Raw genomic sequence first — 72,089 nt, 5'->3', positions numbered from 1 at the left:
AGAATTGTTTGCATAATACATATGAAATAATGTGTTGGTGTTTTTAAATCTTTTTTTTTTTAAATAAATGAATGAAACTTTTAATTTTGTGTTTGCAATATTTTCATGTTAAAACTGATCTGCCATTGACAAAGTTGTAAATTTGGTAACCCACGCATAGACTGAATTCCTCCCACTTGTGCAATTACTGCCGAAGGGAGGTTAGCATTATAAGTTTGTCGTCAAACTCAGGAGAAGGAGTTTCTTGTTTTCTTATGGCTATACCAACTGCTACTGAATTGATACACCAAGTAAAGTCGACAACAGGGATGAGGATTAGGGTGGAATCAGGCCCGGACTGGCCGTAGCGGGCACCGGGCAATCCCCTGGTGTGCCGCACGGGTAGGGGGCTGGTTTTGAGCCCTTGGGGGCCGTTTTTGTTACAGGGCCGTTTTTGCAGCATAGCTGCAAAATCGGCCTTTACTTTTGCTCTTTGCCAGGGCTGGTTGTGGTTCCCAGTCCGGCCCTGGGTGGAATATGAGATGAAGCGGCCTCCAATGTGGACCAAATATATTGAATGTTAACCGTCAGTGATGTTTTGCTGTGCATCTGTAAATTCCATAAATATAATTTAATTAAAAAAAATATTATTATTATTAGTCAGACAGAAAGGTGCGGTTGGCCTTTGCCGAATGTTTGCCTGCCATTGGAGCATACAGGCTCCTGCACACCATCGGTTATAGACAGAAAGATATACCACAATTTTTCACTGATAGGACCGACCTGTTGCATAACGGTACAGAAAATGTTAATACCCACTCTTTAAAGAAATTGGGACGGGAAGATTTCTAGTTACAAAAGTTGCATTCTTATTCATGAAGCATACTTTTTTTTAATTTTAAGTAAAAGTGTATGAGCCATACTTATTACAAATTAAAAAATGGCTCGCAAGACACACATATGTCTAATGCATCAGTGAGCAGACCGAAGATGAGAAATGCAACACAATACAGTAGTGTAGTGCAGTGCTGCGAGTTCTCCTAGAATTATACAGGAACATTACAATAGATTAATTCAAAGGAACTCAAGATGGCGTTCATGTTTAAAAGGTAATATAGCAGTGATCAAATAGATGTTACATTTTTTAGATGCTGGGAGAATCTTGTTAGAGAGACATACTTGTAGCACGAAAACAAAGCCTCTTCTAACTGCTGTGCTTTCTAATTTCGCAAGAACCACCGGTACTGTCCTACTCAGTGTAGTTTATCATGTAAATGGGTTAAAGTAGATGAACGAGCACCGTCCACAGCACACACTGATGTCCTCGTTTCCAGGGTTTAACAACAACCATGGACGGAGAGCCCAGTTGTGCTCAATGAACCAGGCTCGTGTTTGCTTCTATGAATAAATCATTGAAGTGTAACTTTGTAACCTCTGTTTTGAATGCCCACAGAAAGAAGTGTATGGATGCCACTGGAGCCAAAGCGTCAAAGAGAACAGTGAATATTCAACATTTGCTGCTAGAGTGAAATCTTCAGAGACTGGTCTTTTGGGAAAGTTAAATAGTTAAATATACAAGCCTGCCAGGGTTCTACTTTTTAAGAATTGAACACTTGCTGGAGAAACTGCGAGACCTTGCAAACGTTATGAATTTTGCACAACACTGCCAGTGGGCTACATTTCCATAAAACACATTCTAATAGGGTTTCTCAGTCTAAATTTTCTCACTAACAAAATTTTGCAGAGGAATTCGCTCCAATACCTTTTTGGTTGGAGGATTTACTGCAGAACCTTTTCTTTGCTGGGGTATTTTTAAGATAAATGTAGTTTGTACTATGCTTTGCTTTTTTAAAGCATACTATGTCAGCTTTTTACCCGGTAAGTAAAGTTTTGAAAACATTATTGTTTCTAGTCTTAAATAAAACCCATTTAAAAATCTTAGCAACGACATATCGGTAAATATTTACCATAGGTGTGTTTTACATTACTAAAGGGTATTGCTTATTCACGCAGAGCTTACAGGATCTAAAAGTAGACAGTGTACGCAACTATGGCCTTTATTATGATGGTGGGTGGACCGGTATTTACAGGCTGTCGATCCTCCCAAAATACAGGGCATTATTCTGACTGCTGGATTACGATGCAGCCGGTCAGACCGTAGCGGACGGGAGGTAGCACCACCGCCTCTGACAAGACCCAAGACCCTGTCTGGGCTGCGGTCGGAATCCTAACTCTACAATGCAGGCGGTGCCATAGGCACCGCCATAGGAATAAGGATGTCCCTTCCTACTGCCTTTTCTGCCTTTTCATGGCAGTCTACCGCCATGAAAAGGCAGACAGAAAGGGACTTTTGGGGGCACCAAGCAAGGCCCCCACTACCAGTATGCCACATGATGCCTGGCACATGGGGCATGAATTTGCACAAAGTGCTCTATAACAGTGTGGCTTGTGCTGCAGCCCTTTTTTATTAAGGCAACAGTGGTCCCTTACAAATAACAATGCTTAATCAATAAATATAGACGAAGTTGTTGCTATATTTGAAAGCGACATGCCCAGCCGGGCCCTTTTCCAGGGCTGCAGCACAAGCCACAGTGTTTTAACCAATATGGAAAAGCACCGCTTTGCAAGTTAATCCCATCCAAATCGAAGAAACTAAACAACTTTCTTAGTATCTTCACACACAGACGCTGAGTCTTGATGCAAATTTTGAATGTTCATTTAATGATCCGTTTTAGGAAAAAACAGCCAACGTGTTTCGTTCTGAAAACAGAACTTCTTCAGGGCGAAATAGTCGTTCCGAAGCGCATTAGATTCCAATCTTAAAGAGTTGCGGAAGGGGGAAAGAGAACTTTATATCCTTATGCTCCTTTTCTGTTCTTTATGTTATGGATTTCCCCAAATAGAGCTCCAAATTGGGAGAATTGTGTTTACCCCACTCGGGTAGCGGAGACGGCGGCTTATTGAAACGGCTGAACGCCGCAGTGTTGATGCATCGGGATCAACATTACAGGTGACTACCGGTTTGACACTTATTGTCTTTGGATTATAAAACATACATTCTATACGGCATAGGACGGACTTACGTTCCTAAGATCTTTGCCATTATATATAAAAAATCTTTTTGGAAACTAATTGATTTCTAGCACTTCTATGTACTAACACAAGGAACAATTTCCGAGTGGGGTAAACACAATTCTCCCAATTTGGAGCTCTATTTGGGGAAATCCATAACATAAAGAACAGAAAAGGAGCATAAGGATATAAAGTTCTCTTTCCCCCTTCCGCAACTCTTTAAGATTGGAATCTAATGCGCTTCGGGACGACTATTTCGCCCTGAAGAAGTTCTGTTTTCAGAACGAAACGCATTGGCTGTTTTTTCCTAAAACGGATCATTAAATGAACATTCAAAATTTGCATCAAGACTCAGCGTCTGTGTGTGAAGATACTAAGAAAGTTGTTTACTTTCTTCGATTTGGATGGGATTAACTTGCAAAGTGGTGCTTTTCCATATTGGTTAAAAAATTGACTTTCTACCCCAGTTTTGGGTGATGCTCTTAGGACAGGGAGCATTTGGAAAGAGCACGCTAGAACTTGAAGACTACTTTGTTTGGTGATTTCAGGATTGGTGCCTTTTTTCCCCGAGAGGTCCACTGTCCGAAGCGTTGTTGCATAAACAAGCCACAGTGTTATAGAGCACTTTTCTGCCCAGCAGGCACATTGTAATTCAGCGGTCAGTCCAACGCCTGCCTGTCCGGACCGCCGTGGTGTCGAGCAACGGTCCAACCATCCGGCATCATAATGATGCTCAATGTTAGCTGCTCAGGTCCAGGATTCCTGCAGGCCGAGGTCCGCTTGTGGCATCAATCCTGATAGAGCTCCCATGGGAGAAAGTTGCCAGCATGCCAGACTTAGAAGAGGAAACTGGGTGAAAGGATTGGTCAGACGTGACATTTATGTTCCAGGCAGCAGTACTTTGTATGCTCACACTTGAAGACACACTTGAAGATTCTCACCATGCCTTTGGCCTGAACTCAAGAACTGTCAATCATGGCTCATTATAATTTTCCACCCACAACCTGAACCCACCACGACCCCTAGAGGTGACTCAGTTCACAATACGCACTATACAAGAGTAATATGCTGCATGGGAAAAATTACAGAAAGACAACATCCTGGAAAAAACAACCACTTTTAGGGAAGACTAGATTAAAGGTGTGAAATGTAAACAAGAACTACATATTGACATGGGTTGCCATAACTTTTTTACAGTAATTATTCAGAAATTGATCAGAATTTTTGCAAGCCTTTTTTTTAGTTTCCCTTGGAAGGTGGCACTCTAGACTCAGCTAGTAGCATTCTTGTCTTAGCTCTAGAAAAGAATAAATGTTTGTCATTCTGAAGCCTGAAATGACTCCATTAATTAAAGCCATATATATACACTAATTCCCAAGCAGGATAGGAGTGTGCAAAATTTCTGAGAATTGCTTTTAGGAGATTACATGAAATTTCAGGAAAATAAATGACCTAAAATGCAAATCTATCATTTAGTGCTAGCTTTTAGCATGAAATACACCCTTGCATCAATTTTTGATGCAAGGCCATATTTCACGGTAAAAATGGGGCGAATAGCAGCATAATTGCGTGGTGTGGTACAATGGAGTCCTTTTGGGAATTTTGCATGATAAGCGTAACGTGAAATTCCTGAAAATACACAAGTTACATTGGTGTAATTTTAAAATAATGAGTGTTCATAATGCTCTCCTAAATACATGTCACGCACTCTTGCTCAATGTGCCTAACAGGATTCAATTCTGTGACTGCATGGTTATCAACAGACTCTTTTGTAGTGATAAAATTAAGCTACAAAAACTCCACTGATCACTCTGACTTGCAGTTATTTTTCCTTTAAGTGTGTGTGCTGTATTTTCTAAGCATGTATCTGATTATAAAAGGCTAAGAGATAGTTACAGAATATTTTGTTTCTTTTAACCATGCCCCTACGCGGATGTATGACATTACAACGCATGCTTTTACATCGCATGCTTTTACATCGCAGTTTTTACAACGCATACCATTACAACGCATAGCGCTTTTGGGTGCTGGATAGTGAATAGTTTAATTTACTATTCCAACTCCAGTCCCCGTGGACACTAGGGAAGGTGTTGGATAGTAAATTAAACCTATTCCCTATCCTAGAGCGCCCCCCAGCGCAATGCGTTGTAATGGTTTGCGTTGTAAAAGTTGCGATGTAAAAGTACTGCATGGTAAAAGTTGCGTTGTAAAGGATGTTTCCCCCCTACGCAGAACCCCCACCTCTCCCCCACCACACTTAGGATCACACTTTTATATTTATACACTTCAGTCGTTAGTAGTGCTTACTGCTCACCTGCCACAAAAAAATACAAGGCCAGGAAATATAAGTCTTCTGCTCCAAGTGTATTTTCCAACATGAGGGTCACAGACTTGCTGCTCCAAACTTGGTGTAGCTTGTGAGGACAGGCCAGATTCACAAAAGTAATCTGAGACAAAATCCTAACTTTACGACTTTCGGTATTCACAAAGGGCATTTAGGAGTGGTAAAGTTAGGAATCCTAACTACTTTACCACTCCTAAATGCCCTTTGTGAATACCGAAAGTTGTAAAGTTAGGATTTTATCTCAGATTACTTTTGTAAATCAGGACCATTGTTGCATTGGGTTTGAATCTAAGCTGACTCTATTAGCAGAACTGCTGTAAACAGATAAACACTTATGCAAAGAAGCATGCACAGGGTGTATGTTTAGTGCATCCATGTGCCTCCATGTCACAAAGTCATTCGTGGTGAGTGTGGACTCCAGTTTCATGACTCTGTTATGTCAGTTCTCATTCTCTAGGATTCCATTGATGATGGCTTGCAATGTGAATTCCAGTGACGAGGATGCATCGCCCGTGGAGGTGATGCATCGGTTCCAAGGAGCGGCGAGGATGCGATTCGAAAACCTGCATTGTTGTTGATGCTACTGTCAATGAGAGGTTTACAATGTGAGGTCCTATATCTATGCGGGCTGCAAGGGCGATGCAGAGTCCTTGTGCTGAAAGAATCCCCACAGCGGAAATGAATCATCGGTTCTGCTTGGGATTGTATTCCACAGCAGAGGTGATGTATCTGTTCTGGCGAATAAACAGATGAAATGGCAGAGCACCTTTATCTGTACTTCCAAGGGTCCAGGACTGGGGTCACACCATTTGGTAGGGCAAGACAGGGTCCAGGTGCAGGGTTCAAGGTGGGCGGAGCCTTCTGCCACTGTGTTCTAGTCACGAGGCCAGCCAACTATCCCTTGGAGTCATTCTTGAGTTCTGTTCTCAATAGTGGCAGGCCCAGTCTTTCTCACCTAGCAAGAGAACAGCAGGCAGCAGGTCCGCAGGGCAGCAGTCCTTCAGAGCAGCAGTCCAGCACAGCAGTCCTATTTCCTGACAAAGCATCCACAGGTCCAGAGGTATACTGAAGGTTTGGTGTTTGGGGTCCAATATAAATACCGGGCCTTCCTTTGATATGTGACGAGTTTCTAGAAGTTTCCCTTTGTAGTCCACAGGCTTTCTCCCTACCCTGTCCCAGCTTCAGATTAACTAGAGGCAGTATGCAGCCCTTTGTGTGGAGGCAGGATACAGCCTATTTAGGTGTAAGTAGGGCTGTGCCCAGCTCCACACTTTCATCCTGCCAGTGATGGTCCATTCAGGCACACCTAAGCTCGCTATTGTGTGTGGCTGTCTAGGAGGATTACACAAAGCCCAATTGTCAGCTACACCCAGTAATGTGACCCAGAGACAGCCTGCAGGCATTAAAGGACTTCGGAAGGAAAATACCAACTTTCTATAGGTGGTGTTTTCAAAATTGTCATTTAAAATCCGACTTCACGAAGAGAGAGGATTTTTCATTACAATTCCAAAGACAGCACACATTAATTGGTTACCTGCTCCAATTTGGAAATTATCACTTATTAAATGTAATAAGGTAACTCAGATGACATGCTTTGCAGTAGTGAAAAACACATTTCAGAGGTTTTCACTACGAGGACATGTAAAACTATAATGTTCATGTCCAATCTTTTAAATACACTGCACACTGCCCTCGGGTCTGTGCAGGGTCTACCCTAGGGCTGACTTATATGCATTTAAAAGGAAGCCTCATGCCTGGCTAAACATTTATTTTGCTAGGGTGAAATGGAACTTTAGAAACTGCGTGAACAGGCTGTAGTCGTAGACCAGAGACTAGTTTAAACTGCTACTTAGGTGAGTGGCACAATTAGTGCTGCAGGGCTACTAATAGCATTTAATTTACAGGCCCTGGGCGCACATAGTGCTGCTTTACTAGGGACTTACAAGTTATCAAATATGCTGGTTGGGTATAAGCCAATGATACCATGTTTAAAGGAAACAACACAAGAACTTTAGCACTGGTTTGAAGTGGTATAGTTCGCAGAGTACGAAAGCCCGCAAAAACGAAGTCAACAAAACAGCAGCATTGAAGGCAAAAAGTTAAGGGGAAATCCACACCAAGGTTGCCAGGTCTAACACTGAGTAAGACTTTGAGTTGACTTTCTACTGGTTGGCTGTTTTCACAGCATCAAGAGTCATTTGGAAAGAGAACGTGCTCCCTTTAAGGTGATTACCATATAGCATGTTGAATTAACATTTTTAGAAAAATGTGCTTGAAAAGGCCTACTTGTACCTTAATTTATTTTAAAAAATGCCACGGATGTGATGGCAAAAATGTTGCCACTTGCATCCAATACTTTCGCTATTCCTGAGCATGTGTAGAAGGTCCAACCCCTTTCCTGAAGAGAGTAGCAAACCATTCTACCTCAGCACCTTGAATGTTCAAAATCCCTATGAGTTTAGTGAAGAGGCACCCATGACCTGCCATCCCACCCAGGACATCACTCCAGCACCACATCGGCCACAGTACATATGCAGTTTAGCTGTTTCTGCCAGACCATTGCTGCTCAAACCTGCGGGCATATTTATGGAAGACTTGCATCGGCCTTGTGCCACGCAATGGGGTGCTAGAGCGAATGCAACTCTTAAGTTTGATTTATCTAGCCACGCAAGATCACCTTGAGTGGCCTTGTGTTGCTTGATACATCTAGAGTAACACAACACAGTGCAAATCACTGCATTGCATTACTCTGCCCTGAGAAAGCATTCCATGGGTGGAACATGGGTGTTTCCACACATCCACCTATGGATTTTGGCGCATTCCCAGATTTAGCATCAGTAGTAGACCTGGGAATGGCTCAAATTGCTACGTGAGGCATAACATGGAGCAATATCTTGATTTCTTCTCCATACTTTCTCTTTCTAGGTGTGCTGCATTTCTCGGCACACATAGAAAAAGCAAATGCCTCAGGGGATTGTTTTTGAACAGGAAGATGACCCTTCCTGCACAAAAACAATCCTGCTTACAACGCAGGCACCCTTACACCACGGTGCAAGTGTGCCAGCGTTGGCAGTAGGCAGCACATAGTGCTGCAGTGCTGGGAAATGACAGGAATGTGCTGCATAATGTTAGGTACGGTGCATTCCTGCCCTTTCCCTATAACACAGCACAGTGCAACAAGATGACTCGCGCTGTGTGATTATTTGTTAAATATGCCCTTAAGTTTCCTGTGAGAGAAAATTACGCAATCAACGTAAGCATGAAGACAAAAAGAAACAGAATGATGCTTTATATTCATAGCCTACTTATAGTGATTTACAAAGATTATGCTTGTGTAAATGAAAAAATAATCATATTCCTGTAACTGCCATCATTACCTAACTCCTTTTTGGAGGATTCGTTTTATCTTGCGGAAACTGGCACTGGGAGAAATACTATTAGTAAAATTAAACACCAGAGTCACAAAAAAACAGTAAACACTCATATGCATACTTTTGGTTTTCTTCTTATTTTATCTTTCCTTTTCCAACAGTACATAACAATAAATATATGCTTATTGCCAGGAATAAAAATACCCGGGAGGAAAAGTGTCGAAGAAAACATTCGAAAAATAATGTATCCTTTGCTATATGTAGACTCTGTAGGTTACTACAGTCCAGGATTAGCAGGGGAGATACATGCATTGCATTAAATCTGTAAGCAAGAGGAACCATGATAGTAAATCACTAGTTAGCTCTCATGCAGAGTGAATGGCAGGTCAGCAGAAAAGAGGTAGCGGGGGGGCCTTGACGTGTTTGAAAATGTCTTACATGTCACATGTTGACTGTTACTCAGGGGACACCTATCCATGCTTTAATTAGTATGAATCATCTGTCATCAGTGCCTATAGCATCAGATCACTACAGCAAATATATTGTTAATGGTTGACATATATCTCAGGGTCTGGAAGAGGGGGCGTTGGTCTGCATACAGTTCAGCTGTTTATTACCGAAAACTCAATCAGCAATCCATTGCTTGAATTTGGGGATTCTTCCTCTGGCCCACCTGCAAGCCACCAGACATTTTGTCATTAGGCCAAGTGCCAAATGTTTCCTATGTGAGCCGAAGGTGCGGGCCTTTAACAAGGGAGAAGGACTTTAACGCCAGTATAACCCAGCTACGGAGGGCTATACGAATATGCGAACATTCCACCACTAGAGTGCAGAATGTTCTAACAAATAAAACAGAGGCCTCATGGAGCCCAAGGTGATTGATATCCCCTCTGGCTCCATGAGGCCTTTATTCACAGAATCAGCTATGAACAAAGTCAACAATTGGAATGTCATGTCCGGACTTCTTCCAGCCATTAGAAGCCCGGAGCACTCCATTGCTTTCAATGGAGGTCCCAACATTCCAATGTTCTAAATATCCTTAGAGTTCCACTCTGGGCTACAGTGAATTACTCAGTTGGCCATTGTGGATAGAGCTGAGAAAACCTCCTCTCAGTATTTATACACTGTAGGACAGTTCCAGGCCAGGTGGAGAAATCTGGCCCTGGCTCCACCATACAATACACATAATTTTTACCTCCTTCAGACCAAATCTATGAATGCTCACTGGTGTGTATTAAGCTTGTTGCAGATATGTGTAATGGATGATCCTAGTCTGGTAATAGCCAAAAAACAAAGATCATGATAATAACTCGCCAGCGCAAAGCCCTGCCACTTTTTGTCATAGACAACAAGAAACTGGAGGTAGTGGATAGCTATAAGTACCTGCGAATACAACTGGACAGACGCCTTAACTTTTCCTTGCACTTTGAGGCCATCGAAAAAAAGGGAATAGCACTGTTACATGTATTCAACAGTATTTCCAAGCAGTTAAAGGGCCCTCTGTTTAATCCACTCCTGGCTGTCATTAAGGCCAAGCACCTCCCTACAATAGCCTACGGCAGTGTGTTACACCATGGGAGAAGTGCACAACTATTAGACAAGATTCAAACTAGAGTCTACAAGCGTATATTCAGATTACCGTACAATGCCTCTCCGGCACAGGTCCGACTCGAGTTTGGCCTGCAATCCTAAGATCTGCAAAAAAAGTATGAGACCATTAAGTTCTGGTATGACATCTGGATGAACAGGCAAACAGAGATCAATTCTGCTACGTGGGAGGCAATGCAAAATAGTCCCAATTCCCAGTACACCAAGTTTTTTCAATCTGTCCCTTGATACTACCGAACTTGCATCATTGTGGCAAACTAAGCTACCGGTATCATCGTTCAAGCAAGTACTTAAAAAGGCGGCAAACAGGCATTCGCTGACTAATGACAAGTCAATCTTTAGTCAACGCGCACATGCCTGGATGATAATTCAGTCATACACTATGCTCAAACCCGCAGTTTATTTCGGGTCATCCTTTTCATCATTTGTCAAACTGAAATGCCTTAGTTTAAGGATGGGAAACCTGCCGACAAATGCAGATCAACCAGCTTGGATGAAACCAGACACCAAGGAGTGTGACTTATGTGGTGCCACAAAACTAGACCTTATCCACCTATTTTGCATCTGTCCAACATTGGACGAGGAACGAGGGCGCTGGTGATCCAGCGCTCTCACCAAAATATTGCACAAATGACACTATCTACTACCACAAAACTTACACTACAACACTAGGCCCATAACAACAATAGAGCGCTTGAATCATGAGGCGATAAGATCTAAATATAGTTGTTTAAACCATCTGCAATAATCAAGACCAGCTTGTCATTTTAGAAAGTTTATTTTAACACATCTAGAAAAACTTAGGTTTTGGTATTTTATTAAACAAGCATTAGAAATTGTCATAAAGAAAGATTTATTCAGTATTAATAAAAAGAGCATAAATCAAGAATTATTATTCATTAGCAGGAATAAGTAAAATTAAGCATTTCCCAAAATCCTATCTATATTTCTGTCTCTACCCTCATCACCTAGTAATAAAGTAATTAATAAAAACTCCTGTCCTCACGTGTAAAGTCCATCAGCATAACATCGTCCTCCAGATTTTCTCGAGCGTAAGCCAACTATGTGTTCTCTGAACCTATTCTTATACCCTAAATTGAGCTGAGCTAACTATTTTTCACATTCCAGCAGACGAATTCTAGTTCTCCATTGGCTGAGCCACCTCGTACCACAGTAAACTGTGACACCTCCTTCTTACATGCCCGGGCAAATTCACTAGTCCATTGTTCATTTAGAAGTCTTGGCAGCTTCTCCTTAGGCTGCTACATTTTGTAGCGACAGCTTCCTTTTAACCTTGAGCCAGTCAGCTCTGAACTCCCGTGGCACGTTAGCAAACGTTAGCAAATTTCTCCAAAGAGTCATCTTTTTAGCAGTTTAATCCAAAACCTTTCAAAAAAAAAGCTCAGAGGCCTTTTCCATCCTTCACAGAATTATTTTCACTTGAGCCATTTTCATCATTAGGCCTCTTTCAGAAAGCGTCAATTTTCTGCGCCACTGTCCCTGCGCCACTTTTAAAAGGGTACTATTTTCTGCAGCCTTCTCTAAGCTTCTCTTGTAAAACTATTATATAAACAAACACAAAGAATAATTAATGAAAGAAATACAGTTTGTTCTGTTGCCTCCCATCATTGCTAATAATTAACCCATTAGTCTAAATTACCTAGCAGTAAAGCACAAATAAAGCAGCATTTTATATCTACCAGTCTTCATGAATCCATAAAACCTTATGTGCACCTAGAATAGTAGAAATGACATCACATAGACAAGGAAAGCAAAATAAGCACATGCCATTATTTTAAAAACAGCTGCTATTAGTTATGACATGACAATAGACAAGATTAATTTATTATTTTCCACATACATGAGAATGCAACATAATGCACATTTATGAGCACACATGTTAGTTTCCCACGTGTTCTGTAATGTAATGTAACTTTAAACTAGGTTGAATTAGCACACACAGCACAAATTGTTAGCATTATTAATTTATTTATGGAAGTGTGACTTCACGGGTTTAAACAGAATTCTGTTTTCTATCCCGCTCCATCAACTCCCTCATCTGGTGATTAACAAATCACCACACCACCACCCAATATTTTAGCAAAGATTTTATCTAAGATGAACATGATTCAATTTCACCTGTGTTAGTATTTCTAAAGACTTATCTCATTAGTTTATCTACAATTCTCATATTGAGTTTTAAGAAACCCCTCTAGTTCTATTTCTTTTTCTTGTGTAACATACAACTAAGCTTCAATAAATGTGTTGCAAAAACTATAATTAATAAAATGTCAGTATCTTGCTTGTCATATTAACTTTAAACTTCTCCTTGTTAATTTCTAAAAGAACAATAACCTAAATTAACCAAAGCAGAATTATATTTTCATTAAGCTTGCAAAGAAAAATAAAACAAAAATGTTAAAAATTTTACCTAACATTTCTAAAAATTTCTAACACCCCCCTTTTTCAAATTTTTTTTTTTTTTTTTTTATACTTAGACCTTCTAACAGTTTTTCTTCGACCTAATGTCACAAATTAATTTTTCAGCTAACAGAATTTCTTCGACCTTGTGTCATCTAACACATTTTCTTCAGCCTTATGCCAAAAACAGAGAACCTAAAATTTAATAGGTATGTACTTCAATCATTGTCACTATTCTCTTCAATCTTTTCCTCAATATGACTATTTACCTCCATTACAGGTATCACTTTTATTTTCTTTCTTGCCTCAATCTGTTTCTTTGATCTGTATTTCAATTTGAATTTTAGGCCTTCATTTTCTTCTGGCCAGTTATCACTTTTTCTTAGTAATTTCTTCTTTTGCTTGGTCACATTACATTCTGTTCTCTAAGCTCCTTTTCTGAATTTTCTTATTTGAGAATCTTCATCACTCTCATCAGTTACAGTGTCAGAAATTTTCATTCTGGACTCAGGTACTTCTTTACTCAGCAGCTTCACTCCGTTAAGAACATCATCTTTGTAGCTGGTACTTGGTAATTCATTTTCTTCTTCAATTACCTTCAACTTCCCAGTTTCAGAATTCTTGTTCCTGCTTTCAGAGCTACTTTTCTGCTTTTCAATACTCTCCTGGTCTTGAATCATAATCTGATCACATTCTTCTTCTGCTTCTTTTTCTGACAGATTTCCATCATTTTCTGAGTCTTCAGTCACAACTTGCAAGTCTTCTTCAATCAAGGCTTGTTTTCTCTTCATATTCTCCAGATGTCGACCAACTTGTCGATCTTCAAGATCTGGATTCTCTTCAGGCTCTTCTTCAGAATCTGAATCAACAATTGTGACACTATCCTCATCAGGATTTTCAGGTGTAGTTACATGAAAAGTATGGCCAGTGTCAATCCACCTCTTCAGTCTTTTGCACTTCTCTGCATTTGTCGTGACAAGACTGACTAGCCTCCTTTTCTGCCACCTTTGCACTAGACAATTTCTTTTTAGACGAACCTTTTTCCTTATTCTTTTTCCTGGTAACAATTCAAGTACTTGCTCTTTTTCTCTTGTTTGCACTTCAGTTTCATCTTCATCAAACACAGAGATCATTTCATCTGATAAATTCCTGCAGTTCTCCAAATTGATGCTATCATTGATAGTCATCATTTTCTTCTCTGGTATGAATGTCTGTCTCATGACCTTGTCCATCATAATCTCACGTGGACTTAAATCTGTCTTTTTATCAGTAGTGTTTCTCAGAAACATCAAAACAAGTGAAAGGATATCTGTCCACTTTGTACCTGCAGCTAGGCACATTTTTGCATCTCTGTCTTTTATAATAACATTCTCATGCTCCTCAACATCTGAAATTTCTAGTCTATCTGTACAATGGAGCAATCTGTTTTCAATATGTTTTCTGTTATCTGATAACTTTGCAACAGTAATTTCATCATGTCGCATCCGAAATGTTTCAACCCATTTTGTAATCAAACAAAAAATCACAAAAATGTAGCACAGTTTGTCATGTAGTGACATCTCACAGAAATCCATTTGTAATCTGGTCAATGAATCACTCTCCTGTAATTCTGTTCCCATTCTCACAATTGATCTCTTAATTGTGTTCACTTGCAGATAAGTCAGACACCTCTGGTAAAGAAATTCTGCAAATCTATGGTACATTCTGTCCATGTCAGTAATCATGCTATTTGGTAAAACTACTCTACCATCTTTGTGTGACAAAATCTCATCCTCATCTCGCTGTCTAAAATCTGTACTCAACCATGTGTTTCTCAACCATGTGTTTTTCTCCTCATGAGTTGCATCATCTTGTAAGCCTTTGACTACCTGCCTTCTTTCAACTGCTGTTAGTATTAGTGAACTCAAAGCATGTTCATCATTCATTTTGTATGCTGCACATATCATGACAGCAAACTTTTCTGCCACTTGAATGTTATCAATCAACCTTTTAACTAAATTTGCATTTCTGAAAAGCGAACCTGCAGAAGTCAATGTTTCAATCTGTTGATCAATTGCATCCTTTACTTTGATGTCTTCACTCAAAAGAACATTATTTTCATTCCAACATTCTGGAAGTGCATTTAATCTTTTTAGACTGTTTTCCTGTTCTTTATTTAATCCTGTATCTGTATTCTCTGTCTGTTTATTAACAAAAATGTGTAATGGCAATGAAGCCGTGTCATTCTGCTGAACCATTACCTGTCGCTGTATTTGTAGCTGTTCATTTATCTCATTTATTTCAGTTTCCTTTTTAATTGACCAGAATTTTGACTCGTCTGACTGTGTCAATTCAATTAGGTTAATGTCAGACTTCTCACTTACCAGAACTGAAGTCATTTCTGTTTCTTGTTGAGTTGCAATCCCTACTAATTCAATCTCAAGTACAATAGAATAAACCTTTTCAGTTAATGGGACCTTTAAAATTGCGGAATTAATTTCATCTTTTCTAAGTACAGGCACTATCTCTTTTTCCAAAATTTTCATGGACTCCTTCAAATCATTTGATGAATTTACATAATCAGGAATATTAATTCCAGAAGTACTAGGCATTTCATCATGCTTTTCTGTCGCATCAATTTTAATAAAATTCTGAACTGTCACTTTATCAATCTGATCTGACACTTTTGGCGTTGTATTAACCTGTTCTGGGGGTCTTCTTGAATTTCTGTTCTGATCCATATTTACAACATCAATTGTACACTGATCAACATTTTCTACTCTGACACCTTTATTATTTATTTTCGCTAATTTGGGAATCTTTAATTTGTTCTCGCATTTGGCAACAACCTTTTTCATTTTCTTATATAAGGAAGACATTTTCTTTAATTAATTTGGTAAATATACTCTTTAAATTTTCCTTGCAGCGCTTGCTGATCAATTAATTAATTAATTAAATACTATCAGGTGTAGAAAACCTTATAATTTGGTCAATATAAAATTTCTCCTAATTTACCTGTATTACTAAATTTAATTAACCTGTAAAGAAAAACATCAATTTGCAAAAACAGTATCAACGCAAAATATTTATTTATATCAATAATACCAACATATAATCACATGTGTTTTAAATGTACTTATTTTTCACTTACACACCTTCTGCAACGTATACCTGTGGAAAAAGAAAACCTAACTTGTTTTGCCTTAATTTACATATAATGTCTTGCTTGTAAATAACCCTTTACCCCTTAAACATTAATTATATATCATTATCGCATTTCGTTTTGTGACACAATGTTTTATTGTTTCTGCTATAACCTGTATTTAATTTACAATTTTAATGATAACTATTTATTATTTAACTTTTATTTAATAAACTCTAATCACCTTTGCTGTTATTGTCAATTAAACAGGGTAACTAGTTACATATAATATTCAATGTTTTATAAAATTCCACTTTTTAATGTTAATCAGTTATTAAAATATATTTCTGGGCATTACTAGCATAGGGTTTGATAGGAAATAAACAATGTGCATCAGCACAACAGGTGTTTTAATCAATCAGCGTGTGATTACCACAATGCTCAGCTGACCAGACTGTTGCTAAGGCCATGAATCGCTACTGCTTCTGTCCCACTCGCCTCACGTTCAAGCCTCTGCACTAAATCAAATCTGGGACATTAAAAAAACTTTTTAACATACAACAGCGCTTCATCCAATCACAGCGCGACTTTGCTGTGACATCACAAACACCTCGTCCAGTCAGAACGCAGCTTTCACGTTATTCAGTAAATTTCAGCGCTGCTGCAGCTGACAGTCTCTCCAGCGCTCGTCATACAACAGCTGTGACATGGAAATCCAAAACGGGAATATTTACTTTTATATTTTACTCGGCAATTTAGTTTAAAACATCAGCGCGCCACAGCCAATCGTAAAGCTACTTGTATTGTCTTAGTCAATTACAGCCCATCTCTGTCATGACGCGCGGCTCCCCCATGACGCTGCGCGTCACCTGCCAATGGGTGCACAGGCTTTCAGTGACGCTGCGCGTCAATAGCCAATCGGTATACTGTTTTTGTGCTGACGCGACGGGACCTCATCTAATTACAGCGCGGCCCCCTCGTAATTATTACAGTATCGAGGGAGACTATCAGGCTAAAAGAATACAGCGTATTAATACGCAAAGGCCTTGCCAGAACCCCGCTCAATGAGAGCGCGGCTCCCCCTTGCAACAGTCTACAGGCAACACACGGAGCTCTGCCCAATCAGAGCGCGGCTCCGTGCATGACGCGTCGGCGTTCCAACCAATGGCAGCGCGGCGGCTGACGCAAGCAGCCGCTGCAGCTGGCAGCTCTCCCCTTCGCTCCTACTCGCTCCTTAACAGCCCCTCCTTCACCAAATATTTTTGTAATACAGCGTGTTACGCTTGTGGCATATCATTAGCTGAAACAAAATGCATGGCAGTTGCACTTTCGAGCTCTCTTCCCTCGCGCCTCAAATTTTATTGTTTATTAAGCTTTGGGGCACTTATTGCATATCTATATCACGAGCAGCCACTTTAAACATAAAAACGCTGTCAGCGAATCACAGCGTAGTTCTACTATGACGCGTCGGCATTTCAACGAATCAGGGCACAGCTTTGCCGAGACGCCTAGGACACATTAACCAATCAGATCGCAGCGGTTCTCACACACCCACAGCCACCGCGAATCCAGCTCTCTTTCAGCGCTTCCACTCATTAGATTGCCTTTCTCTTTCCAGGTGTGTTTACAATAATATTCACTTAGGCGTTTATAAAACGAAGGAAATAACTAGGTCGGGCACACCTTTAAATTAAGAATAATACATTTAGCTATGATACTGGCATTATTTATTTGGATAATTGCTTTCAAATTAGAATTCTAAAAACGGGGACACTTTAATTTACTAACAATTTGGATAATTGTGGTGGTACACATCAACTAGATACACAACCACCTAAATCAATATAATGCTCACTGCTTTGTTGTGAGGCTTTTGGCTTTCAACCAATCGGAGCCTAGCTTTACTGTGACGCTCCGGACGCCTTACCCAATCAGAGCGCGGCCACTCTGACGTAGGGAGCTGCTGCAGCTTCAGTCTCTCCCCACACTGTTTCACTCGCAAAACCAGCCCCTCCCTTACAATTTTCGATCGGGGCACAATTTAATGGTTTTAAACTACGGAGAACAATATAATACTATATTTAAAGCGAGGAATGTTTATAAAATTAATTCTGATCGCTTTTTACTTATTTAAAATGTTTAACAACGTGGAATATCTTAATTATAGCCTAATTAACACTGAACATTCTAAAATGTTCCTGAATGTTTTAAAATAGCACAGTTCACCTTTTTATACTTTTCAACTATGCTGAACACTTTTGAATTGAATTTTATTAGCGTGCAGAGCTTTTAAATGTATTTAAACACTGCACATACTTTATAAAGTCTTAGAATGGTACAGACTTTATCCTGAACTTTCCTAAGTACCTTAGAATTACTTTTGGTACATTTTAGTGAATACATAAAACGAAACTCATCTGTCTGCTTCTCTAATTAGGATAGTTTACATACATTCAAGTATCCACACTTCGGAATAGTCGGCGCTATTCACACTAAGGATAATTTCCATTTGTCAGTAGAGCAACTCTTACCCTACCCTTCTAACACGTAAGAATATGAACTCATTTTCCTCTGAACGCACCGCGAAGTGACAGTATCTAAGAGTTCCACTTGAACATACCTTACAAAACAATCACGCACTTTCACACTGAAAATTCCCTAACTTCAGTCACACATGAAATCCGTACAGGACTCTCACCTGTTTATAGAAATCATGCACCGTTAGCAAAATAACACCGTTATCCGTACAGGGCTCTCACCTGTTTATAGATATAAAACATGTACCCGTACAGGACTCTAACCTGTTTATAGATAATCATGCACCGACATTACCCTACCCTTCACTCAAGCTCGAATATAACTAATACTCTTATCACAGTGAGTTTTATGGAAGGCGCTTTGTCCCTATTCTCATGCTGCTCTAATTTCTTAGAAAACCCTCACTATTACAAGATTCACACCTAGCCCTAAAACTGTGTTGCACGGCGACAACACTGTATTGCACGGCGACAATACTTCTGGTACACGGCGATACCAACAGTGATACTCGGCGATATCACAGAAACAGATCAGATATTCTGCATGACTACTTTCTCATCACACAGTTTTTGTACCGGTACACACATAGCACAAAATAAACAAACTCAACATGTGTTAAAACTTAATCCTATGAATTTACCAACATATATGTATCATGCATGTAACATGTATGTCAAAAACAACATATATAAACCGTCCGATGGCTACCAGAAATTGATCCAGCGCTCTCACCAAAATATTGCACAAATGACACTATCTACTACCACAAAACTTACACTACAACACTAGGCCCATAACAACAATAGAGCGCTTGAATCATGAGGCGATAAGATCTAAATATAGTTGTTTAAACCATCTGCAATAATCAAGACCAGCTTGTCATTTTAGAAAGTTTATTTTAACACATCTAGAAAAACTTAGGTTTTGGTATTTTATTAAACAAGCATTAGAAATTGTCATAAAGAAAGATTTATTCAGTATTAATAAAAAGAGCATAAATCAAGAATTATTATTCATTAGCAGGAATAAGTAAAATTAAGCATTTCCCAAAATCCTATCTATATTTCTGTCTCTACCCTCATCACCTAGTAATAAAGTAATTAATAAAAACTCCTGTCCTCACGTGTAAAGTCCATCAGCATAACATCGTCCTCCAGATTTTCTCGAGCGTAAGCCAACTATGTGTTCTCTGAACCTATTCTTATACCCTAAATTGAGCTGAGCTAACTATTTTTCACATTCCAGCAGACGAATTCTAGTTCTCCATTGGCTGAGCCACCTCGTACCACAGTAAACTGTGACACCTCCTTCTTACATGCCCGGGCAAATTCACTAGTCCATTGTTCATTTAGAAGTCTTGGCAGCTTCTCCTTAGGCTGCTACATTTTGTAGCGACAGCTTCCTTTTAACCTTGAGCCAGTCAGCTCTGAACTCCCGTGGCACGTTAGCAAACGTTAGCAAATTTCTCCAAAGAGTCATCTTTTTAGCAGTTTAATCCAAAACCTTTCAAAATAAAAGCTCAGAGGCCTTTTCCATCCTTCACAGAATTATTTTCACTTGAGCCATTTTCATCATTAGGCCTCTTTCAGAAAGCGTCAATTTTCTGCGCCACTGTCCCTGCGCCACTTTTAAAAGGGTACTATTTTCTGCAGCCTTCTCTAAGCTTCTCTTGTAAAACTATTATATAAACAAACACAAAGAATAATTAATGAAAGAAATACAGTTTGTTCTGTTGCCTCCCATCATTGCTAATAATTAACCCATTAGTCTAAATTACCTAGCAGTAAAGCACAAATAAAGCAGCATTTTATATCTACCAGTCTTCATGAATCCATAAAACCTTATGTGCACCTAGAATAGTAGAAATGACATCACATAGACAAGGAAAGCAAAATAAGCACATGGCATTATTTTAAAAACAGCTGCTATTAGTTATGACATGACAATAGACAAGATTAATTTATTATTTTCCACATACATGAGAATGCAACATAATGCACATTTATGAGCACACATGTTAGTTTCCCACGTGTTCTGTAATGTAATGTAACTTTAAACTAGGTTGAATTAGCACACACAGCACAAATTGTTAGCATTATTAATTTATTTATGGAAGTGTGACTTCACGGGTTTAAACAGAATTCTGTTTTCTATCCCGCTCCATCACTGGTTAAAGGAAAAATGTAATGACTATGGAATACGTACTTGTCGAACTGCCATCATACAAGTTTTGTGTACAGCGCATCCACAATTTATCTGCAGATCAGTCAAGTTTGTTATGAACTTTGAGAGCAAAAGAGGTGTCATTGTAAAGAGTCGTTAAAAATTCAGATCAAGACGTAATGTTAAGAGGCTATAAGAACTATTGCTACTCTCACGCAAGTAATTGCAGGCGCCGTCTTACGCCATTCAATGGTTTCACATAACTCGCAGTAGATCGACCCAAATCAACTTTGATCTTGAGTAGGAAGAGCTGTGCGATCAGTTTCACACCAGCAAATGGATCGATGTAATTTGACATTGAGCTTCTGAAATAAGAGCTATTTTTGTATAGAACGAATATGAAATTGTATAATGTAGTTCAGTAATATTTGTACACCTGATATTCTACGAAACTAAATAGTTATTAATGTTTTTTTTAAACAGGCATGTATACTGACCAATTTTAAACTAATGCATTTTTAGTTTTTGTAATGGTTTTTATTAACTATACAATAAATTCATTCATCACATAGTCTGGTACTGGACGTCACCAGTTCCATTTGCATACAGCTAAATCTCCACATCTCATCAGGATTCTTGCAACCCAGTTCCCTTTCCCAGCCCCCCTCAGCACCTAGTGGAGAGATTACAGTCTCCTCCTGGGCCTTGCGGAATAGTGTGGCGATCAGGTGTTTAGTAGATATTGCCTCGAGTAAACTGTCAAGGGCAGCGAAGGCGATGCGTTCCTCAGGAATGTCTAGCATAGAGCTTATGCAGAGGGTGCCTGGCAAATCTCCAAGAAATTCCCCTAGGGACCAAAGATACTCTGCAGGTACAGGTCTCCCCAGTGATGCAAACTTCTCTCCTGAAGCTGTGACTGCACAGGTTTCTCATGCGGGGGCAGTAAGGGTCTGATAGCTTAATGGCAGTTGCCAGGACTATATGAACTCTGCATTTTTTTTACATAACCTCTCCCATTCCCTGGTCAAGAATTCAACTGTGGTGTGCTGTTTGGTGTCATTAGCATTGGGGTAACCTATAAAGGATTGTAGTTGCACTGGAGCCATGTGATCCATCCCCACTCCCAGGTGTGGAAGATATGGGGGTGGGAAGTATCACAACAGCATTTAGCCCGAGTCTGATTGCCACCAGTTTAGTAAGAATGATAGCATCACAACTAAGCAACAATAGCAGCAGATATGATGCACATAGGGAGGGCTGCCCAAAACACTCAGCATATATTTTGGACTTGCTGACACACAAGCTCTAGGTGTAATCTCCTTCGTCCTGCCGCTCTCCTCGGTGTTGACTCAGACAAAAAGAGAAGGACTTCCTCCCTTGTACAATGTTACATCAACCTCTGCAGCTCCAAGATTAGTTGGAGCAGGCTCAATCAGTGCTCATTTTGAGGTTGGGGGCCTGCAGCTGTAATCCATCTGCTGTTTCTTAGTCCTGGGATTACTAGCTCTGAAGTGCCCACGTCAAATTGGCAGCTCTAGTCATCTGACCAATCTGACATGCGCACTGGCAGGGGCTGAAGTAATAATGCAAATGCACTAATCAGCCTTTCCCCCCTGCCCTCAAGCTGTAACAGTGCGAGTCTGGAACATATTATAATAAAATGGTATTTATTATCATTGTATTAATGTGTGTACCTCCTGCACTCGCAGCAGGCAGGGCGATGCTCCTCTGCCATAACAGAGGAGCCACCACTGGATCCTGTCCTGGCTTCAAAATCGTGATGATCACTGCTTCCTGCATAGATTGCAGCAGAGGTCCGAGCTGGCGGGCCACTTCAAATGTTGCAAATAGCTGATGGGCTAACACCCCAGCATAATGCTTCTAAACTTCTGCTAATAGTCTGTTCATTGCTGGCGCCTTGCAGGTGGGTAGCAAGCCAATGGCTAGCAATATTTTGTCTAGTGTGAAAGGCTTATTCAGAAAGAGTCTGTTTGTCACCCAGCCATCCCACTGCTATGTCTCCCAGGTACTTCTAGAGGGAATCGGTAGAGAGGGTGCCTGTGGATGTGTAAAGTGTCTGGTAGTAGTCTGTAAATACTTCAAGTATATGGCCCAGGTCCAGGCATCTTTCACCCTGTGTATTTGCCATCTCTATAATATCATTAGTTACCCTTGTATGTTTGATCAGCGTGGCCGGTGATTTCTCAAGCTTCTCCCCCTCTCCATAGACCTGGTGCATGCATGTTTGCCTCGGTATTTGTATTCTCTAGCAGCAACCTCATTAAATTCAGTGATAGTGGATCTCATCTTTACTAGGCTGCCACTGTGACCTCCCACTACTGGCATCTGTTCCAGTATCTTAAATTGACTCTCCTGCCATGCCAGGTGACTGGGCAGTCTTTGTAAGACCCCACTATTTTTAACTATGTACCTTCCACGTACAATGACCTTAAAGGCCTCCCAAATTGTGCGGCTTGAGCTAATTTTACATTTTTTGTGTTCAAAGAACTCTGCTAATTCCTCTTATAGTGCATCCGCTAATACAGAGTCCAATAGCACCTCGGGAGATAGGTGCCAGACGTGATCTGTAAGGGCCAATATACAAGATCACCAATCTCATAATTACAGGAGAGTGATCTGAGTGAGTGTGTGCCATGTGATCGAGACTATGTGCCCTAGTGGCCACCTCTGCGTATACCAAACAATAGTCCAGCCTTGACCATGCCCCATGCAATCCGAGTAAAAAAGTGCCCTCTCTAACATGGGGCTAAGCTATGGTAACTGTGGGGTGGTGGGGACGTGTGGCCCATTACTTTTTTCTTGCAGTGTGCAACTGAGCTACCCTCCCCAAATATATGTGCGTAGGTCTGTGGACAGTATCCGCCCCTCAGTCCGTTGAAGGGCTCTTATTCATCTTCGTTTGAGCCGTAGTAGTAGTAATCTTTGATGTGCCCAGTGTCTCTCATGCGATGGCATACTGACCCTGACCATCAGTGAGAGAAACCACTTCGCGGAAAGGGTCACCATGTTTGATTAATATGGCCACCCCTTGAACACAGGGTGAATAGGAAGATAGCAGTCTGTATGTGGGCTACCTGGAGGAGAGTTTACTCACCACCCAGGGCATGAGGTGTGTCTCCTCCAGTAAAGCTACTTGTTCTATATGTCTATTTAAGTATGATAGTATCTGCCTAATCTTGCGGGGTATTTAGTCCACTTACAATCCATGTTGTGCACACTTGTGGTTTAATCAGCCATGCTTGGCATGAATCAGTCAGAGTGTCGGTTGGAATTTGCTAGTGTGCTTGTGATTCAGTGGAAATAAGGTATGCGTACTGTCCCTCCCGTATTAGCCAAATTACAATGTCTGTGTATGCATCCTTTCTAACATGTAAACTCGCCTTAGAACCTTCCCTAACCCATGCACACTGGTAGCCCAAACCCACCAGGACAATGATCCCTCCCTTATATTGAAAACCAAACAAGACAAGGGAACAATGGAAACTCAAAATAAAACCAAATACAACAGCAATATACAGGCGACACCAAGAGTTGCTTGCTGTACGACCCATGTCTGGTGTCATGAGTGTCGGAGGAATCAGTAGCATCTCTGCCTGGAGTCGGCTGCGACCTTCAATGGCAGCTTTATGATCAGTTTAATTCTGCCCATTGATTGTTGAATCTATTCAAGAACGATTATGGCGCCTATCTCAGTCCAAGTCAGCCATTGGTGATGATGCTCCAGATCCTGCTGGTTAAAGGTACCTCCTTTGGTCATCATGATGGAGCTTTCTCAGAAACTCATCCGCCTACTGAAATGAAATAATTTTTGGTTTCCCCAATGGGAGATCCACAGGTAACCTCACGGAAAACCAAGGCACACGGCCTTGCATGAACTGTAGTAACTGCAATAATGTCACTAGAGGAAATTCCATCACCCATTCCATGAAAGGAAATAACATCAAACTCCATGTAAACGCCACCTGTGACTCTATGAATCTTATTTATTCCCTAAAATGCCCATGTGGAAAACTCTACGTGGGGAAAACGGAGAGAAAAATCAAAACAAGGATAAATGAGCTTAAATCAAACATAAGAACCAAGACTGACAAATCTGCTGTAGCAGTTCACTTCAATGAGTACAAGCACTCCATAGCCCAAGTAAAATGTATGGTCCTTGAAACCATTTGCAAGGTTGAAGGTAGAGACAACCGTAAATTTTTACTGCAACGTGAAATGACTTGGATTTACCGTTTACAGACCATGAAACCATTTGGATTGAATGACAGAACTGAATTCAGCTGTTATTTATAAACTGGCATAATCCAATGATCTTTCCTATTCATGTTTATGTTTATCTCATTCGGTTTGAACCACGTCTTGTGGTAGCCTGACCTTGTCTCTTTGTAGTGATTTGTTTTCTTCAACTGTGCAAATTGCTTGCGAATGTGTATCACGTCTTGTAAATACCTTGATAACTGTGTCTTTAATACAGGTTTTACACTTATGAGTTATTATGTAAACACAGTACCGCCTCTAAGATGGCAGCTACAATAGTCCATCATTTATTTTTCTCACTGTCAAGTGACTAACCCGTTAACCACTCATCTAACACTATGTTGTATCTTCGTGTTTTCGCTTGATCACTGTTGCCGATCCTTCGGAGCTTTAACACGCACTGATCGTCAATTCTTTCAAGTAAGTCCCGTCACCGTTTATTAACCTATGTTCAGCACATTGTGAGGCCTCCTAGGAACCTGACGTTCCGTTTAATTTCATTACAGCTATGCGAACATTCGTCGTTTTCTAAACCGTAAGTGGTTCTCTTTTTGTTCCCGCTGTACTCTGGTCAGATTTAATTGGTCTCGACCCACACGCTGTACATTTTACTTTTCACTTCAAGACATGCGGTGAATCTTGGGTTTGTCGCGACCGTAGTTTCTTCTATCTTTTCATCGTCTGCACTAAGACCACTGGTTAGCACACGTTGTTACCATTCACCACATGCGTTCCATGAAACACCAGCACGAGACCACTAACATAGATGGACTTGCACGTCACGGTGTATTTTGATTAAGTTTTCACCCGCCACCGCACTTTTCATTGAAGACCGTTGTTTTCGTGTATCACAGTTCGCACGATTTATCATATATTTTCCTTTACAGTACTCCTTGAAAAGGGCTTTTCCGCCCGAAATGCATCGGAGTTGGAGTATGTAGGAGTTGGAGTATGTATATTTGAGCCAATGTCCAATGAGAATATTATCATTACATTGCAAAAGCATATAAAAGTGAAGAGAATCATGTAAAATCTGAACATTACATAAAAACTTTGAGAATAACATTATACACCTTGTGGAGTCAGTTTTCGGAACCTTAAGGAGTGCCTCACCCAGGGATGCATTCACATATACGTATGCACGACCTACACTTGAGATCCACAGGTAGAGCATGGCATACTGCTGTAGTTTCTGTTTAACAAGAGTGAATTTCTACCTCACCTCCTGCACCGCTATGGTAAAGTCTGGAAAGAGAAATACAGTGTTACCCTCAAACACCAAGGATCGCTTCCTTCTAGCCACGCAGAGGGCAGTGTTACAGTCTCTGAAATGTAGGATTCGGGCAATGATGGGTCTAGCTGGAAATCCAGGAGGTGGTCTGCTGGCGAGGGGCCTGTTCGCTCTCTCCACTACAAGCAGCGGGGAGAAATGATCTGAGCTAAAGAGAGACACCAGCATCCTTTCTACATAGTCTTCCATCTTGCTCATGGATTCTGGAACTTCCAATAAGTGCATATTGTTTCCAGCGACTTGCTTCCAAATCTTCATTTTTTGCATGTATCACCTTGAGTACATATTGAAAAGGGATTCTCCTTTCACTGCTGGGTCATCTTCCGTGTAGGAAATACGCTGCTCTGCCTCTTGAAGTTTGGTATTATGTCTCCCCATTTTGTGGGATATCATGTACATTCACGACCCAGAGCATCCATTTTAGATTCTATGGATGATAAATTACCCTGCAAAAAGAACAATTGATGGACAGAGTGCTGGACAATGTCAAACATTCATCACAGTACAGAGATCTGGGCCTAAATCCATCGTTTTTGTGCTCCCCAAGCATTCCAGTTTAAACCAAGCCATATGCAAATTAGTCTTGACCCTGCTCCCAATGGGAACAGTCCAGCCCGAACTGCCTGGCCAATTCCTCCCTGCAAACAAGCATCCTGAGATCGATTTCAAGGTAACACCCTCATCAGCCTGGCTAGCTTGACTCCAGTGGCATGGAGAGAACAGCCCCACGTCTGGGCATACCTGTCCCACTCGAGGTGACGAATGCAAAAAGAACAATTGTTGGACAGAATGCTGAATGAATCAAACATTCACACCTAGTCAACAGATCTGGGTTAAATCCATCATTCTTTTGCTCACTATCCTACACCCAGTTTGGTCCCAGCCATGTACAAATAAGTGTTTGATTCATTCAGCATTAGGTCTATCAATTGTTGCAACATCACAAGATACACTGCATGGTACATAGAAGCGACCTCACATCTGCCTCCTCCTCTCCCAGGCCCTTGACTTGAGTCCCCTGCTCCGTGGAGACAGATCTTTCTGTGGCTACCACATTTATGCTCTTTCTGGCATCAAATTGCAGCTAAGACTGTCTCCCATCCAGCTTCTGCATTGCTTAATTTTTCAATGGCACTACAGTTTGCATGATGTGTATCACAGGGGTCCCCAGTAGCGGTGCCCCAGTCACAATCTACAGAGGATCAATTCTGTGGTATTGCGCCTTCCAGGATAGTTTCCAGTTGCACTGGTTTCAGTAGTGGCCTGGACTGGGGGGCCAGGGCTAGAGACTTGCGGATTTGGATTTGGGTCAGCAGAGTCCGCTCCAAAGACTACGAACTCCGCTACACTCCCTCTATAAGTCCTCTTAAGCTTTCGTCAAGTGTGGGAGCACGAACTGACCGCTACCCCTGGCAACTGGACAATGCTGGCCCCCGGAGAAAGCATGTTGCATACTAGTCTTTCGCTGGGGGATTTCGTGCAGGAAAACAGGACATGGGTGGGGATAGGTAGTTGGGGGAAAGGGGTGGGTTTAGGGAAAAAGTATATAATGGTCAGGAGAGGCGAAGTCTGCCTCTTCTGTACTTTGTGCATCATCGGGGGAAAGTGATGTCGTTCTGGGAACAAGGGCTTGTTTTCTGTATTACAGTGTTGCTTACCAAAGTTAGGACAGGTTTCATAGCTCATAGGCGGGAGCCTTGCGGTGGTGGAGTGTAACATGCGGGCTCTTCCACACCCTCAGGGGAAGAAGAACAGAGCACAGTTGAAAATTCAGCGTGCGGTACCTTGTCGAGTAAGGAGAGAGTACAATGTGGGTAATGGGCTAGGTGCACAGCTGATTTGGTTAATAGTTTTCTTGCAATTCTGTTTGATGCTAATAAGGTCGGGTGCTCCTGCAGGTAACGTGTCCGTCCGTCACGTTGATAAATTGCTGCTGAATGTGTGCAAACATACTTATGAATGCATCCCTGCCATTTGGGCACTCCCTAGGTTCTTCGATTGAGACTCCAAAACAATTATAATATAAACAAAGGGACAGAGTGAAGGGATTTTATCCACCGAAGTGGACGGAACAATACTCCTGGTCCCCTGGGTTAGGTATCTTAATTAACAAAAAAAAGGAGTACCACCTGAAAAGATGCTCAAAGAGCGATTTTAGGCGGGATGAATCAATTCGAGAAAGAAGAGAGTCCTTCTTTGGTATTTAATAACCCCTCACTCACCGACCTGGTCGGTGACATGCTTCATCATCGGGGCCACCAACAACCAACTAATGATAATTGTTTTGGAGTCTCAAGCGAAGAACCTAGGGAGTGCCTAAATGGCAGGGATGCATTCATAAGTATGTTTTCACACATTCAGGAGCAAGGAGAGAGTTCAGGGGAGGGTGTTTGGGAGATAAAAGAAAGAGAGCCTGGGGAGATGGCAAGAACGTAAGGATTGGATCAGGGAAGGATGGAACAAGGTATGACGTTTGGGGGAATGGAAATTGGCGAGAGATGTGATTGGCCATGTGATGTATGGGGGATTGTGCCTTATTTGCAACGTTAATTTTATTGTTGAATAAAGTTTAATAAGTTTGCAACCATGTCCTAATAAATGGCCTTTTACCCTAATCATGGGTCATGAGTGTTTTCGTTTTTGCACGATTAATTTAACGGCAAACCTAGCGACCCAACAATCGTTTCCTGCTACCAGGGGCTCCCACTGTATCAACACACATGTTCTGAGGAGGGAGAAGGAGACTTTCCAACTTCAGTCACTCTGGACCCGCTACCCGCCTCATGCACTCCTGCCTCCCCTGTGTTGGTTTGGCGCAGGTTAGTCCACAGGGTACACAATCCCTCCTAAGTGTGCCAGAAGGAAGCCCAGAAAGCCCCGTCATGGCCCCTTGACAGCACTTTCCACAATCACTGTGGGCCTGCAATTTTCTCCTCACAACAGAGCCCACGGAGTGCGAGCCGCATTCAAAAATGGGCACGCCTCCCATTCGCTTACCAGGTCTGCCAATCCTCTCCCTGTCTGGACCATTTGAGATCTGCCATGCGATCTCCCCACCGCTGCCCAGCACCAGTCTGGCTGCGACACAAGATGGCAGGTGCACTGTTCAAGGCAACCTGGGGTCTTGAAGTCTCAAAGGCAGCAAAATGTGCAATTCACCTTGGTGGTGCCCCAGCTCGCCATGAGCAAGGATGTTGTCCAATTTTGTCTCTCCAACCCCCAGAAGCTCACAGAACCACGGCCAGCTTGGCCGCCAGCTGTCTGGCTCCCCTAAGTGTAAATTTACCTTTGTGAATCAGGCCCTGAGTGGCAGGCTTATCTTTTCCCTCTGCATTGTTTATGATGTAAAACGGATCACTGACATAATATCAAATACACAAATATAGAATTACCAAAATATCGAAGAAAAAATATAGAATGCAAAAATATCGAATTCCTATCTACAAACAGGTAAGTACAAAAATATTGAATCAAAAATATAGTTTTAAAAAAAATAGTTAGTCAAAATATCGATTTTTTTAAAATGTCTTAAAAGTAATTTAAAATTAATGAAATAATAAATATAACATTTACTATTACCACTCCAGTGAGTGTAACAGTATGGAAAGCGTTGGATAGCGTAGGGGTAAAAATTAGTATTCGATATTAAATTACTTACCTTCAATTCGATATTTTTCACCACTATATTCTGTCCATTCGATATTTTGTCCATTCTATATTTTGACTTCGATATTTTGATAATTCTATATTTCGAATTCGATATTTTTTTTCTACCGTTGTAATATTTCTTACATGCCCGTATGCGCTCCTCTTTAGGGGGACACCTGAATTTCCTCCCACCCCTAGTAGGGGCGGGAGAGAGCATAGGCATAAGTGAAGGTAATTCGGTACATTTACATAAATTCTATGAACCTGGTAATGTGAAAAAAAGTCGAAGCCGAGGTGGTTAGAGAAAAGTAATATAACATTTATTTTGTGAAATAGCTGAATCTTTTCCGACAGTTTTCAGAAAACATCTGCCGAATTTACAAAGATTGTTCAAATTGGATGTGTCTACATTAAAGCGTATTACCTTCAAAAGGAAAGAAAATAGGAACGTTTATTGGAGAGTGAAGTTACAGTTTTCTAAGGCTGCATGGGCATTTAATTCAGAACAATTACTACAATGCGCCTTCACTTTATAACATACAAAACTGAAATACTTTAACTTTGGAAGATATTTATAATTCTGCACTTTTAATAACCTGACTTCCAGGTAGTTCAAATATCAGAAAACAATGTTAAAACTAAAAACACATCACAGACGTTCCTCACATGACCAGTAGCAAATAACACTGTCATTTTTAGTTGATTGTCAGTGAAAGTTAATATTCTTTGATGTCTGTTATTCAAGCGAGAGTTGTTTTGTGAAAATGCACTAAATATTTTAGAACTGTGGAGCTGCGCCTGATTTGTGCCCGCGGCTAAAATATTTAATTTTGTGTTTTTGTGCTCCGTGATATGGCCGGGTAAGTTTGAAGTAGCATGTGTTTTCGGGTGTTTCTGGGGGCAGAGGGCTAGTGTCTCTGACCCGCCAAAGCAAGGTCGATTTTCATCCGACCGGACAAAAAATGAATGCTAATTCTGAGTGCCTGCTCCATAGTAACTGTCTTCGTTTTTCACAGTAATGTATTCAGCCTGGGTTCTTGACAGCAGCATGCCACCAACATTTCCAGCAGAGAGCAGCAGCAAGGCTTGGCCAGATCCCAAACTTGGATCTCTTAGCTGTCTTGCAATGCTTCCAGGGGCATAGCTTGGTCAATATTACTAGGCGGATGAGAGACAGATGTTTCCCAACAAGTAACACTATGTGCCAACCTAAAAAAGACAAGGGCAGCTGGGTGGGGGTTTGCGTGGGCAGGGGTTACGGGCATTCACTATGATCATGTACCCCTACCTAAGTACATGACATCCAGTCAAAATGAATAATGAATCGATGCTAGAAATACTATAAGGTAGCACTTCAAAGGGCCTTGTTTACAAAGTGCCATAATGCAAAGCCACATTCACCTGATAGGAACTATTACGTATGCAAACGAGGCATGCAGTGTGCCATTTCGATATTATGTTGTGCACTTGGTCTGGGTAGCTGAATTTTGCAATGTAAAAAGGGTGCTTTAAAGTAGATCCCAGTTTTAAACAATGCTGATGCCAAAGGACAAACATTTGCACAGTGCATTGGTGGGATCCAGATGTGTTCTCAGGAAACCTTGCAATCCTCTGTGCAGAAGCTAAGTATTGTGCTGGGAATTCAGGCTTACCTGATGATAGCCACTGACGTGTTTGTAAGCTGAACAGTGGGCTGGTCTCTTGGCTGGATACAGCTGTTTTTGGGGAATCCGCGTGCAAGGTCCAATTTGATTGTAGACCAGCCAGTTAAGCACAGGTCCATAGCTGTATAGTCTGCATCAGCAGAGGTTATCCACACTAGCCTATGTTCTTGGCAAAGCACTGTAAGGGCACAGAGGCAACAAAGCACCACCCCAGATCTTGCAGGCAATACTGATGGAGGGCAGTAAGAGCAAGTTGAGTAGCAACCACAGCCAGACCAGTGGCCCTGGAGGTGGAAGACCAGGAGCAGTAGTAACAATGCTTAGGGTGCCATGGGAGCACCCACAGGCTAATTGAACATCACAAACCCTGCTGGGTAACAAGTCACAGAGTCAAGACTGATTTGCATATGGCCAGGTCTACACTGGGGTGTCATGGTAAGCAAAAGAATGATGGATTTAACCCAGATCTCTTGGCTGGGGGTGAATGTTTAGATTTGTTCTGCATTCTGTCCATCAATTGTGTGTCTTTTGCTTTCTCGGGCAAAAAGTCTGGGCAAATGTAAAAGCTGCTGTATAACTAGCATGAAGTAGCTCTAATAATGCAGCCACATTTCCAGGGACAATATAGAAATGTTGTTTAACACTCTCTGAAGTGGTTAATGGTGATCTTTAAAAGTGGTAAGGTGTAATATTTGCTCTGACTTGCAATGGCCAAGACAAATATTTTCAAGGAAGGTTCTACCCTACCTCGCAACTAGAAACAATGTTAGAAAAGGTGAAATATTGTATTTAAGGTCCACATTTTAAATAACATTCCCCAAAAGATGAAGGCTCTAGAAAAACAATTGTGAAATTCTCCGGTGCTTCCATGCTGTGCAGTGTTTGCCACGTCCATTCAGTGTGTGCCACGCAAGCATGACACTCTCCAGGAGTGTTGTACTCAAGATAATTTTGAGTCAATTGTGGTACAGCTGTGCTTTTATCAATACAATTTCTAAAAGCCACAGGTGATAGAAGCTGTTTATAATGTTACATGGCCCCTTATTACCATGGTATCTAGTTACACTTCTACATGTCCTTCGTTTCATTTCTCCCAGCAGCTTGTTCTAGGTAGATTCTCGATATTATGTTGGAAGGGATAGGGGAAAATAAATTTGAAAAAAAAACATCTAATGTCAGGTACCCACTAAGAATGTGCTCATCCATGTGAAATTTGCACCCACTGAGACAGTGCACTAAGATGCGATATTTGTATCAAATGAGTAAGGCTGTTCCTCAAGGTGTAGGACTCCCACCAAATACACAAGTCTGTCCATTGATTTGTGAGACTTGCATCAAATGAGGGATGATATGTTCCAAAAATTGTAAGTTGCAAGCAATTATTGAGCCTCTTCTCCAAGAAGTGAAACTCACATCCATAAGTGAGACTCGCCTCTAAGGTAACGGACATACACACCCACTGTGAAAATCTGTACAGCAAACTGTGAGACTCATCCAGCACAAGATACTGTGTACTATGTTGTTCAGGATCACAAGCTTGAAATTTACAGCAGCAGCCTACTTTTTCATGAGCCCCTGTGGCAATTGGATATCCACAGGTCTTCATCTTGAATGTGGTGGTTGAGGTCAACATATTTGGTGCCCTAGATGTGTAGTGTTTCGTGCGGGCCAGTTGCTTTCGGAAACCAGTTGTCAATAGTCATTCAGCCAATTGATCTATAGGAGATTCAGATAACCTTATTAGGCGTGTTCAGTGGCTCCCAAAACAGGGTATGCAGCTCATTCAATGTTTGGAAGGTGTCAGTAATGTACAACTTTCTATACTTTGAAAGTGTTTACAAAACTCTTGATATTTTTAAACACCATTAAAGCTCAACATGGGTAAGTTCCTGACCCCAGCAGGATGGAGGCAGATAGAAAGTTTGTGATACAAGATATAAATCCCCCAGATGGGAGTCACCTGGGTGGGATTGGATAATGCAGGGACCCAAGCATGACAGAAAATCACAACTTCAAAGATGATCACTTGAAATTTTGGCCATTTTTGATATCATTCTCCCTGGATCACAAGATCCACTCGGTCACTAACATTTTAATTTATTCAGGCAGTGGCCATGCCTTTGGAGCACAGGGAGCAGTTCTTTTAATCTTTATTTGAGCCTCGTGTTGGAGATTCTGTTGCTTGAGAGAGCTCTTCTGTAGTCAGGCAAACTGTCTTCTTTGTCAGAACTATAATCCAGATGGAGTGGAAGTAGGCCATAATAAGTTTCACAGGTTGAGGATGCTACAAGTACTACAGGTGAACATTGAGGTCAAATGCAGTTCCAGTCAGACAATGAGCGTCATGCACAAACTATCCTGAGGGATAAGACGGCAATTTAACTGTTCTTTTGTAGCACAATGAAAAGCAATCTCAGCTGGAAATTGATGCTGACACCAGCTTTCAAGTCAGAGAGATACAGAACAAATTAATAAACTCTTTTTTGGGAGGATGTGGCATAAGGGAAGAAGAAAAAAAAAGTGTAAAAAACAAGGACCCCCTGAACAGTAAATCGTTCAATTCCTAGGACAGGGAAAGATAATATGAGTGCAAAACTTCCTAGGCAATTATTCAAGGAAACAAGTGAAAAAGGGAAAACATCAAAAGACAAAAGAATTATAAAAAATCATTCATTTTAATGATATCATCTTAAAAAAAATTACTGTTATGTACAACACATAATTACACAAACATACACAATATTAAAAATTCAATCCTTTCTAAAAACAAGGACAAATTGCTGCAATTATATTAATACACTTGGTGGCAAGAAAATCATCAATTGTTTCTGTACACTTTGTGGCAAAAAATCAATCAACACGCGTTTCGGTGTATACAACGCCTTCTTCAGGAGCCACACATACACCTGTAAATAACAATAAATAACATTCAATATCATTATACACAGTTTACATAATTAAAATACATCATCTCGATCTCTTATAATTTTTAACAGATTTTATCACAACACTAATCATAAAAACATTAACATTTCATCAGATTCCCTTAATACTAAATCATGTTTCCATTTGGAAGGATATTTATTATCTGAGTACTCATAATATTCATGGAGATGCTTGTATGGATTTACAAAGCTCTCTAGTAGTAGTGCCCTGCACGGATAACTTCAGTGTTCGAACACTCACTTGCATTATAATAGTGACTCCTAAAATAAATCGCTATGCTCTATAAAAGTGCGCACCACCTACAGAACACCCATGGAGCTGTAGAGGATCACATATTCATTAAAGGGAACATCAGATCGTCCTCCTATTGGATATATGAACATGCATGAAGGGACCAATATTATTAGTCGTCATCAGGACAGTGCAATATGAATAAAACACTTACATAATATATTTCATCTCTAAATCGCCTTTTCTAGGCACCTAATGCGTCGGATGACCTGATAGCGGTGGTATATTCACAAAGATCCGTTCCTTAGATAAAGTAAAGTCCTGATGACGACTAATAATATTGGTCCCTTCATGCATGTTCATATATCCAATAGGAGGACGATCTGATGTTCCCTTTAATGAATATGTGATCCTCTACAGCTCCATGGGTGTTCTGTAGGTGGTGCGCACTTTTATAGCGCATAGCAATTTATTTTAGGAGTCACTATTATAATGCAAGTGAGTGTTGGAACACTGAGGTTATCCGTGCGGGGCACTACTACTAGAGAGCTTTGTAAATCTATACAAGCATCTCCATGAATAATATGAGTACTCAGATAATAAATATCCTTCCAAATGGAAACATGATTTAGTATTAAGGGAATCTGATGAAATGTTAATGTTTTTATGATTAGTGTTGTGATAAAATCTGTTAAAAATTAGAAGAGATCGAAATGATGTATTTTAATTATGTAAACTGTGTATAATGATATTGAATGTTATTTATTGTTATTTACATGTGTATGTGTGGCTCCTGAAGAAGGCGTTGTATACGCCAAAACGCGCGTCGATTGATTTTTTGCCACAAAGTGTATAGATACAATTGATTGATTTTCTTGCCACCAAGTGTATTAATATAACTGCAGTAATGTGTCCTTGTTTTAAGAAAGGATTGAATTTTTAATATTGTGTATGTTTGTGTAAATATGTGTTATGTGGTGTACATAACAGTAATCTTTTTATGATGATATCATTAAAACGAATATTTTTTTATAATACTTTTGTCTTTTGATGTTTTCCATTTTTTACTTGTTTCCTTGAATAATTGCCTAGGAAGTTTTGCACTCATATTATAAGGAAAGAAGGGCAGGATGCCATAAGAACCCTCCTTGATGATGTTAGGAAGGTCACATACAGTACTGATCCTCCTCTCAAGAGTGACTGTACCAACATAACTATAATACAGGCACACGCTTCTGAAGGTGGGGTGGAATTACCTCGGTGGATAATCAGTTAAAAGTACCCATTGAAGTCAGGCAGGCATCTCAGGAGTAAACTCAGTTTAAAAACACATGTACATGTTAACATGTACAGCAATAACCACAGACTAGCCCCCTTTTCACCTTCCACTCTCTCGCTGTGGCTGGTGGTGACAACAGTAGATTTTACACAGATGGGTCAATAGATCTCAGTTCCAGGAGTAAAAATAAGGTGTGCCCCCAAACCTCAAATCACACTGCCACATCCACGCAATCACACTGAGGACCATATTTACAATGCTGCTGCAGCACTTTTTCTGCCGGAGCGTCACTTTTGAGATGCTCCGGAGGTGCAGTGTGCAGAACCATATTTACAAGCCCACACAAAGCCACTCTGTGTGGCTTTTTATTGCCTTGTAAATATGGAGTAAGGCAATGCGTTATTCTGCGTTGAAAGGGTGTTCCATGGTTATTACTGTGGTTGTTCACATGCAACACCCATGGTTTTTTTACATTGCCCCAGATTCATAACATTACGTACATCTGGAACAGCACCAAAACTAACGCCTTCCCAAAGCAGGGGTAACGAGGAGAAAGTTTTACATTCTCCTTGTTTTTTCCTCTTTGCACGTGTGCTGCATTCTGCAGCACACATAGAACAAGGAACATGCCTACTTTTATTGTGTTTGTGCAGTAAGGTGTCCCTTCCTGCGTTATGGCATGGCTGCAATTTATGCGCTGGCACTTGCTGAAAGGACAGGAATGCACCGTATCTTGTAAATGGGGTGTATTTCTGTCCTTTAAAATTGGGGTAGGGTAGCCCTGCAAAATGACTTGCGGCGCTACCCTACGCCAGTTCATTGTAAATATGCCCCTTAATCACGAGAACTGCTGATTCTTCCCATTCCAGTTGAATCTGCAGACACGCTGTTATATTCTGTTACAGTTTTTATTATTATTTAGTCTTGTAAGCCTGTCTCTTTAACTGCATGCGACATGTTATGTTTCTGCATGTATTCCATGTTCTGAACAGAGCTTTGCTCATGTAGCATTCTGTATTGTCTGTCAGTTGTAACCTTGATGTAGCTGTACAAGGATCATATGCTGTGCTGATGAATAAACCTTTTGATATCAAGCTTTACTGGATTATTACAATTTTTGGCGACGAGGACAACCCTACTCTAGCTATTTTCAGCACAGGAGCGGAGTTTTGGACCCACCTTTACATTTTCAACGATTTCTGATTATTTACTGATTTTTACCTATTTCTTCTTCAAGGGAACAAGAAGAAGGAACTATCTGCTTCATTTCTACAAGAAGAGTGACTTTCTTGGGAGCTATTGGAATTGTTTCCGTGTGATTTGGAAACTATTTACTTTATTTGTCAGGTGCGTTCAAGCTAAGCATCTTTCAACTTAATGTTGCCTGGTTACCTGCTGACAACGTCGTCTTTGCTCGAGCCTCTCCTCTGTATCTTGAACGCTCTTGAGCTGACGTCAGTGTTGTGCTTGCTCGAGTTTCCCCTGCGTTTTATTGGGATTCTGGAGCCTTCGCCTCTACAATTGATGCTGCGGAATTACATTGTTTCTGTGGCAACCATTTGTTGTGATTCCACGGCGCTCACGTAAGCGCATGTAGCCAGTTACTTCCTTTTGTATGCCTCATCTTCAGTGCACGCTGACGACGCTAACGTAAGCGCGTTCAGCCTATCGTGAGATTACTTTCTTCAAAGAGGCACTGACGTCATCGACAGCGTTGCCGAGCAACTACAAGCATCAGATGATTTTGTTTTAAACGCGAAGCTTTTCCTTTCAACGCGCTTATATTTATCTGTTTCTAAACATTTTATTAATAATTTCGGAACGTGAAGAGGCAATTTAAGTGCGTTTTAAACTATTTCTAGTGCAACAGTTCAACTCCAGCTTTATTTTACCTTATTTGTTCAAGACTGCTCTATGAAGCACTTCTTAGCAGCCACAACTGATGAAGACATCAAAGGATTTCTTTAACAACGCTAATATTTACAAGTACTTTTTCCTGTTTACAGTTTAAATTCTATTTTATTTTCTTTTATGTGTATAAGTTTCAAACAGTGCAATTTCATTCAATTTTTCTTTTCCAATTTTATTGATCTTCACTATTTTGTGGTTATTTGGCTATTGTTAAAATGCAGTTTGATCCCCCTGCTAAATTTTTACAGATTAAGGGCGATCCCCCTATGCCTTGGTCTAGGTGGAAGGAAGAATTTTTCAATTATATGAGAGCTATTGACTGGGAGCGAATGGGGACGGAAAGAAAAAAAAGTATTCTATTGCACTGTTTAGGGTCTGAGGGCAAGAAATTTTCAGAACTTTACCCCAGTTGTCAGTTCCTGCCGGTAGTGGGGATACTATGAATGTTTATACTGAAGCTCTTAACAGATTGGAAAAAAGATTTAAACCCACAGCTAACATTGCTTTAAATCGTTTCAAATTTTACACTAGAGCACAAAAGCAGGAAGAATCTTTTGATGATTTCCTCACTGCTTTAAGAGCTCTAATTTTGCATTGTAATTTCGGAGCTGTGTCCGATGACATGATTTGTGACCAAATTATTGTTCCTGTTAAGAGCAAAAAAGTTGAGGATAAACTATGGTGCATGGGTGATATTATTTGGAGGAAACAATTGCCATCGCTAAATCCACTGAAATGTCGGAAAAATGGATGGACATAGTTGTTAAACAAAGTTCTAACTCTGGTAAAACCACTTCTGAAGAAGAAGTATGTGTTGTCAAGCCCAAAGCGGACAACACAAATTTCCTTCCTACACAAGTGAGAACAAAGAATCAGTATGGTATCAATAGTAGGAGGACAGATTTTGGTAATAATTTTGTTTCTTGTTATAGGTGTGGTAGCAAATCACATATTGCATCTTTCCAAGTTACCCTGCTATTGATAAAACATGTAACATTTGTGGTAGGGTAGGACACTTCAGTAATGTTTGTAGAGAGAAACGTTTTAACAGCCAATTGCGAACAGGACAATCACGTCCACCCACTAACAGTGTTACTCCTACAAAAGTATCTGCCATTGGTAGTGTCGAGGGCGTAGAACAAAATCTTGACAGAGGTTATGTTGTCTCTATTGTTGAAGGTGGCTGTGTTATGCTAACCAGTAAGAAATCACCCAAATGTTTTTTTCATATTTTTACCATTGCCATTGAACTTATGGTGGATTCTGGGTCTCCATGGACCATAATTACTAGAGAATACTTCAAGGTTCCGTTAAGTTTTAGGGGAAGATTAGCCCATATCAAACTGTATATTGCAGTCGAGGGAGTCAATGTGCTGGGTTGGCATGACCAATGGGAACTTGGCATCAAGTTAAATCCACGTGCAAAAGACCCTGTCTCGCTGTGTAGCGAGCAAGACATGATAAATGCCATTTGTCCCAGTGAGGAAGGGAAAAATGATATTTCCTTTTGGAGCAACAAATTTGACAAAGTTTTCTGTGATCAGTTAGGAAAATTGAAAAATTTCGCACATAAAATTGTGCTGAAGGAAGATGCACTGCCAGTTAAACAAAAAATAAGAGGGGTTCCTCTCAATGTTAGAGATGAGTTAAAGGAAATGTTAAATGATTTACTGAAAGACAACATTATAGAGCCCATTGAGTCGTCAGAATGGGTTTCGCCCATAGTGTTGGTACGGAAGCCCGATCAAAAATTGAGAGTTTGCATTGATTTGAGGGCACTTAATTCCAATATATATATATTTTTTTTATAATGACCTTTATTACGTAGATCACTTTTGACATTCCTCGCCTACAACCTATCGGGCCGGCTTTCAAGCAGACATTTCAGTATAGTAGTACAATAACACAGCCCCATGCCGTCAACCCGGGGGTACGGCGGCGTAACGGAGTTCAAGTATACGAGATCCCGAAGGATATTTGAGGAGAAGGAAGGTCATATTTTACGAGTTTATGCATATAATAAGGTCCATGGTAAATAACTTCTATTTTCAGAAAAGGAACTAACAAAAATAAACCCCCCGGTAACTCGGTCGTCAGATTACAGTACTGTATGGTTCTAGGCAGTGCCGGTGTGTGTACAGAGACTAGGCGTCCTCAAGTGCCTTGACTCAGTTAGCAATGACCAATGTCATGTGTCCAAGGAGCTAGATTGCATGGTTGGAGGAGGCTCACATATATTCCCCCTATAGTCATTCCATCTGGACCATATTTCTATCCATTTGCGAGGACATCCTCTGGAGACATACACTGTCTTCTCCTGCAGCATGCACTAGTCCATGTCACATTGCCAGCCCCTCAGTTTCGGCGGATTAGGGTCCCCCCACAACCTCGCAATGTTCCTTTTAGCCACTACCAGCCCAAGTGTCACCCACAGTTTCCCTCTGTGCGTCAGGTCAGTGGGTTCCCAGGTGTTAAGTAGACATTTCTTGGCCTCGGGTCTAATTTCTACCTCCCACACCTCCTGCATGCAGTGCACTTCTCTCCCCCAATACTGTTGCACTTTTTGGCACCCCCATAAGGTATGAAAGAAGGTGCCAGCTACACCACATCCCCTGCGACAGAGTCCATCTCCACCATTTCTCATCATTTGCAGCCTAGTACAGGAGATATATATTCTATGTAGAACTTTAAGTTGAATTAGGCGCAGGCGGGCAGAAATGGCCACCTCACGGGGGGAGGCCAGAGCAGACCTCCATTCCTCCTCATCCATTTCCAACCCATCGGCAATCCATTTCTCTTTTAAGGGTAGTAGCAGGTCGGGGGAATTATTTATCAGTTTTTTGTACGTGAGAGAAATGGCGTGTTCTGGAATGTTCCCGTCTAATAGCCTGTCTTCTAGAGGGGAGCTTTGAGGCAGTGTGGTGCCAGGTGGAATGTGTGTCTGAAGGGAGTGTCGCACCTGTAAATATCTGAAGTATTCGGTGTGCGACAGGTCGTACGTGGCCTGCATTTGAGCGAATGTATGAACTCCTTTAGGGCCCCAGATATCTTTTATTTGGGAGATGCCTATAAGGTCCCAGTTCCGGAACCCTTTAGTCCGACCTAGGTTGCCTAACTTTTCAGAAGCCAAGAGTGGTGTAGCCATGGTGAGGACCCCTGACCACCCCAATTGTTTCTGCGCTGTGTGCCATATCCGCACCGAGTGTTGTGTAGGCCCAGTAAGATGAAGTTTGCCCCGTGTAGAGTAGAGAGCTATTTCATAGTTCCCCCCAGGAAGTTGCCATCTGTCCATCCCATAGGCTGGATCATTCCCATCCCCATAAGTCCCTTGGTTAATCGCGGTGAGATGAGCTGCCCAGTAGTACTTGCGAATGTCGGGGAGGGCTATGCCACTGTCGTACCACCCCAGTGTGAGTTTTGACAGAGTAATACGCGGGGCTCCCGCCCAAAGGAGGGTGCGCTGAGCTGCCTCGATTGCTGTAAAGTAGGCGTTAGGCACCATGTCTGGGTAGTTTTGAAGGGCGTAGAGAAACCTGGGCAGCGCCATCATTTTGAACAAGGCAGCTCGGCCTAGCAATGATAGTGGGAGGCCCTGCCATGACTAGGCCTCTCGTTGGAGACGCCGTAGGGGAGGCTGGAGATTACGCTCATAGGACAGGGTCTCGTCCTTGGATATGAACACTCCCAGGTATTTGAAGCCGTCCTCGGCGACTGTGATGGGACAAGTGTCAGGGAGCTTAGGGGGGTCCCCACTGAGGACGTACAGAGACGAGTTGCTCCAGTTGATGCTGAAGCCGGAATTTCGACCGAAGCTCGCGAAGATGTCAAGGATTGACCGTCGTGGCTTAGAGAGGTAGAGGAGAATATCGTCAGCATAAAGGGATATTTTGTCTTCCCACCCCTCCGCCCATTCTATTCCACGAAGGTAGACGTCATGTCTGATCCAGGCAGCTAGTGGTTCAAGGGAGAGGGCGAACAGGAGAGGAGAGAGGGGGCAGCCCTGTCGAGTTCCTCGGTCTAAAGTAAATACCTCCGACACTTTATTGTTCACCAGGACCTGCGCCAGGGGTTCCGTATAAAGGAGACGAACCCACTCCACAAAATGGGGCCCAAAGCCCAGTTTACGCAGGACAGCGAACATATACGGCCACTCTAGGGTATCAAAAGCCATGGTGGCGTCCAGGGAGACCACAACCGCGTCTTCCTTCCTATGGCGTTGTCCAATCACCCCGTGTAAGCGTCTGATATTTATGGCCGTGTTTCGATGTGGCATAAAGCCTGACTGGTCTGGATGTACCAGTGTATTCAGTATTGGTTTAAGCCTATTAGCGAGTGTTTTTGCCAGTATTTTGGGCTCCGCGTTTAGGAGGGAAATCGGCCTATAGGAGGCACAAGATTCAACAGGTTTCCCCTCCTTAGGGATAGCCACAATAGTAGCAATGCGCTGGTCTCGTGGCAGTATTCCCTCCTTTCTGCTGGCGTCGAACATGGCTTTCAGGTGTTTGCTAATTGTCTCAGGTTTAATTCTATCGGGAGACCGTTAGGGCCCAACACTTTCCCTGGTCGGAGTTCCATTGTGGCACGCTGTATTTCGGCCACAGTGAGTGGGCTATCTATGGTTTCCCGGTCCTCATCCGACAGACATGGCATTCGGATATCAGCGAGGAGGGCTATAGAGTCCTCCTCTGGGCGGTCAGACACCCTAGTATAGACCTGTTTGTAGTGTCTAGCAAACTCCTTCACCACGTCCCGCGGCTCAGTGAGAATCGCCCCGGATTGATTATGTATTAGCGGCACAGTCTTCCTGGCCTGCTGCTTTTTTTCTAGCCAGGCGATAAGTTTTCCGGCTTTGTCACCCTGATCGTATAGCCTGCCCATTTTATGTCTAGCTATTGTCTGGGCCTCCTGGGAAACCAGTGCTCTATATTCCGCCAGTTTGAGTTGCCATTTGTGTCGGATCGTCCTTCCCCCTTTCTCGAGCGCTTCCGCCTCAAGCTCTGCCAGCTCCGCCTCAGCTGTGGTAACTTGACTGCGCTGTTCTCTTCGCCTGCCAGAAATGACTGATAGCGCTTCCCCTCTTACTACTGTTTTAAACGCCTCCCATACCGTGACTGGGGAGTCCACTGAACCCTCATTTTCTTCAAAATATTGAGTGATAGGGCATCGATTTTCCCCCGCGTTTCTTCATTCTGCAGGTGCCAGGGGCTTATTGGCGCTACGCACCCCTCCCTCCTTGCTCCGAATGTGATGTGCGTTGTTACTGGGGAGTGGTCCGATATGCCTCGCGTAAGAAGTGTTGCCTCTCGCACGAAAGTGTGATGTTGCATGATGGTGAGAATGTAATCGAGGCGTGAGAAGGTGTGATGTGGCCCAGAGAAGAAGGTGAATTGGATGGCTGTGGGGTGAAGGTGGCGCCAAACGTCAGTGAGTCCGAAGGCCTCAAGAAACTCAGCCAACCATTGCTGTCCTTGGGGTATGGTTCTGGAGGGCTGTCTATCCACCATGCCCGACACCACCGAGTTGAAGTCCCCTCCCAGAACCAACTGACCTTCGGGGAGGGAGAGTAACAATTTGCCCAAGTCTGCAAAGGCAGAGGCCTGCAAGCCCGGCGGGACATACACCGAGAGCAAGTTCAGTACGTACCCCTCCCACCTGCCTGTGACCACCGTAAAGCGGCCCTGTGGATCCGATGTAGTGCGATCGATATGGAGGGGCAAGGAGCGGCGGATGAGGATTCCCACCCCTCTGGAGCCTGAGGTGAAGCCGGAGTGTGAGGCAAGCGTGTAACCCCACCTGTTGAGGGCCTGACATGTGTTCCCCAGTAAGTGAGTTTCTTGCAGCATTACTACGTCAGGTTGGTGCCGTTTAATGAATTGCAAGACTATAGTACGCTTGAGTCTGTCTCCAAGTCCATTCACATTCCAGCTCATTATTTTAAGGCTCTTATCCCATTTCCTAGCCATAACCATTACTGTGAAAGCAGTCCCTACTCAGCACTCCTGAACCAGTGAAGTCTTCACGGACATAGATTCTGTACGACCAAAACATACCCAGTACTTCCCAACCCTCCCCGGATCCCCCCCAGCAGCAAAACTCTCCAACTCCACCGCCCACCCTGGTTCCCCCCAAAGACTCTAACAGTGCAAACAGTAAGATGCATATCAAACAGTTGACTCCATGCTTTCCTCCTAGTATCGACCCCCCACATCCCACCCACCTCTGTGAAAACAAACCCCCCCCTCCCTGCCCCCCTGCTCCGTGGGTTTCAAACTACCCACCACCCCAATTAGCAGAGCGCCTGTCGCCCAACCCTATCCCGGTGGAACACCGAGGAACTTCTAACTCGGGATTAACGTGGCCAGCTCCGTCCCGGCCGCCCTCCCGCAGTGTCCCTGGTCATTCAGCCCCTCAGGCCAGGGGCATATGAGTACATAGGGTAGACCGTCCCTTAAACCACGGGCAGGCCCCGCGTTGTCCCCTCGGAGTGCTCAGGCATACAAACAATCACACTGTATACATTACTGTCCGGCTTCTTCCAAGTCCAGTGTGTGCCGCCTCATCGCGCTGTGTTATCTCCAGATGAGTCCCAGCGGGGACTGTTCGACCTCGAACGCCAGGATAGTTGGCTCTGCTCAACATTCTCAACTCCCCCTGTCGCCGAACCCGGGGAGGGGTGTCCTGTGTCTCTCCACTGTCCGCCGTTTTGAAGAGGGTGGGCCACTGCCAATGTTGTGTCAATCCACTCCTGTAAAGTCTCTGGCGAGGTGAAGAAGTGGGACTTGCCGCCATGTATAATCTTTAGTTTTGCGGGAAAGAACATCATGTATCGAACTCCGTGGTCCCGTAGTGCCGCCTTGACCCCCTGGAAGGAGCGCCTCTCCTGTTGAAACTGCAGCGTAAAGTCAGGGAAAAAACGAATTGTGGAACCCTCGTACTGTAGGTCCCCATGATGTCTGTCAGCCTGTAGGATCGCATACCGGTCTCGATAATTGAGTATTTTGGCGATAATTGTTCGCTGTGGGGCTCCAGGCTTGGGTTTAGGAATAGGGGCCCGGTGGGCTCGCTCAACAGTAAATATCTTGGAGAGCCTCTTGGGTTTAAGGTGGCGGAGAATCAGGTCTTCGAGAAACAGCTCCGTACTATCACCCTCCAGTTCTTCCTCTACGCCCACCACTCGTATGTTACTCCTCCGAGCCCTACCTTCCTGGTCATCGAGCCGAAGTGCCATCTGTCGGTGCTGGTGGACAAGCTCGCTGACCCTGCGTTCAAGCTTCTTCTCTGACTCCTGAAGGGCCTTTACGTCCATTTCGTTGGTTTTCGAGCGGTCCGTGGTCTTCCCCAAGTCGGTGCGGAGCAGATTCACTTCGATAGTGATCTTGTCCATCTTCGTTTCGAGGCTGGTGCCTAGGGTCTGGATCGCCGCCATTATGGACGTTAGTGAGGGCTCCGCCTGCCCCGTGCCTTCCTTTGTTGCCCCCCTGGTCTGCGTTGGCGTTTTGGGCACCGTATATTGATCAAGTTTGTTGGTTTGGGGCACTACACCCCCTTTAGGCCGCATGGTCGAGCTGGTGCCCCTGGGGCCGGATGGTCCGTCACCCACCTTCTTTCGGGCCGCCGCCAGTTCTGATCCACTCCCCGCCTCCAACAGACCGCAACCAGGACTGTAGGCACTGCCCAAGGTCTCTATCAGCATGGGGCCTGCTGCCAGGGTTGTACTCCAAGACTCTCTGTAGTGACCTCAAGCTATTCAGGTCTGCAGTCTCACACCACCGGTCCACCTGTCAGCCGATGTCCTGTGAACCAGCCGCCTCCACAACCGTGGGTATGTGTCCTTCCTCAAAAGGGCGTCTTGTGCAGCACTTAGGGCCAGCAGCTCCCTGCAAGGCTGTGGGCGACGCGAGCAGGTCGTTTCCCCCGCACGCTATATCTCAGTAGCGCTGTATGGAGCAGCCCTCCTTACTTCTTGGGTAGGCGCTTAGCTGGGCAATGAGTCCCGGTGTGTGGGCCCCCTGGGTCCGAAGGGTCTCGCTGGCCGCCTCGTCAGACGACCCCAATGCAGCGATGTTTCCGCGCCGCTGCGGAGGCCACGCCCCCGTCTTCGCGCTTCTCAGGCCGCGGAACGCGGCAGGCCGAAAGCCGGGACCTCGAGTGGCAGAGGCGGCGGCTCCCGGGCTCCAGGAGCGAGACGCCGGATCGCCGCTGCGAGTCGCGGCCGCCTAACGGTGCCTCCGAGGGTTCTACGAACCTGGAAAGCGCTCCGATAAATTACCCAACCTGAGGGAGCTGGGGGCTGCCTTCGGTGAGCCTCCCAGCCAGGATTTTGCACGGATTTAGAAAGGGACACTGACGGCCCCGGCGGAGCTAGGGAATCAGGCGGCCATTTCCTTCGGCGCCTGGCCACGCGCCCCTTAATTCCAATATTATCATAGATTGTCATTCCCTTCCCAACATTAATGAGCTTGTTTCCCTATTTGATGGTGCGCAGATTTTTTCCACATTAGATCTTAGGTCTGCGTACCACCAAATTGAGCTCACTGAGGAATCTAAAAAATACACAGCTTTCATCACTCCTTTTGGGTTGGCATCCGCTGCCTCTGTTTTTCAATGGGTTATGTTCCAAATTTTTTGAAACCTTGATTTATTTGTTAAATGTTTTCAGGATGACATCTTGATCTTTTCTAAAAATGAGCTTGAGCATGCTTCACACTTAGATGAAGTGTGTAGTAGACTGGAAAGGTGTGGTCTTACACTCAAGGCACACAAATGCAAACTATTTAGGAAATCTGTGGAGTACTTGGGCCATACATTGTCGGGGGAAGGTTTGATTCCCAAAAAATCAAATGTGGAAGCTATTCTCAATGCTCCAGCCCCAAGCAATAAGGAACAACTGTTGTCATTCTCGGGTATGTGCGAGTATTACAGTAAATTTGTTGTAAACTTTGCTACCACAATGGAGCCACTAAGGAGATTGCTAAGACAAAGTAATGCGTTTGTTTGGGAAGCTGAACAGGAAAAAGCATTCACTGACATTAAGAACGATATTGTTAATTCACCAACTTTGAAACCTTTTAGGATGGGTAAGAAATGTATCATTTCCACTGATGCAAGTCTGTATGGTCTTGGGTGTGTGCTGTCTCAGACAGATGGTGTCATAGAATGGAATGTGGATTTTTCTTCCAGGACGTTGAGTGAGACGGAGCGCAAGTATGCGGTTATTGAACGAGAGTTGCTCTCTTGTGTGTGGGCTATTGAACATTATAGAATTTACATATGGGGCAGCAAGTTTATCCTGAGAACAGATCATAAGCCGCTTGTACATATCTTATCAGTTTGTGGAGGTTGGAACTCCACTGCAAGAATTGCACATCTGGCATCAAAGTTACAGGAATACTACTTCACAGTAGAATATATTCCTGGAAAAAAAAATGTTACCGCTGACTGTCTGTCACCTTTGCCTTGTGAAAGTAAAGTTGACCAGGTTAATGGTCTCAGGGAGGTCGATTTTGTTTTAGGATTGTCTGATTTTGTTTCCCCTCAGTATCAAGACATTACTGAACAATTTTGGTTGAAATGTCAAGATGACGATGAGAAATTGGTATTGTTAAAGAAATGTCTCTTAGAGGGTTGGCCCAACAAAGCCAATGTCAGAGATGATTTACTTCCATTTTATAATGTGGCAGATGAGTTATGGTGTGAAGGTGATTTGATTTTCAAATCTGGTAAATGCATTCCACCAGTTGGGGTGCAAGAGCTGATACCTAAGTTAGCTCACAAAACTCATCCTGGGCTCTCGGCCATGAAGCGTCTAATAAGATTACATTTTTGGTGGCCAGGGATGGACAGATTTGTTGACCGCACAGTTAGGGAGTGTAGCGAGTGCTGCATCAATGATAAGATGCTTGAATTGCATGTTCCACCTCTCAAAGCTGTGAAATGGCAGGAATTTCCTTGGAATAAAATAGCGTTTGATATTTCAGGCCCTTTTCATATTTTACCAGAAGCCTCACGATTCGCATTAGTCATGATAGACTATCATTTTAAATGGCCAGAAGTGAAATTTGTGGCTAAAGTAACTTCTGAGGTTGTTAGTTGCTTTTTCAAAGAAGTTTTGGCGAGAGAAGGTTCTCCCTCTGTCTTAGTGTCTGACAATGGTGTGCAGTTAGTTTCATCTGAGATGCAATAATTTTTAAAGGGTTGCAATATTAAACACATTCGGACATCTCTTTATGAATCACATGAGAACTGACAGGTTGAACGCTTTAACCGAGTATTAAAGGGTTTTGTTTCTGATGCTATTAAGGAGAAAAGGAATTGGTTAAGTGTGCTTAGGGAGAAGCTTTGGACTTATCGCATAACTCCTCATACCACCACGGAAGTTAGTTCTTTCAAACTACTTAAAGGAAGAGATCCTGCCTCAGATATATGTCCCTGGTGGTTTAAGGAGAAATGCAAAAATTTGGCAGAAGATGAAGTTGATATTAAAGGAATTGCGAACAGGGTTAGTTGCAAACAAAGCAAGTCAGCTTTGTGGTACAATAAAAAGTGGAAGACTAGAGAGCATAATCTGGTGGTTGGTGATTGGGTCAGGATCTTGAAACCCTTCATGGTCAGCAAGGGCATGAGTAAGTATGGTAGACCAATTCAGGTTAAAAAAGTTTTCAGTAATTCTGTCATTACTCAAGATGGCATGGCAAAGTTTGGAATGTGAGTAAAATTGCCAAATGTCCTACACAAAATGATGTACAGTTTCAGCCTCATGGTAATTTAGACAATGGTGAGTCAAAAGCTAATTCTTTTCCTGACTCAGTGGCATCAAGAATCAAAGGTGCTATGCGTGTCAGAAGAAGACCCACTTCTTTACAGGATTTTGTGTAAAACATATTTGGTTTGTTTTCTTTAAATAAGGGAGATGTGTTATATTCTGTTACAGTTTTTATTATTATTTAGTCTTGTAAGCCTGTCTCTTTAACTGCATGCGACATGTTATGTTTCTGCATGCATTCCATGTTCTGAACAGAGCTTTGCTCATGTAGCATTCTGTATTGCCTGTCAGTTGTAACCTTGATGTAGCTGTACAAGGATCATATGCTGTGCTGATGAATAAACCTTTTGATATCAAGCTTTACTGGATTATTACACACGCCCAGATTTACAAGCTGAGAAAAATACATACAGGCACAGCAAGCTGATAAATGCAAACAGGTACATTAACTAGATGTAATGTTTAGGTACATTCAGACCAATGAGGAGAGATTCAAACACTGATATCCAGCAAGTGCATTAACCACTTGAGTTACCTAATACACTGATTATTAACGGACCTTTAGCACCATAGCTCTAGCCTTTTTAAAAGACAACAAAATATTATTGTATGCTGTAGATTTCTGGTTAAAATGTTACTTATCATCATGGCTGAAATTAATGGTGAGCTGAAATGTTTAGACATGGCGGGACCCTATGCTGCTTGAATGACAAGTAAAGGGAAGGAAGGGTGATCTTTTTTAAATTTTTTTAATTTCTATAGCGCACAAATACCTTCCGGTGTCTCGGCGCTAGAGTTTACAGATTGCAAGGGGTTCCTATTGGAAGTTTACTGATTAAAAAGCCAGGTTTTAAGGTGCTTTCGGAATGTTAGTAGTGATGGGCTAAATTTGATATAGGAAGGGAGCAGGTTCCATAGTTTAGAAGCAGCAACCACAAAGCGTTTGTCTCCCCATGTCGCTTTTTTTGTGCATGGAATTTGGAGCTGTTGGGCTGCAGATGAGCGTAATGTTCGACTAGGTGTATAAACACTAATAGCCTTTCTAAAAAATTCTGGTCCCATGTTGTTCAATGCCTTATATGTGATACACAAGGCCTTAAACTTTGTACGGCTTCTAACCGGAAACCAATGTAGTTGACGAATGATGGGAGAGATAGATGAATATTTAGGTGTGCCGGTTAGAATCCTTGCGGCAGCATTTTGAACAAGCTGTAATTTGTTCAAAACTTGCTCCTGCGCGTTCAACAGTAGGCCATTGCAATAGTCCACTTTAGACAATACCAAAGTGGACATTAGGGTCTTGCCTGCATTTGGGGGAAGAAATGGAAGCAATTTCTTTACCATTCTTAGGGTAAAAAAGGAGGCTGAGACCACTGCGTTGGCATGGCTGACAAAAGCTAGCTTGTTGTCAAATAGAACTCCCAGATTTCTAACTTTGGATACTGGTGATGGGGGGGTTCCTAGCTCCGGAGGCCACCAAACTGGGGACCAAGACGGGGTCAGCTCACCAAATACCATAACCTCAGTCTTGTCAGATATTAACTTTAAACAATTCTGATCCATCCAGGTACTGATGGCTCTCATACCCTCCTGGAAATTAGCGGCCACTGCTCCTCCATTTTTGTGGATCGCCAGGACCAGCTGGATGTCATCGGCATATGAGGTCAATCCAATACCAAATGACTTGATCACCTTCGCCAAGTCCGACACATAGATGTTAAAAAGTGTCGGACTTAGCGAGGAGCCCTGGGGAACTCCACACGGCAGAGTGAAATCAGGAGAGTAATAACTGCCCATCTTCACAGACTGCTCTCTGTCAGCCAGGAAGGATGCCGGGAGTACCCTGGCTTTACTCTGAATGCCTATTGCAGCGACACAGTCGATCAGGATGGTGTGATCGACCGTGTCGAAGGCTGCAGACAAATCCAAGAGTATTAAGACCGCTGCACCACCTTGGTCCATGATTATCCTGACCTCCTCTGCTGCCTTTATCAGAGCAGTCTCAGTCCCGTGGCCCATCCTGAACCCAAACTGGGTGTCATCCAGCAGCTCATTAATCAAAGGTGATCCTGACTTAACAGTATTCATAAGTTCTTTCATAGACAGTTGGGATAGTGGGGAGAAGACCTCAAAAGTTGGCTTTGGTGACGTGAGAGAAATCTCCAAACGGGCTGAATCAGTGATAGTTCTTTTAGTAAAGTTGTTAAAAATGTCTTTGACCTTTGCCTTGAAAAATTCCGCTACCTTATTGCAAAAAATTTGAGATGGCTCTGTGATGGCAGGGGCCGGTGGATTGGCTAATTTTGTAACCACCTGATATAGCTGTTTGCTCGAATTTTGAGCTAGTTCTATTTGTGTGCTATAAAAAGTTAAATTTTTCTGCAATTATACGTTTTTTGTAGCTCGACAAAGCTTTCTTGTATGTATCTCTGTCATTATTATCGTATTTCATACGCCAGCGCCTCTCCAAATTTCGGCATCGTTGTCTCTCGAGCCTTAGTGGTTCCGAGAACCACGGCGCTGAGGGTTTAGTGCGGTTTGGCCGCCTTTTTGTATTAGGTGCTAAGCGGTTAAAGGCATTGTTCAGCCAATGTCCATAATTATTGGATGCTTCATGTGGGTCAGATATGTCTTCTGGTCTCGTGGATTCCAGGGTATTGTATAAAACAGTGGGATCAATGTTTTTCCAGGGGCGAATGAGAGGAGATGAATTTTTTTTGATTCCTGACTAAGATAGTAAATTTAACTGCCGAGTGATCCGTCCATGTAAGCGGGAACACTGTAGGGTAAGTCATATAAGAATTGTTAGTGAATAAGCCATCCAGAGTGTGACCTGCTTGATGAGTAGCTGAGGAGACCCGCTGTTCTTAGCCAGCGGCCGAAAAATCCGAGATAAGAGTGGACGAGTCTTTATCTGCAAGATTTTTTAAATGAAAATTAAAGTCTCCCAATATTGTGTAGTCCGAGTTGGCAGCTACTGGTTGTAATAGGAAATTAAGGGATTTCAAGAAGGGTATTCATGAGATAGGTGGTCGATACAACAGAGTTCCCTTAAAGGTTTGTATAGGAGAGAGAGTAATAGTGAAACCTAAATCTTACGCAAAGTCACAGTCTAATGGGTCAGTTTTTATAGCTAAATTGGTTCGGTATATAATAGCTAGACCGCCCCCCCTTTTGCCAGATGGTCTATCGAGTCTAATCACATGATAGCCATCCGGGGTGGCTATACTAAAATCTGGGCCAGATGCTAGATCTGCCCAGGTCTCAGTTATAAACATAACGTCTATATTTTGATTAGCTATGAGTTCCGCCACGTCTTCCCTGTGTTTTATAAGAGAACGTGCATTTATGAGTACGCAGATTATGTGTTTATCTTCGTTTCTGGAGACCGGGAGGGATACTTGTTGTGAATACGGTAACGTAATCTTAAATGAGCAATTCGGACAGGCATTAGAAAATGGGTTACAGAAAGAATCTATTTCAAAGTGAGTGCAGCTCTTGTAATTTACAGTGTTTCCTATACTCAGAAGGTGGTTACCTTCGTTGTATAATGGGTTCTGCGGGGGCCAGGGGATCTGGCGCACACCGCGGTCCCAGCGCGGACTGGCGCAGACTGGCACCCCTTTGGCACGGCTTTGGCGCGGTGACGGCGCTCCCGCTGCGCTCGACCGCTGCGCTCGACCGCTGCGCTTCCGGGTAGCCATTCTTATGGTCTAAGCCCCTCCCCCAGCTGGAACGCTAACTCCGTTCTGGTCGGGGAGCCTGCCCTGAGGCACAATGGAGCTCTACCCTGCCCTCCACACAAACGGCACAGAGCCGCGGTGGAATGGGGCTAAGGGTGCAGAGAATCACAGTACTGCTAGTGAGTTAAAATATTTTTAAAATAACACTTGGTACATCAATTGCATCAGATTAAAAGGTGCGTTTTTTAACATAGGGAGTTTTTAAAATACAGCGTTTGACACTGGGCTTCACAGCATGCAGAGGAGGATCCCCTCGCAATCTGCACGAGCTCTTCTCAGCAAAACACACAAGGAGCTGCCACCACCTTGCTAGTCGCCCGAGCCCCCAATCCCGCTTCTTCTTATGGTCTAAGCCCCGCCCCCAGCTGGAACGCTAACTCCGTTCTGGTCGGGGAGCCGGCCCTGAGGCACAATGGAGCCTTACCCTGCCCTCCACACAAACGGCACAGAGCCGCGGTGGAACGGGGCTAATTGTGCAGAGAATCACAGTACTGCTAGTGAGTTAAAATATTTTTAAAATAACACTTGGTACATCAATTGCATCAGATTAAAAGGTGCTTTTTTAACATAGGGAGTTTTTAAAATACAGCGTTTGACACTGGGCTTCACAGCATGCAGAGGAGGATCCCCTCGCAATCTGCACGAGCTCTTCTCAGCAAAACACACAAGGAGCTGCCACCACCTTGCTAGTCGCCCAAGCCCCCAATCCCGCTTCTTCTTATGGTCTAAGCCCCGCCCCCAGCTGGAACGCTAACTCCGTTCTGGTCGGGGAGCCGGCCCTGAGGCACAATGGAGCTCTACCCTGCCCTCCACACAAACGGCACAGAGCCGCGGTGGAACGGGGCTAAGGGTGCAGAGAATCACAGTACTGCTAGTGAGTTAAAATATTTTTAAAATAACACTTGGTACATCAATTGCATCAGATTAAAAGGTGCGTTTTTTAACATAGGGAGTTTTTAAAATATTGCGTTTGACACTGGGCTTCACAGCATGCAGAGGAGGATCCCCTCGCAATCTGCACGAGCTCTTCTCAGCAAAACACACAAGGAGCTGCCACCACCTTGCTCTATGATCACATGGTCATTAAGAAGCAGAAAATGATTGCAATCTTTGGGCTCTCAGGCTTGACTGCGTAGACTAACTGACATGTTGTCCACCCCTGAGGAGAGTGCATTACCACAAACATGCAGGTACTTATTTTCAAGCCCCAGTCAGTCACTTTTTCCCATATTAGAAGTGATGCACCAGTGGCGCAAGGGGTTTGTGAATAATCCCCACGGTGTCTCAGTGCCTTCAACTCCAACATCTGCATTGGTGTTGTGGCAGTGAGGTCAGAGTGAAGACCATGTGAGTGACCAAGGGCCGACTGAAGAAGGATTCTAAATCGACCCTCCACTGGGAACCCCCAAACGCTGGCTGCAAATCACAAACGCACCACTGACAGGGTCAATGTTCACCTTGTAACAACAAGCTGTATAATTTGATAACAGGACCAGCACAGCCCATCAGGCATTTGACCCAACTGTACATTTATTTGGGGTGATCCACCCCAGACAACCCACCTCGGAAGACACGCCCTTGAATGCTTCTTTATTATCCAAAGCAAACTTAGGAATTGAAGGTCCGCTGGTGTCCAGGTTTGTGGGCACTGATGTGATGCAAAAGCCAATGAACAGGAATGCCACCTTAAAAAACAAAATTCTAGGCCACATAACCTTCTTTGGCTTTTCCTGAATGCAGGGGCAGCTCCTCTGATGGAGCAGAGGAGCATTGCCCCACTTAAATTCCATCCAAAGCCATTGAGATGAAAATATAAAGGTAATTCATTACCATTTTATTTTTCATCCCATATCCCGAACAGAGTGTCAGGAAAGGGCAGGGCCTGCTGAGTGACAGCAGCAGATAGGAGGGTGGGCTGTATGTGCACTGTTTAAAGTGCGCATGTCTTTTTGGTAGGCCATCTTGCGGCTGCCAGCTGCACATGCGCTCTTTATTCATCTGTAACACAGCTGTCTTAAGGCATCTGGTTAAGAGCAAGCGCAGGCCTCCAGAGCACTGTGGCATGCCGAGTGAGGGCAGTCCCTCCAACCAGGGTGTAGCTCTCATGCTGCATGAGAGCCGCACCAGGATTGGTCAAGGGAGCTTCCTGGTGGGTGGGCTGCAGTGGAAGAAAAAAGAGGTCCGGTGTGGAGGTAAATGTATTTTTTTTTTTTTGCTCTTAAGCATGCCCAACACCCCCCACAGCTCCCTCCCTTCGTAGATGGCAGCCCCCACTGCCTGGATGAAAGGGAGCTGGCAACATACAGTCAAAGGAATATGGATTACAAGACAGACAGTACAGACATTCTGAGCGGGGTCGCTTCTCTATCCAGAAACTGATCAGATGTACCCAAAAGAAGCAACAGATGGTCTCATATACATGACTAGGGCCCCCAACCTCAAATACTAATGAGCAGGATAGATCTAAGGTGCCAGCCAGTGGATATAGGGACGGAGCATTATGTCCAGTCAGCTTCTTCGCTATCAGATGGGTCTTTGAGACTATTGCATATCACAGTCAGAAACCAGACCAGGGTAAAACGTCTTTAGGATCTCTGATGTATGGGTGTCTGGGACTGCTTCAAGGACAGGAAGCAGGAAACTTAACTCTGCACAAGGAACTACTGTGCTGCTCTCAGTTCATCTCTGGAATAGGTACTATTCATAATTGTTAGACCTGGCACCTTGGCGTGAGTCTCCCTCCCTCTTTTTGCTGATGTGCCTCCGATGTTTTGCTGGTATTCGATGCTCAGGGCACTGCGCCACGGCCAATCCATGTCGCAGTGCAAGTGCTCCCAATGTAAAGTGTATGTACAATTGATCTCCATGATTGGCTTATTTGGTTTACTGTCAGTCCCCAGTAACGTGCACGAGGAGTGCCGGGGCTTGTAGATACAAATGCTGCTGGTGGGCTTGCAGCGCTGGTTGCGCCACCCACGGAAGCGGCCTCGTAAGATGTGTCTCGGGTCCGCCATTGCTGACCCCGCGTACAGTCTCGTACTGCACGCTGATTGCGCAAGTGCCCACACTTGCCAGTCCCTGAACCTTCCCTAACCTCCATATCAGTCACCCCTATGAGAGGCCTACGGGCAGGGTGCATTGCGAGCATAGGGTAGAACAAGCCCCGAGTGTGGCATGTCCTAGTAGTGAATTGCCTCCCTTTTTGGTTCTTCACTATTGAAGGGCTACCGGTTCTCTTAGGCCAGACGAGCTGTCGGAGCTATTACACGCTATAGTCCCGGCAGGCTCCGAGAACCCGGTAGCAGGTCGAGTTTAGTATGCCTGAACTCAGAATAATAAAATACTTCCTTTAGTAAGGTTTATTTTAATATCCTGTGTTTGCAAACGCTACTTTTAGAAAGTTAGCCTTTGCTCGCCTAACTGTTCAACCGCCTCTGCCAGGATGTGTATCGGCTGTCTGGGTTTGTGTGAGTGACAGGGCTGGGAGATTCCCGGGGATAGTCGGGTGCTCCAGGTGGTGAATAGAGTACTTACACCAGGATGGGTGGGCGGAGTAGACCTTGGCTCTGAATAGGGTTGTGCTCCTCCACCACAATGCTGGCTCCACCGCCCCGCAGAGCGTCTGATGTCTCTGCCCTGAACTCTGAAAGAAGACGGCAGCGTCCTGTCAACAAAGTGCTCCAGAACTGGGTTGAACCAGGCTCAGGCCCCCTGGCCTGAAAAGACAAAAGAATCTTAGTATAAAGGTAGGAGCTCCGCTCCTCACAAATCAGATCTTGTTTTGACCACGACGAACCTCTGCCTGACTAGAAGGACCAAGAGAAGCTGAAGGACGGAAACCAGTCTGTATCCTGTTAGACTGGCCTGCAGTGGTGCCTTGCTGAGAACGGAGAGGAAAGGACATGAAAGGACTTTGAAGAATTGTGCCTGAAACAATCTCCAAGGGCTTGATCGAGAGCTTGCCCCCTGAACGGAACCCCAGGACCATTGGGTTCTATCTGCTTGTGCCCGTCTGCTGTTGGGCCTTAGTTCTTATTCCCTCGCCAGAGTTGTGACTCGGGTGCCCTCGCCCCCTCCCAGGTCGTGACAGCTCGGAGCCTGGTCGCCCCGCCGTAGAGAGCCTCGCTCATCCCTGAGTCGCTCTCCGCTTCAGTGCCGGGCCGCCTGTTCTCCTGTCACCTCGCCGCTAACGGAGCGCGACTGTGTACCTCTCATCTCTCCAGCCGGAATCTGCACGGAGGACATTCCCATAGCCTCGGACGGTCCGTACGTCGACGCGTACCCGACTGTCTCGCTTTGTCCTCCTGCATACCAAGGCTCGTGCCGCACCTCCAGAAAGGCCTCCCCGTACAGTGGTACTGGAAGCCTGGTGCTGCACCCGTCTGCCCGAGAACGCGACGCCTCTCACAGTGTTAGGTCCTTGGTGTCCTCAGGATCGTACGATGCTATATGGGTTCCACCTCTCGACAACCCCTGGGTCTGAATACTCACAGACACACAGAAGTGGTCAAGCGAGGGATAGCAGGAAGGGTAGGAAGGGAACGGCGGGGATAGGAAGCTGAAACGAGAACAAGACACCATGAGCCAAGCACACACAGTAGAAACAGGTAACCCAAATACTATGCACAATGTACTTCCCCACTCTATAGAGGTATTTGTACACTTATTACCTGTAGAGAAGAAAAAGGTTGGCTTTGCCTGGCAATCAGTTGGTAGTACATATATCACAGATCTATAATGCAAGAAACTATAGGTTATCTTTCTGATAGACTGTATATTCTCTAAGAACACTCCAATGTGATAAACACGTACCAATAGTGATAACATCAAAGGCTTCAACAGAGGGCAGAATGGAAAATAGCCTGCCAGGCGAAGCTCATTATACCCCTGTTGTAAGAAGTTCATAAAAATAGAAAATAAGCGTTAGAACCAGAAAACCACAATGTACTAGACCTCCAGGTTTACCTCACCAGAAGATCATACTGTGAGTGGTTCAAACAGGATACTGGGATATAGAAATATTTGACCATACATGTACATGAGCGCTTATATAACCAGAGCACTGAATACGTCTTCAGTATAATATGTATGGACCAGTTGTTTGACATGAGCACATCCCATGTCCTTTAAGGCACTTACATATGGAACAAAAAAAATAACAAAGCATCAACACTTCATGCAGCAACGATAAAGTCAATACCCCACTGTTCCCGAGGGCATTTGTAAACAATGTCACTGAGTCTGAAGTGCAGTTGAAGTAACAAAGAAATGCAGTCTGATATTCGGATCCGGGCAGAAGAACGACCCTAGGCACAATGCTCTCCAAACCGGAAAGTCAAAATAAGAAACCTCCAGCGGGAAAGTCTCTGTGCAAAACCTCTTCGGATACGCTAAGACGGAGCCTCAGCCTAGGGCTCCGTTAACCACAAGCGATTGCTCCGTAACAGCGAGCAATGCTCAAAAACGGAACACTCAAGGAAATCCGATGCATGCAAGGCAAAAGCCTCACTAAAGGATACGCTGGAACTCGAGGAAATCTGAATCCTACCGTGTCTTCAACCAGCAATCAGAATAAACGGCGAAGCGCTGTAGTCCCCATCTCCGTCTTGAAGCTTCCGCGTGTGACGTCATCATGCTGAGGCGTCGCGCGCAGTGCCAAGGATCATGGGAACTGTAGTTTCCAACCTGCAAGAAACGTCTCAAGGCAGTGTTCAAAACTACCCACCTCCGTGGGTCGTGACACACAGATCCACGAGTCAGAACCCGCGTGCAAAGAAGTAGCCCGCCCCGCAGGCCTGAACGGTGCCTCGCCCCATGAGCTGCATCGATCCCGGATCGCCGCGACCCTCCACAGTCTAGCTCCCCAGCCTCGCTCCTCGAGGTGGACCGAGCCGGAGAGATCCTCTGGAGAACCGTCGGCCTCGTTCGGGGTCATCCCTCACCAGCCGCGCCTGAAACGCCTCGGACTTCCACAGCAAGGTACACTTGAACTCCGTCTCGAGTTCATATCGGATCCAGGGTCCGCAACGTTCTTTTTTCCCTGTCATCGTACCTTGCCGAACAACGAACCTTGAGAGACTAAGATTGCCTATTTTTAATCTGGTGGCACCCATTCGCTAAACGTTATTGTTGGTCTTGTGCTAAATCTGCTTGAATCTTTCTTTTATATAAAGTATACGTATTTTTGATACAACCATCCGACTGGTGTCCATTTGTGGTGGGTCAGTGGGTTTGCTGTGTGTAATCATAAATGCTTAACTTACTATCGCCCTGAGGATTAGCCTTGTCTGCTCGCGCCACACTACCTAGAGGGTGAGCAGGGGTTATTCGAAGGAGTAGTTCCCTTGCCCTGACTTGGAGCTCAGGGTCCCTGCTTGTCACAAGTGCCTACCTGTGCCAACCAGAGACCTTCGGGTTCCAACATTGGAGGCAGCGGTGAGGATTTCGGATTTGCATTTATGATTTATATACAGTAAATTACTGATCACCACGTAGTGAGAGCAGACCAAATAACGTAGCCACAGATTACATTCTCGCCGAGAGATCTCCAATCTCCCAACCATGCCTGGTTCACTTCCGGCACCAGCACCCTCCATTGTACTCTATGTGTACTCTGGAATCGACGACGTTAACTGGGAAGAGCTCGACTAGATGAAACTGGAGGACTTGAAAGTCCTGTGTGAGAAGTTTCGAGTTTCCCAGGCGGGCTTCCGATCCAGAGCCCAGCGCATCAAGGCACTCACGGCTTGGAAGGAGTCGAGAGAGCCAGCCAATCGGGTGGTGGTGGATCCACCTGATAGCATTGGTGAGGTACCGGGAGGCCCGTCGTCAGAAGAGCTGGCGGATAGGGCCGCAATCAGAGCGCATGAAGTGGAGATGGCCATGGAAGAAAAAAGGCTCCAGCTGGAGCACAAAGTTCGAATGAGAGAGTTGGAGCTGAAAGCAAAGCGCTTGGATTCAGCTCCTGGTGGCAGCACAACGCCAGCCCAGGTAGAGCCAAGGGTCTACGTACCGAAAGATGTGGTGAAGGAGTTCTTTAAGGGAGATGACATAGGGCAGTGGTTCCGAGCCTACGAGGTAGCCATGTCTTCCCACCGGGTCCCTGAGAAGGATTGGGGAGCTGGGTTGTGGGGACGGTTCCTGACCGAGGGGCGGGATACCCTGTTAGATCTCCCTTCCGAAGAGTCCAATTCCTACCCATGAATGAAAGAAGCCCTGATGAATCGGTTTGGTTTAACTCCTGAAATGTACCGACAGCGGTTTAGGAAATGTGTCAAGATTCAAGGGGGTACGTATGTGGAGTATGTGACCTTTTTCTGCAGAGCGCTGGATGGTTGGGTGAAGGGTAGCAAAGTAAATGATTTTCAAGGGCTGCTTGATTTGATAGCATGGGAGCACTTGTCGGATAATTGTTTTCCTGAGCTACGCCAACACCTGATCGATAGCAAGCTGTCCAACCCGAGGAAGCTTGCTGAGGAAGCGGACCGCTGGCTCAGCACCAGGGTCCACAAAGGTCCAGTGGGAGACTCAGCCAAAGGTGGGCAGGGTCCCCAGCAGAAGAGTGGGGGGGACAAGGGAAAACAGAAAGGGTTCCGGAAAGGCCCCCAAAGTAATCCCCAAGGGAACCAAGGGAAAGGTTCTCAGTCTTCCCCACCCCCGAAATCAACCGGGGCCCCGACAGGTAAACCTGTTCCGAAGGGGCCCATCACCTGTTTTAGGTGTGGCGACCTGGGTCACATTGCCACTGACCCTAAGTGTCGTCTTTTTGGAAAACCCGCACCCACTGGTGCTCCACCCCGGCAACAAGCTAACGTTAACTTTGGGGAGGAAGTAGCCGTCCAAATGGGTGGGGATCCCGTTCAGATGACCCTAGTCTCGCTAGGAGACAGTGAGATGGTCCCCGAAAACTACCTGCCCAAGAACACTAAGAAATATGCGCAAGTAGTGACCATCAACGGTAAGAAGGCGGAGGCTCTTCGAGATACAGGAGCCAGTGTGACTGCAGTGAGGCAGCACCTGGTGTCTCAGGAGCAGGTAGTACCGCACGCCTACTGTAGGGTTGTCAATGCTGACAATTCAGAGAGCCAGTGTCCGATGGCTCAGTTTCCCTTTGAGTGGGGGGGGGTCTCAGGTACTCTTCAAGTCGCTGTGAGGACCTCCATGCCTGTTGATTGTCTGCTAGGGAACGATTTGGAGAACTCCCCTTGGGACAAGGTGGAGAAAGCGGCTCATCTGCGGATGGTGGGTCTACCCGACTGGGCGTGCGTGACCACACGGTCCATGGCAGCCAGTAGGGGTGTTGAAGAGGTCCTGGAGCCTGAGGGAGAGGCCCAGGAACCGGCCTTAGAGAGGCAGCACCGGGGGCGCGGACAGCCGGTCCCCGATGTTCCTATGGCCCAGGAGGAAGCAGACCTTGAGGGGAATGCCCTGGAGCCTACGGGGGAACAGATCGCCGAACTGGGAGACTTGCCTGAGCTGACCCATTGGCAGCAAGAAGGAGGTCCCTCCAGGGAGGAATTCTGCGAGGAGCAGAGAACGTGCCCTTCTCTAGCGGGTATGCGGCAGCAGGCTGCAGACCAGGCCAATGGTGTTCGGTCCGGAACTCACTTAGTGTACTGGGAGAACGATCTCCTGTATTCAGAGCCTAAGGCTGCTGAACCTGGGTCAGCCCGTGTGCTGGTGGTACCCCAGAAGTTCAGGGCCTTCCTACTGGGTTTGGCTCACGATGTGCCGTTAGCAGGACATCTGGGGATGGACAAGACCTATGACAGGCTTGTCACCCACTTTTACTGGCCCCAGATGCATCGGAGCTCAGACGCTCATTGCAGAACTTGCCAGACTTGCCAGGCAAGCGGTAAGTGCGGAGGGAAGAACAAGGCTCCCCTCCAACCATTCCCCGTCGTCAGTACCCCATTCCAGTGAGTGGGAATTGACATTGTGGGGCCTCTGGACCCCAAGACAGCCCTGGGCAACAGGTTCATCCTGGTCTTGGTGGACCATGCCACCCGGTACCCTGAAGCCATCCCTCTGAGAACAGTGACGGCCCCAGTGGTGGGACGAGCACTGATGGGAATTTTCTCTCGAGTAGGATTCCCTCTAGAGGTGGTGTCTGACAGAGGTACCAATTTCATATCGAACTATATGAAATCCCTTTGGCAAGAGTGTGGTGTAACGTACAAGTTCACCACCCCTTACCACCCCCAAGGAAACGGGTTGGTTGAGAGATTCAACCGAACCCTGAAAGGCATGATAATGGGCCTAGAAGGACCGATGAGGCGTAAGTGGGACGTCCTCTTACCATGTCTACTGTTTGCGTACCGAGAGGTGCCCCAGAAGTCGCTCGGGTTCAGTCCCTTCGAGCTTCTGTACGGTCACCCGGTACGAGGACCTCTGAGTCTGGTTAGGGAAGGCTGGGAGCAATCTCCCAGGAAACCTCCCCAGAATGTATAAAGCTACATGCTGGCCTTCCGAAACCAGACCAGGCGATTCAGGAAACTTGCTGAGGCAAACCTGGAAGCCAGCCAGGAGGAGATGAAGCGGTGGTACGACCAGAATGCCACTCTGGTAGAGCTTCAGCCTGGACAAAAGGTGTGGGTCTTGGCCCCAGTGGAGCCCTGTGCACTTCAGGATAAGTGGACGGGTCCATTTGAGGTTGTGGAGCGCAAGAGTCCTGTCACCTACCTGGTGGACTTGCAAACTCCCAGGAACCCTTTGAGGGTCCTACATGTTAACCGCCTTAAGCCCCACTTGGAGAGGCCAGAAGTGGGCATGCTGTTGGCTACCGATGACGGAATGGAGGAGGAGACCGAGCCTCTCCCAGACCTCTTGGTGGCCTCCGAGCGAGATGGGTCAGTGGATGGAGTTAACCTCTCACCCTCCCTGACCCCCGAACAGCAGGACGATTGCCGCCAGTTGCTGGGGCAATTCTCTGACTTGTTCTCCCTGGTCCCGGGTGTCACAGATTGGTGCGTCCATGACGTGGACACCGGGGACAGCTTGCCGGTGAAGCACAAGGCTTACCGCGTGACTGACAGGGTGCGAGCTTGCATCAAAGAGGAAGTCTCGAAGATGTTCGCTCTTGGGGTGATTGAGTCCTCCAGCAGTCCTTGGGCCAGCCCAGTGGTCTTGGTCCCGAAGGCTGCGACGCCGGGAGCCACACCCGAACTCCGGTTCTGTGTGGACTATCGAGGACTCAATTCGGTCACGAAGACCGACGCGCACCCCATCCCCAGAGCGGACGAGCTCATCGATCGGTTGGGAGCTGCCCGGTACCTCAGTACATTTGACTTAACGTCTGGGTACTGGCAGATTGCCTTAATTGACGGGGCCAAAGAGAGGTCAGCGTTTTCAACCCCAGATGGGCACTACCAATTCCGGGTTATGCCCTTTGGGATGAAAAACGCCCCTGCCACCTTCCAGAGGTTGGTCAACCAGGTGTTAGTCGGACTGGACGAGTTCAGTGCCGCCTACCTGGACGACATCGCAGTGTTCAGCGGAACGTGGAAGGAACACTTGCGACTCCTGTGGGAAGTGTTGGCGGCTCTGCGCAAGGCAGGCCTCACGATCAAGGCAAGCAAGTGCCAGATCGGGCAGGGATCCGTGGTGTATTTGGGACACCAAGTTGGGAGCGGCCAGGTGGCGCCCCTCCAACCCAAAATTCAGACCATCCTGGCTTGGGAAGCCCCCAAGACCCAAACGGAGGTGAGGGCCTTCCTCGGACTCACCGGGTACTACAGGAGGTTTGTCAAGGGATACGGCACCATCGTTGCCGCCTTGACAGAGCTGACTTTGAAGAAGCAGCCCCGGAAAGTGATCTGGACCGACGCTTGTCAGGAAGCCTTCAACACCCTGAAGAAAGCCATGTGCACGGCGCCCGTGCTCCTGGCTCCTGATTTCTCCAGAGAGTTTGTAGTGCAGACAGACGCTTCAGAGCATGGGATTGGGGGCTGTCCTTTCACAGACGACTGAGGAGGGCTGGGATCACCCTGTGGCCTTCATCAGCCGAAGGTTACTTCCACTGGAACAGAAGTGGAGTGCGATTGAGCGAGAAGCTTTCGCTGTGGTCTGGGCCCTGAAGAAGCTAAGACTAACCCTGGGCGTAGTTCGCGGAGCCGCACTCCGCGGAGCTAAGCGAAGACGCACTTGCACTCCGCGACCTACGCGTAGCTCCGCGGACATGCGTAGTTGCTTGCTAGACCCGTTTGCGTGCCGTTTTTCATCTTCGGGAGCGCGGTGCGCGTGTTCGGGGCGCTGCCTGCATGCTCGGGATGGCTAGCGCGCTAAGTTACCCAAGAGGTTTGTCCCGCCCGCTTGCGTTCCCTTATTTCCTGTTCCGGGTCACAAGTCACATGTTCGGGTTGTGCAAGACATGTTCGGGAACTCATCTTCCCGTTCGCACTACAAAAGTGCGTGATCGCGCTAAATATCGCACGAACCTACCCACGTGGTCGTGACGGGCGCAGCCATCTTGGATTTCACACTCTGGCTATGGTTTTGGGCCTACTTTAGCATCTAGCTGATATCTCTTCAATCCTGATCTTTTTACCCACTTTTTCAAACTTTCTTTAGTTATTACCTATCTCTCTCTGTGCCTAGGTTTATATTTTTCATTTCATTTCTACTTTTACAACTTTTTTTCAACTTTTCTATTGTTTTATTTTACTTCCTTCTTTTACCTTGCTTCTTCTTTCCCCTACCTTTTTGTCTTGAACTTTTCTTCTCCCCTCCACCCAGAACCATGGTGAAGGGCGCCAGCAGCATCGGCGGCTCAAAGTGCAAGGCGCCTGTGCCCAAAAAAACCCGGCTGCCTTGCGGCAGAATGCGCCCCTCAGGGGTGACGGCCCGCCAACTTTTTGGGGAGGAGGAGGTGGCTGCCCTGGTCTTTCTTCTCCAGCGCCTCCTCCCCTTGACCTCGGCTACCAGATTGAAGAGCGTCTCCGGCGGTGGGCGAAGGTGCGCCGGGCAGTCTTCCGCTGCTCCGGTATCCGGCGTACCCACCATCAGCTGACCCACCGCTGGGCAGACATTTTGGACCGGGAGCAGGACCTCTTGGACCTGCTTGGTGTCGAGGTCGTGGGTCTTGGTGAGTGGCTACCCAAAAAAAAAAAGTGTGTGTATAATTGTATATGTATATATATATATATATATATATATATATATATATATATATATATATGTATATATATATATATATATCTATTGTAGTATAAGTATTGTTATTGTATCTTTCTAAATCTTGGCTGAATAAGTAACGCGATGACTGGTGCTCCTAGTTACATTTCCGATGTATTCCGTTATATCTACTGTAATTGTATGACACTGGTCTGTGCTGCTCTTCTTCACTGACTCTTGCGTGTTGTTTCAACTTGGCGCTAGCTTTTGCTGTTTATTGATGTGAGATTTTCTTTATTGTAGAGAACTGAAGTTAGTTAATGCTATTAATAGAGTCTTGTCCTTCCTTTGTCCGTCAGTGAAATAGCGGTGGATGGATAATTGTACGTAGTTTGCATATTGTATCATTTTTTTCACGGCCTTCTCTTCTGCATGAATCCTCCTCTGGCAATGAATGCTAATGTTACTTTACCTCAGCCAGGGCCGGCTTTCGCATGTGCAAGCTGTGCAACTGCACAGGGCCACCAAACGCCAGGGGCCACCACATCAATATATATCCTTAATTTAATAATCCTCTGAGGATGGATGGATACATATTTGCGTGGCGGCCCCTTGCAGGGATTTGGTGCCTCCGGCTCTGTTCCACTTCCAAACACCCTGACTCCCCCCACTTCACTGGCCTCCGTGCTCCGCCCCGACCTCCTCTTCCGGGGCCCCCTACCTACGCTCCATGCCCAGGACCACCATGAGCCTAGAGCTGCCCCTGCCTCAGCCCTCCAGAACTGATGTAGTTTGTTTAGTGAGTGGGTAGGCTTAGCAGCAGTAGCATTCAGTCAGTAGCCGAACTATCTATGCATTTTGCTGGGAAAAATAAAAAAGAAATGCCTACTTACAGATAATTGCTTACCCCATTCTTGAATCGGTGGTGTTGTTCAGGTGTTACTGCCTCTGTGTTACTTAGTAATCTGCAAGCAGAATGTTTATGGAACATTTTAGTTGTTTTCTCCAAGTATACAGTCAGTGAATCCTGCAAGGCAGTAGTCATTTGGTAGATCAATGTTTGTTTCTTTTAATGTTCTAGCAGTGGTTTTTGAAATGATGTCTATGTTTCACAGCACTCAATGTTTTTCTCTTTCTTTATTATTTCTTACATGAACCACAGAACCCAGGGGCAAGCAGAAGGCTGGGACCGAGTCGGCAGGTGAACCACAGGCACAGAGCTCCTCTACTGAGGATCCTGCTGCTGTCCCCAGTAAGTCCAACAGTGCTTTCTTTTGGAACAATGATATTTCCCTAACTTTCTAACGGAGCTTTTTTTTCCAACCAATTAATGACATTTCCTTCCTAAATAAATTTTGACAAATGCTTTTTTGATTTTCATTATGTTTTCAAAATTTGGGGTATCTGTCCCTGCCTTTCTGTTCCTTCAAAGAGCCTCTGCTATGACTCTCTGTGCTACTACTAGTATTAGACTGTCTGTAGGTAAGCTTGCCCTGTTGCCCACTCTTTAGTTAAGGTATTAATCTTTTCAAAAAATCTGTGATAGAATAGCTGTAGGCACAGGGTCCTCTCCTGTCTTATGCTTTTTCCTCTGTAATGTCTCTGCTTTGCCAATTGACACCAACCAAGTATGCATCCAGATGTTGGTCTAGTATTTTGTAAACATTAGTATACCACTACTACTCTTGTGGGTATTCTTCTATGCAGTCACATACATAACTATGTATGCACCAGAAAATTGGATGTTGGGGATAGGCAGGTTGGACCTTACTTACACCTCAGTCACAGAACTCTGAGGAACCCACAATTCACTGAACGACAACCTATATAGGCTCAGTCATTGGTCAATTATTCAATTATCCCACTCCTGAACCCCAATACCAAGATGCCCAATGCTTTTTTATTACACAATCCATAACCTAAGTAACCCCCTTTTGCTCACTCACTCGTGTAAGTCTACAAGACAACAGACACTGAAAATATACTTCAGAGTCAATGTGGTACTTCAAAAGCTTTATTTTGTTAGAAGTAAGTAAGTAACATCAATGTTTTTAAGTTGTTCCGTGAAATACGTCAAGGGGCCCACCAGAAAAAATCCAGAGTTAAAAAAGGCTGAATAAAGTAATCTACATTTGTACAGCTAATAGTGCACAATAGGGAAATGTCGGAGACCCCTCACCATTGAACGTATACTGGTTACATATGCCTCTTTTTGGTAAGCTCTGGAAATCTCTGCTTCGTAGAAGGAAATCTTCTCATCTGCCGAAAAATAATGACAAAAGTGGTGCACGTTAGACAGTATGAAATACATTTATGCAAGTTTTTTCCAGTCATGCTAAAAAAAAGGTGTAACCTTTAAGCAAACTCGATTCCACAATCCACATAAAAAAAGTAAATACGGGCCTTTTTATTTTCCAACCTCTTCAGGTGTATGCATTGAACAATCATGTGGCCTCAAAGGCATCTTCTCGTACTGCGCAACAAGCTGCGAGGTAGCATGCGCAAAACTGTATACATTGATGTACAAAGGTTACATGGTTCAGTTCAAATTTCCAAGGACTAGAGTAGCAGATGAGATGAGCTTGGGTACCATACCATAACAAATGACTCTGCTGTACTATGCAATGTGGACTACTACTGATTACGTTGTACTTAACTGTTTTGCAGAACTCCATTCTTGGTGAACAAGTACAATGGGGGCTGTGCATCCATCTAAAAAGGTGTACTTATTTTTATAGGTGCAGAACCGGTACCATCCACCAGTGCCGACGGGGACAGCGGCGCAGCGTCAGCAGAGGCGATCCCGGAGGGGACAGGATGACCAGAGGCACCTACACCAGCACCAGCAGCAGTGGGGGAGGATCCAACAGCGGTGGGCGATGGTAAGTTACATTCAATAGTGATCCGCATTACTTGGTGGGAGGGGAAAACTTCCTCACTGTACTCGAACTTGAAGTTCTACTGGACAATATATGACGCCACCTTTATTTGTCATTACCAAATTTACCATGCTTAGCATTACCACCGGCGAGAATTGATAAAATAACAGGCCTCTTCTATCTGACTACAACTCAGCTGTGAAAGGTTGGTGGCAGACTAAAAGTCTTATCCACAACATGACCGCGATGGATTAACAAGACTAAGGAGATCGATTTTAAGTATGATGAAAGGAGCAAGGAAAAAGCACCAATCATCTAATATAGAAGTATACTTTGGAATCAGCAATGCAGGTGGCTGATAGCAGTCGGATGCATGGGTTGTTGTGGAAGCATGGAAAGGGGAAAACACAGCTGCCTGCGTGGTTGGGAGACACACCCAATATTGGTGGCTAGTATAGTCTCAGCAGCGGTGTTTTGGTCAAACCCAAAGGCAAGGGAAGGAGGGGACGACTGGATGTATGGGTCGTTGCTGGTGAAACACAAACCACCTAAGGTTTGTTGCGCGATATAAAGAATGATAGTCTCTACTAGACATTTACTACTAGCTGCCCCTGTTAATTAATGCTAGTTTGAGACTGTTCCCGGAAGCAGAGTATATGATATAAAACGAGATATGAAAAAGACAGTTGTTCATATGTGTGCGACCGTTGAAGTACACCCATGCTACTAGGGCAGGCTAAAATGCCGTTCCAAAAAGTCCAACAAATTCATTATATAGGCCGTAGATGCAACACAATTTTTTGTACTCAGCTTGCTTGCTAGTGCTACTGTACTGTGTCACTATGTGTTGAATACATTTGTGTTCTTGAATTGCTGGGATTTTGGATTACAACAATTCTGTCTCTTTCTTTATAGTTACTCCTTCAAAACCAACAAGAAAGGAGTTGGCAGTCCGGGCCCGGCAGCGGAAACTGCAGGCCATCGTTGAGGCCTACCGCCGGCTGGTGGCTCAGGCCGAGGAGGAGGAGGAGGTGGCGGCAGCAGCTGCTGCCTCTTCCAATGCCCCGGCCCCCAAGCCTGCAGGAGTACGTCGCCGTGGTCAGGCAGCCGCCCGCCGCCGGATTTTTTCATCATCGGCCGCCCCCCACAACATGCATGCCAGTGTAGGTGCCGTGATTTTCAAAAAAAGATTCTCCTCCGGGTAGCGAGGCTCGAGGATGAAATGGAGGAGCGGGTGAAGCTCATTGTGGACAAACACTTGAAAGCCCGCCGGCTTTGAGATGTACCCTGTTTGTTTGCCCCTTTTTCAATCCTTTTGTTGGTGGGTGGGAATTGGGTGTTGGGGTTTACATTGAACTTGGAAATTTGGTTGGGGTTAGGGGAGGGTAGGGACAGCTGTGGGGTAAGATTTCATATATATTTTATTTTTGTATCATCTTTCTTTATATTATGGTAAAATAAATGAGACACAAAGTTATTTTCAAAAGAAAACATTTGAAGTTCATTTGTGTTTGTTGGGAGGGTGGAGGGGGGACTGTTTCACCAAATAATGTACGTTGTGCAACATCGCAAGGTTTAATTGGCCATGCAGGTCAGGGGACAGTGCTTTCGAATAAAAAAATATATTGGCCACATCTTTAACATGCAGACAGATAGATGCGGTCAACCCTCACCGAGTTATATTTCTAGTATAGAAGAACTACCAGTCTGTCTTGCGTTATACACCTCACAGCAAACTTATCTTACCTGTGATTGCTGATGATGATTGATGATGAAGTGTGGCACTGCAAGGGCTGCATTTGATTCACAAGACAATGGAGAAGAATCTGTGGTTCTGAACTTCTGTGATAGTAGTAGTAGACAGACCCTGCCAGTAGCATTTTGAGACAAAAAGAAAGAGGCAGTCATTTGCGTGATAGACAATGTGGGGGTAGAAGTACACTCATTACATCACTGATCCAAAACAATATTGCAACTGCTAAACTGAAACAAAACAATGCTTTTGGGGACTGGAAAATAAGTGCAAGAGAAGATAAGAAGTTCAACTGTAGTTGTAGTACTACTCACGTCAACGTCAAACTTTTCTAAATCATAATGCTGTAAACTTAAAACCTAACAATGACGCCAATTAGATGTATTCGTTGTTTGATGGTAATGGTAAATTATTTGGCATCATACACAGAGCTTGAGTTGGGAAGCAGAAGAAGATCCTGGCCATGCCTTGTTGAAATTTCACTATTGTTGCTTTCACCACATCTGCCCCAGCAAGCGCGTGATCAAATTGTTGGTGTATATTTAATGTAACAAACATCACACCTCAATGAAACCACGCAGCCCGGGGGAAGAGGGTTAGGGTTTGTTGAGTGGATGGGTACGGGGGTTTGGGAAAGGTTTGAGAAAGAAAAACAGTACGCATGGAGACAACAAAAGCAAAACTATGAAGACGATAATTTATGATGTTGATGATCCACTAGCCAATGAATGTAAGGAATAAACGTAGGAAAAGGACACGCTGAATATCATTCTTGGTTTCCCGCCATCCAATTGCTTGATGATGAGGATTAGTGGTAAGGGTGAGTTGATGCTCATAATAGCAGTGGGTGAAAAACGTCCAGCCTGTGTGGATTGGAAAAGAAAAGGCAAATACAAAAGAATGTGAATGACCTAAACAAATTGTATTTGTAATACAGTGAAGATCATAAAAATAATACAAGCGGAGTAGTCGTAAGAGAGGACTTTCTGACTGAGGCGGCTTCGATACAATATGGTATGTATAAGTCTACTAGTTGCACATCATTATTAATCTAGAAGTACAAGAAAAGACAGGAGCCAGCACAGAACAGACCCACGCCACGACACAGGGTCGCCCGTAACACAAACTGCATTTCCCTAAAAATTTGACTGAGCCAGAGAAAGGGGCATAAAAAAGCAACCTAGCGTTTTCAAAATTAATCAACAAAATCAATGCGTCATTCTCAGTCATCAATCATACCACTATTGTACTCTACCACTGCACAGTGCACACACATGAAGTAGCCTGGGTCTACTGTGCTGTGCCTCTTATTTGTATTTACCTTGTATTCCACTCCAAGAAACATCGTACATCAATCAGCTCAGATCCAACTGCCTGACAGCTTGCAAAGATATGGTGGTGTCACCATCATTATCAGGTGTGGCACGTCTAGTCCAACAGCAACTCAGTCTGTAGTGAGTGACTACGATAAATTAAGTCCTGACTGCACCTGTAGTAGTAGGAACACAAGTGCGTAAAAAATTTATATTATTAAATAACATGGAAAAATTGGCTATCACGTGAGTCTGAAGTTACTAGTATACTTTAATTCCATGCACATTTGCTCAGTCAGCTAAACATCCAATGCAATGCATTGCATCATTCATTTAATATACCTGTCTTGCTCTTGTCTTTCACTGTCAGATGATTGATCACAGATGCTGCCGAGCCTTTTAAAAGTAATGACGAGTCACAACAAGTTGACTTCAGTTGTGGTTGCCTGCTCAAGTTTTGACACTGAAGAGTCGTCTATGAATGCCTGCAGACAGAGATGGTAGCCTTAAGAGTAAGACAGTGATGAGTTGCAGATTTCAAATGAAAAAGAGGATGGCTGTAGTCATGACTGTATGGTTCACTTGTTATGGAGGGACTGTTAGAGGCTACATTATTGTACTATACTCCATCTACAACATCAAATGTATGGCTGGCAAGATGGAATTGTATTGACTTGAGTGGGAGTCAAGAAGATGGAGCAAGACTCTGAGGAGTGCAGTCAACAAATGCACAGGCGTGCAACTCCAGTAGGTACATAAAAAGAATCAGTGGTGGGGATGGATTTGGTTGTGGTTTTTATTTGCAGTTTTGCACCAGAAAGCCATTTTTAATAAGAAAATAACACAAATAAAGGAAGGGAGAAAGTAACAATTTAAAAGCCTAGTTGTCAGGGAAGAGGAGTTCGTCCTCAAACTCTGGGGGTTCAGACAGAAGTAGGTCATGTAACCCAGTAGTGATGATGTCTTCGGACTCGCTTTCTTCATCCTGCTCTGATTCACGTACTTTATAGTCCGGTGGTATGAAGTGTTGATTCATTTTTATCATTGTCAGCCTCTCCACGCTTTTGGGGGAGACACTAGTCCTTTTCGATGTCACAATGGCACCAGCAATAAACACAAAACCACTGGGTATGGGCTCCCACGGGCATTGCTTGCCACAATTGTATAAAGAACAAAACAGTTGCAAATGCCACTAATTTTTCAAATTAAACATTCGTTAAGTGAACATACGATTGAAACAATATGTTTAATGAATTAAATTCTGCTTGTTTTAATTTTTTTGCATTTTCATTTGAACACTTCTATTTGAAAATAGTTTTCACATATATTCTACAAATATTAAAAACCTGGAGTGCACAACAATTATCATATACAGTGCTCACAGACTTGTTGAATATTTACAATATAATAACTAGTTGTACCAGGAAGTGCCTACATTCAGTGTAGCGTCCGGACTCCCAGTGACACAGACGGGACTCAGCCGCGACCTGTGCAAACGGTTACGAGTGAATACTAAGGAATACAAGGACAATGAGGCGATAGACTCGTTTCTACATACACCGCGCCTGACCCGCCTGAACGAGATAGGCGAGCCAGGCCAGTCTGTGAGCGCACTGAAAATCCCCAAATTGGGATCACAATTCCTCCAGCTTGTTTTTGTCGA

Source organism: Lissotriton helveticus, chromosome 9 (assembly GCF_964261635.1).
Source record: "Lissotriton helveticus chromosome 9, aLisHel1.1, whole genome shotgun sequence".
Taxonomy (NCBI): domain Eukaryota; kingdom Metazoa; phylum Chordata; class Amphibia; order Caudata; family Salamandridae; genus Lissotriton; species Lissotriton helveticus.
Note: the sequence above shows the minus strand (reverse complement) of the source record.